Source organism: Larus michahellis, chromosome 24 (genome assembly GCF_964199755.1).
Source record: "Larus michahellis chromosome 24, bLarMic1.1, whole genome shotgun sequence".
In the NCBI taxonomy this organism is placed as follows: Eukaryota; Metazoa; Chordata; class Aves; order Charadriiformes; family Laridae; genus Larus; species Larus michahellis.
This window is the reverse complement of record NC_133919.1, coordinates 3710360-3779293: the sequence shown is the minus strand read 5'-3', so window position 1 is coordinate 3779293 and position 68934 is coordinate 3710360. Positions and strand designations below refer to the sequence as shown.

The window sequence follows — 68934 nt, the reverse complement described above, 5'->3', positions numbered from 1 at the left end:
GCCCCCAGCACCGCTGCGCACCCTCACAGCCCCCCGCCATCCCCTGCCTCCATCCCCTCTCGCTTTTTCAGCCCCGACAGCAGGTCGAGGCCGTTTCTCAGAGGCGGCAGAGCCGAGACGTGCCGCGAGCCTCGGGAATTTGATCCGACTGAACCACCAAAACGCCACCTGACGCTATTTCGGCAGGGCCTATAAAAAGAACAGACCCTACGCTCTGTCTGCGGCACCCAGCGGCCGCCGGCACCGGGCCGGCTTGCGCTGTCGGCTCACGACGGGGATTGTCACCCCACCTCCCTGGAAATCGGGCGCGGGACTCATGGAGTTGGGATGCGCCCGGGAACCGGCGCCGGCTGCGGTGCCCCCTCGGCCGGGGGCGAGCGTTGGCCGCAGGCCGGTGCGTGGTGCGCATTCCTGGGGCGGCGAGCGCGCACCCGCGCCATGAGATCATGGGTAAAAACATACCAGGGAGGGGCCGGCGGCGGAGACGGGGCTCAGCCTGCCCCAGCTGCGGGATCGGGCCCCGGGGCAGGACGGGGCAGCGTCAGCAGCGAGATGCCGAGGAGGCGGCTCGACTCCTCTCCTCCTGCCCACGGGGACCGGGGACAAGCAGGGACCGGCGTCCCCAGACTTGCACGCACTTGGGAAGCTCCTTCCTTGGCCAACAGCAGGTTTTCCTGCGTTTCTTTCTGCTTTCTGAACACCGGAGACGGTGTTCTGAGATAATTGCGTGCCGTACCCCATGAACCCCCTTTGGCGGGGAACCGCGGTTCCGCCTGCCGGAGCCCGTGCCGGAGCCTGTGCCGGAGCCCGGCCGCTCCAGCCCACGCCGGCGGGTCCCCGCTCTTTTCATGCCAGTGACTCATAGGACAAAAATGCCATCTGGGAGTGGATCCGGAGCCCTTTGCGAGCAACGTTTGAGGCTGAGTTTTCCCATCTGGCAGCGGCTCGCCCTTGCAGCCAGCGTGGCCGCCCCGGCGCTGCCGGCGGGGTTTCATCCCGCTGTCCTGGATGGAGTTAACACTGGCGCTGAGCTCGGGGAAGAGCCTGCCCTCGGCATTTTGCTTCCTTAGCTCTTTGCTCACCGTGTCGGCTGCAGGGACTCGGGTACGACTGGGGGTCGCCGGCTTTTTGGGATGGGGCTTGTGGCACGTGCACCAGGCACATCCCGAAGCCTCCGACGACTCTTTAGGGAACACCGGTACCATTGATAAGTGAAATATGGAAGGGAAAACGCTGAGATTAGATAGATGCACTTGTGCCTCCGCAGCGGTGACAGATTCGCCCTCTCCAGGGGACCGGAGGCATCCAGGACTCAGGGCAAAACGCACCGATGCCTAGAAAGCCCCGTGGTAAATCCCAGAATTGAGGACAAATCCTTTTTTCCATACAAGCCTCCCGTGCCCGGCTCCGGGTTGCGCCAAGGAGGAGCAGAGCCGGGCGCCTGCCGGCGGGGCTGATTCTGGGAGCTGTTTTGCGGGAAGGTGAAGGGTGAGACGAACCCCTGCCCTGTCCTTTCGCCTCCTCCGGCGAGGCCGGGGCTCTGCGCGACGCTGCTCTCCGGGACCTGAGCATCTCCCGAATCTTCCTTCGAAACGCAGCCCTGACTCCCGACGCGGCAGCCTCCAGACGACGTTCCAACGCTCCTGTGCGTCCTCTCCGGCACCGGGACCCCCTCCTTCCCCATGCCCACCGCCCCCAGGCGAGCCCTTGTGCTCCCCGTTCCAGCCCAACCAGGGTTTGGATTTTCCCTTCGCCTCCCGTTGGGTCCTGCTTTTATTTCCCCCGCAGCCTCCCCGGCTCCAGCTGGCGCGGGGCTAAAAATAAAAAACTTTGGATGGCAGCTGCGTCGCTCCCACTTCCCTCGGCCCAGGGATGAAGAGGGACCGTCCTCCTCCTCCCCGGAGGGTTTCACCGGTCCCCCCATCCTGCCAAAAAGATCCCAAATCCTCTGCCAGCCAAAAGGGAAGCAGAGATCCACCCTGAAGGACACGGGCTCGGCGTCCCGCGGGATTTGATCCCCCGTGCTGGGAGAGCCGGGCGTAAAAAACAAGCATTTACCGAAGCCAAGAGGAGAAAAAACACAACAGAGGCACCAAATCCTCAAGAAACAAACGTCTCCAGAGAAAAGATGGAGGGGAAAAGGGGCCTCAAGACGTTTTTATTTTTAGCTTTTAAAAGCAGGAAGGAGGGGAAGAAAAAAAAAAAAAAAAGAAGAAAAAAAGAAAATCGCAGCTGAGCTGCCAGAAAATCCAAATGTTAATGGAAAGTTGGAGCTGCTCTGCCGGCACTCAGCACGGACACGGACACGAGCCGGCAAAGCTGGAGCGATGGCTTCAAAAAGGGCCGGGGGCTGAAGACGCTCGGGGCGGAGGGTCCCTGCAGAAGGATCAGGGACGGCGCCCAGGACCTGCCATCTTTCCCCTTCGCTCTGCCCCCAAATTCCAACCCCAAAAACCCCGCAGATCCGGGCTCTCCCTCTGGAAAAGCTGTCGGAGCCGACGGGAGATGAGCAGCTTTGGGCAGGTGCCCGCCGGGCTGGCAGGAGGGTGCCAATGCCCGCTCCGTGCGTTTTAGGGAACACCCTTTGGTTTCTCCCTATCCCTAATCCCCAGGAGCCGTTTCTGAAGCAGGAGTGGGATGGAGCCAGGGGGAGAAACGGGGGTTCCCTCCTTCCCTGCCTCCCATCGCAGCCGCCCCCCCCTGCCCCCAGGATGAGGTGCCAAGCTGGGGGGGCTCGCAGGCTCGTGCCCCGTCTATAAATCCTTTTACGCATCCACCGTTCCCCGGGGACGGCGGGTTTTTTCCTCACCTCGCTGCCAGGCGACCCCCCCAGCCTGCTCCTCCTGCCCCGAGCCCCGGCCCAACGCTCCCCCGGAAAAGGCCCCACGACAGATTTACAGCTGGGGAAACTGAGGCAAGAGAGGCGTCGAGCAGGTTTGCGATGGAGCCGATTGCTGGGAGGACCCAGAAAACCGGCTCTGCCCCACCTTGGGCTCGCTCTGCGCCGCGCCGTGCTGCCTCCAGCACCGGGGATCCGTCCCAGGGATTGTTCCCCCCCCTCCCAGGGATCATTCTCCATATCCCAGGGATCGCTCCCCCGTCGCAGGGATCCCTCCCTCATCCCAGGAATCGTTCCCCCTATCCCAGAGATTGCTCCCCCACCGCAGGGATCGCTCTCCCATCACAGGGATCGTTCCCCCATCCCAGGGATTGTCCGCCCTATCCCAGAGATCAGTCCCCCATCCCAGGAATCGCTCCCCCATCCCAAGGATCGTTCTCCCATCACAAGGATGGCTCCCCCTATCCCAGGGATCGTTCTCCCATCACAGGGATGATTCCCCCATCCCAGGGATCCCTCCCCCATCACAGGAATCGTTCCCCCTATCCCAGGGATTGCTTCCCCATCCCAGGGATTGTTCGCCCTATCCCAGAGATCGTTCCTCCATCCCGGGAATTGCTCTCCCATCCCAAGGATCGCTCCCCCATCCCCAGGATCATCCTCCCATTGCAGGGATCACTCCCCCATCGCAGGAATCGTTCCCCCTATCCCGGAGATCAGTCCCCCATCCCAGGGATCGCTCCCCCATCCCAGGGATCATTCTCCCATTGCAGGAATCATTCCCCCTATCCCAGGGATGATTCCCCCATCCCAGGGATCGCCCTCCCACCCACCGCAAGGATCGCTCCTCCATCGCAGGGATCACTCCCCCATCCCAGGGATTGTCTGCCCTATCCCAGAGATCACTCCCCCATCCCAGGGATCATTCCCCCATCGCAGGGATCATCCCCCCATTGCGGGGATCGTTCCCCCGTTGCAGGAATCCCTGGGACCCTCAGGGCCAGCGGGAGGAAAGGCGGTCTTGGGAAAACCTCTGCGGTGGGGCAATGGGAATGTGGCAAAGCAGCTTCTCCCAGCTCCTGACTCATCCGTGCCGCTGCGCCTTTGCCAAATCACCAGGATAAACATCGGCCGGTCTCCAGGCAGGGGAGCCGTAAATAGCCAGCGCGATGTATAGCGAGAAGAACATCTGCAGGGCGCCAGCATCCTGCTCGGCACCAAAACCCCGGCCAAACGGCAGCCCGGGGATGCCAGGGCCGGCGGGGTTCAAGGATACACGGGAAGAGCCCCCACCCTCCAGCCTCAGCTCTGCCAAAGCCCTTCCCGGTGCCAGGGTTGGTGCCGGCCATGCCGCACGCTCCTGGCACGTTCCTCCCTGGGTTTGTTCAGCGGAGCGAGAGCAGCTTGTTGGCATCACCAAAGAGCTGGACTTTCCCCGCGCCCCCCCCCCGCCCTTTTGGAATTGGGATCCGGCCTTTCCTTGCGTCCTAAAAATGAACCAAAACCGCTGCTTCGCTGGGAAGCAGAAAAGAGCGTTTTGCTGGGAGGCGGACGGAGCCTTCAACCCGGGGTTCCCAAAATCTCAGTCGCTCCCGTCCCTCCACAAAACCCCGTCCCCGGGAGCCTCGCTGGGAGCTGCGGGCGCATACAAAGTCCTGAACGTGATCCCAGCGGATACCTCCAGGAATCGGCTACCAACGCTCCCCAGGGAGCCTTTGGGAGTTTTTCTCCTCCGGCCGGGTACGGCAAGAGCAGCCGCCCCCCGCGGCCCCCCGCAGCCGCGCCACTCCTCACGGGGCTTCACCAGCGCCGCGACACAGCCATGCACGTGACCACGGCGCGGACCGATGGCCTTCCACCCCCCCGCTATTTAAAAACACCATTTCGGAGAAGAAATAGCACCCCCGCGGCTGGCGGGGGAGCCCCGCTGTCACTCGCTCCCCGTCCCGGGGCTGTCACGCCAGCGCTGGTGACTCATCCTGGCCTTCGCCAGCGGCTCGAAATGGAAATCCCAAGTCATCGAGCGACGTTGCTGTTTGGGCTGAGTCCCCCCTAGAAACGGGTGGCTTTTGTGGTTTTGGAGGGCGGATGGTTTTTAGAGCTGGAAAAGGGGGTTTTGCCGGCTCCCGTGTGGGAGTCGACGGGGGGACGGGACGGGACTTGGCTTTCCGCTGCCCACGCCGCGTTTTTGGGGGCCCCCGGTGAGGTTTGCATCGGGCAGCAATCGATGCGTTCGCGGAGACAAGGGGCAGGATTTATTCTCCGCGGACAGCGTGCCCCAGCGCGGAGCAGGGAGAACAGCTTTCCGCCAGGTCCGACGGCACCTTGATGCCTCTGCACCCCCCTCAATACCTCTGCACCCCCCTCGTTGCCTCTGCACCCCCTTTCCCAGCTGCCTTGAACTTTTCCGGGCTTTGCTCCCACGCGCAAAGAGGACACAAAGAGCCGGGAAGGCGCAAGCGAGCGGCGGCTGTTGGAAGCCACCAGCGCAGCCCCCGTCCCTGCTCGCGGCCGAGCCTCGGGGACGAGGGAGCAAACCGAGGGCAGAATTCCCCTGTTTTCCCTATTTTCCCTTTCGCCACCAAACACCTGGGCTACCTGGAACAGGCAGAGACCCAGGCCTCCGGGCTGGGATAACATGCAAAGTGCCACCGGTTGAAACTTGATTTCGGCAAACCGGTCCAGTTTGTCACCAGAGCCCGGCAATTTTGGCTGCAACGGCGCACAGGAAAAAACCCGGCCAGCGGTTTCGTCTCCGCGGGTCTCGAGGGAATTGGCTGATCCTGGGCTTTCCGGTGGGAGGGAAAGGCCTCGCTTGTAAAAACTGTATTTTCCATTGGGAAAAAAAAAAAATAAAAAAAAAATCCCCAAAGACTTTAAAAACCTGAACACCTCAACCGCTCGGAAACCGCCATCAAACACGGATCGGTCCCCACCCGCCGGCCCAAGCTCGGCACGACCCAAACCCGTCTGTTACGGTTATGAACCCATCCAGGATTGTGAACACACCAGCTCGGCTCTGGCTTTTTTGAATGACACTTGGTGGCCTGGACTTGAACCATCTTAAATCTAGAGGAAAGCAATAACGGCCTTTATCAGGAAAAAAGGAGCTCGCTCTCTGTCTCAAAAAAAAAAAAAACAAAACAAAAAACCAAACTGGAATTGTGCTGGAAAGACAATTTTTTTTAGACATAGCTCAAATACATGAATACGAGACCGTCCGCGTTGCTCATCTGCCACCTTCTGAGGACAAGGTTTTGGTAGAACGGGCACAAGAAGAAAGCTTGTTCTTCCAACCCAGAATTTGCTAATAATTGATAGTGTTGTATATAACATAAAAGCCTGTTAAAAGCGCAACCCTGCGTTGCGCGTCCTTCTGCCGTTGGGAAGAGGAGAGAACAAGGAAATCCCAAGTGTTCACTGCAACACTGGGAACACCCACGATGGCGACAAGCGCCGGTTTCTATCTTTAGTAGAATGGCCAAATATTCACCCAACAACTACTTTCTGGACTGAATTAAATTTAAGGGATTTCGCTCAGTCTTGACTATCTTGCTCCGACACGGCAAATCCCCGTTTTTGCGATAATGGGTTTAAGACTTAACGGGAAAGTTTTATATGTAATTTTTGGTTCCCCCCCCTCCCCCCAGCTTAAAACGACTCCTCGCGTTGCACCTCCGGAGAAATCCCATCAGATTTACTTTAATATACCCTTCTCCTGATGAAGGAGAAAGGCAAAGCCTATAAACCACCGCCTTAAAGGATGGAGACCACGTGCAGGTTCCCAGCGTTTCCCTGGGGGGATTTGACGTGGTGGGGGGAGGTTTTACAAAAGGAGTCAAAAACAGGGTGCTGAGTCGTGTTAAATAATGTCTTCGGGATGGGGAACGTTGGGGTGGGGGGGGAAAAAACCAGCCGTGAGCTCGCATTTCGCTGGGAGATGGCAGCTGAGGACGCGGCCGGGACCCGGGGCAGCGGAAGAGGAGCAGGGATGCAAATCCCAGCCCCCGGAGCAAGGAAACGCGTGGCCACCATGCAAACGCATGGCCACCATGCAAATGCGTGGCCGCCATGCAAACGTGGTGGCCGTCTCCCTTCCCTCTGCGCGCATTGGGTGGGGGGAGCCGAGGGCGATGCCAAATGCAGAGTTTGCAGCTCCCAGGCGGGGCGATGGCGAGCAAGGAGGAGGTTGCTCTGCTCACGGGGACATGGCTGCACCCCAGGGGCGAAGAGCTGGGAACAGGGACCCTGGGCAAGAGGGGACGAGGCAGAGAGGACCCAAGAGAGGGAAACCAGGCAACAAGCTCAAATTCTCCTTTTTCCTCCCCAGCAGCAGCAGCTCACCCCATGGAGGAGCTCCATACGAGCCGGCAATGTGCGCTGGTGTTGTGGTTTGGGACGGGATGCCACCCAGAGGGATGGGGACAGGCTGGAGAGGTGGGACCGTGCCAACGTCATGGGGTTCAACCAGGCACAGGGCAGGGTCCTGCCCCGGGGTGGGGGCAGCCCCCGGTGCCAGCCCAGGCTGGGGATGGCGGGATGGGGAGCGGCCCTGAGAGAAGGGCTTGGGGGCGCTGGGGGGTGAGAAGCTCAACACGCCCCGGCAACGTGCGCTGGCAGCCCATGAACACCCCCCAGCCTGGGCTGCATCCCCAGCAGCGTGGGCAGGGGGGCGAGGGGGGGGATTCTGCCCCTCTGCTCCCCTCGGGGGAGACCCCCCTGCAGTGCTGCCTCCAGCTCCGGGGCCTCGGCACAGGAGAGACACGGAGCTGTGGGAGCGGGGCCGGAGGAGGCCCCGGAGCTGCTGGGAGGGCTGGAGCCCCTCTGCTGGGAGGACAGGCTGAGAGAGCTGGGGGGGGTCAGCCTGGAGAAGAGAAGGCTCCGCGGAGACCTTGGAGCCCCTTCCAGTCCCTCAAGGGGCTCCGGGAAAGCTGGGGAGGGACTCTGGAGCAGGGAGGGGAGCCACGGGACGTTGGGAATGGGTTGAAACCAAAAGAGGGGAGATTGAGATGAGATGTGGGGAAGAAATTCCTTCTTCCGAGGGCGGTGAGCCCCTGGCCCAGGTTGCCCAGAGAAGCTGTGGCTGCCCCATCCCTGGAGGGGTTCAAGGCCAGGTTGGACGGGGCTTGGAGCCACCTGGGCTGGTGGGAGGTGTCTCTGCCCAGGGCAGGGGGTGGGACGGGATGGTCTTCAAGGTCCCTTCCCACCCAAACCATTCTATGGTTCTATGGTTTTCCATAAGTCCGGGTACACAAAGCTTCTGGCCAGTAAAATTTGCTTAAGAAACAAAGCTGGGGATTGTTGGATCCAGCTGCCACCCATCTTCCTGGGAACACAAAGGGTTTTGCCATCCCGGCTGTGGGAGCGCAGATAAGGGCGGGCGAGGTGTTTACACTGCCACAAGGTCTGTTTGCATGCCACAGTGGCGCGGGCTGCGCCGGGGCCGCCTTGTTTGCCCACTTTGGCCGCCGGCGTGAGTCACCGCCTCCATCGGGGTGGCTGCCGGCATGGCTCCGAACGTGGATGCTGTTGGGAAAAGGGCAGCTCGGTGCGGGGAGAAGCGGGAGCAACCGCGAGCGCCGGCGCCTCACTGCGCTCTGCCGTACGCAGCGGGTCCCAGCACCCCCCTGCCCGCCCTGCGCTGTGCCGGGGCGAAACCCAGAACACCTCGGCGTCCGTGCGGGGAAGAACCGCTTCTTCCAGGGCTGCAGACGCGGCATCCCTAGAAAGTGCAATTTAGCCCCAATTGCAAACGGGGCCACTGCAAGAGGCTCCAGCCTCCCCATTTTCCCCCTCCTGCTCAGCCCCCCGGACCCACAAGCCGGTGGCTTTTTGCACCGGAGTGACAGAATTGAGGCGAAAAAGCAGCGCCGGTGGCTAGTTGGGACACGCGTGCCGCAGTTTCGCCTCCCTGCCCTGCGAACGGGGGCTCTGGGTGCATCTCGGCCTGCCAAAGCACCGTGCCAAGGAGCCAAATCTGCTCCCCCCGCCCAGCACTCCGCTTCCCCCCCACCGGCCCAGGGCACGAAGGCTCCACATTGGACCCCCCCTAATTTCTCCTGGAGAGGTGACGGGGGGAGTGAGCGCAGCGCGGTGCCCCGCGGCGGGGGGGGGAATCCTCGCACCCCACAGATGCTGCCAGGGAGCGGGTTATCCGCCAGCACCCGGCACGGCAGGAAGGAAGGGGCAGGCGAGCGTGACTCCGGAACGGGGGGACCTCGGAGTGCCGGCGGCGGCCGCACCCTGCTCCAGCCCGAAGACGTGCCGCCGAGCGTGACTCATCTCCCCGCTCCTGCCCCGCTGCCGGGCTCCATCCTCCCCCTGCCCCGCTGCAACCTCCCCACGGAGCGGGGCAGGCGTTCAAAACCCATGGAGAGTGGCACGGAGGTTTTATTGCCACCATTCACCTCCTGCTTCGCCACCGGGCTGGATCCAGTGCCCTCCCCAAAGCTACCGGCGAGCCCAGAGCTCGGCCAACAGATTGCAAAGGAGAGGGGGACAAGCGGCTCTTCCCAGCGGGGACTGGGAGCTGCAATGGGGCAACTGGCTGCCCCCAGTGCTGGAAAACAGCCGGGCGCCCATGAGCACGAGAGCCAAGTCTCCTTCAGGCTCCCACCCCTTTGAAGCCCTCACATTACGCATCCGTGTCAAGAGCTTGGCCTTTTTTTTTTTTTCTGGATTTACGTGACTCAGAGCTGGGGCTTTAAGGGAGAAAGTGGGTCCCTGAACTGTTATTAATGAAAACCCCAACAAATTTGCGCTACGGAGGCAGGGAGACGCCAAGCTTTGCTCGGCCGGGGTGGGGGACACGGAGCTGGACGGCCGGAGGAGGCGGCGGCTGTTGAAAGCCGGAGCCGCCGCGAGTGGCTGGAGCTGGCTTTTGTCCAAGAGGGTTGGGAGACCTGGGCTATCGCAAACCCTCTCTCCTCCAGAGGTGCTTCTGCGCCGCTCGCAGCCCCCGTGCAAAAATTCAAAAAGCTTCACGAGAGCTCGTTGTTTGCGCCCAAGCCTGGCTCCGACACCTCTCTGCAGGGACACGGCGCCAGCCCCTGCAGCGGTGCCAGCCCCGTAATTAAGCAGGGTAAAGTACAGGCTGTGGGGCACCCGCCGCGCACCCTCCCCGGGAACTTTGTCCCTGTTGCTATCGCACCTCCTGGCTCTAAATACGTGAAAGGGGCAATAAAGCATCACAGCTGGCTACGGCTGGGACGATAAGCCCAGCCACAGGCGCCTTCGCCTTCACCTTGGAGAGGAAATCGGTTTACGGTCGGCAGCGGGCGATGCTGACTCAGCGCCGCTCGGGAAGGCGAGGTGTCCTAACCCCAGCCTGGTTTTGCGGCATCCCTGCGGGCTGGGTTCGATGCACTTCTTCAACCGACTTCCACTCCCTTTGGCTCAACCTTAACACCCACGGCGCACCACGGGGCTCGCAGACGTGCTGCGACACCCTTCACACACCGAAACAGGGTGGGTTTTTTGGTTTTTTTTCCCCAGGACGGCAGAGAGCCGGGCTGCGGCGCAGGGGGCCGCAGCTGCCGCCGCAGCCATGGGAGCGGGGGGGACCGCGCCAGCCCCCGGCAGTTGTTCAGCATCACACTGGGGCTATTCAGCCCCGGGGGGTGGGGGGGTGGCAGGAGCGGAGGCAGGTGGGTGCCCAGCCCTGACACCCCGGTGAGGGGCTGCGGGCGACTGGCGGCAGCTGCGGGCAAGACAGGGGTTTCACATGGCACCGGCCTCGGCTGTTTGGGAACGCGCCGAGCCCGGCGCAGGGGAAGAAGCTCAAAGGGCCTCGCGACAAGAGCAGGACGGGGAAACGGGTAACGTGGCCGGCGGCAGGACAGCAGGAGGCGATTCCCAGCTCTGCCATGCGGAAGCCCATCCCAAACCCACCGATGCTTCCCGGGGATCTCCTCCATGCCAGCCCTAATTTTGGCCAGGAGCAGGGGAAGAGCTCCGGTGGCTTCCTCCTACCGCGGCTGCCAGCAGCAGGGAAGGAAACGGCAGCTCCCAAAGGGCACGGATTTAGCAAAATAAGGAGCTGGCAGCAGCTGGGGGTGCCGCACCCCGTCCGCCTCGCACGCCACGGCCGAGCACTGCGCCGGGGAAGGCTCTCCCTTCTGCCAGGCTCCGAATTTAAGCGTTATTGGGATTCAGACAACCCAAGTGACGCACACGAGGCTGGAAAAAAAAAAAACACACTTGTGGCAGCAAACGCAGCCAAGGGCAGGCTGGGACGCGCCGCAGTAGGCGCTGTACGGGGGACGGACGCCTTCCCGCAGCAAAACCAGCCCCTTTTCCCTCTGCAGTCGCTCCTCTAATCCCCCACCTCTGAGGCCGAGGGCCTTAATTTGCCGGGGTGGATCCTATGGTAATAAAAAAAAAAAAAAAAAAAAAAAGGGGTTTCCTCCCGTTCCCCTCCTCCCCCGGGACAGCGAGGGGGTAACAGAAGTGTGTGGAAGAGGCCGGTGAACGCAGCCAGCGACGGGAGCAGAGCCGGGGAGCCTTTTCCTGCTCGGGGAGCTGGGAAAAAGCGGGGCTGGATATTGGCACAGATAAGAAATAATATGTGTGTGTCGTCCCCCCCCCAAAAGTAACGAACAAAAGCCTCAGCCTTGAAGCAACAGGGCTTTTGCCACGGCGCCTTTCAGCCCCGCAGGGAGGGCAGGGGCTCCTGCCCATCCCGAGCTGCCGGCTGAGGATGTCAGGGGAAAATAAATCTGTCCAGAGGGCTGGAGACTCAGGGAGGACGTGTTTAAGAGGGTCCTCGAGGGACACGGAGGGTCCCGGACCAGCCCAGGCTCCGCGTCTCCCGCTCTCCCAGAGCATCACCCGCCTGCACAAACTGTTCTTTGTTTTCTCGGAAAGGGCAAAGCCTCCTCCGAGCCAACCCGTCCCTCCCCTGGCGGGGTTTCTATGAGGCAGAGCGGGGGGGAAAGAGCCCAGGAGCCTGAGGTTTCTCCCCCACGCGAAACGTTCCAGCGCGAGCACATGGCTGCTAAAGGCGGCAGAGAGGCAGCGCCCAGCCCTGCGGCAAGGAGGCTTATTTAGTGATTTATTTCTAATCTTTTTTTTTTTTTTTTTTTTTCTTTTCCCTTTTTCTTTTCCTCACCAGTAAACGGGTCCCAGTTTACCTGCTCCTTCCCGGCAGGTCATCACTGAACCCAGCACGGGGCAAAATCCACCTGGGATGGGGAAGGGCTGTGGGGCTGACCCTCCTGGCACCGTCGCTGCCACCACCTTTGCTCTGCCCTTGGATGAGCTCCACCGCCCGCCACCTCCCCCCACCCTCAACCCTCTTCAACAACCTTTGGAAAACAGGCGATTTTTCCTCATTAGGGCCAGAGATGAGATCTAGGCCCGGGGAGGAAGAGGCGCTGCCAAGGCACCGGCTTAATCGGGTTAGGGGCTGCAATTCAGGAAGCCATCGCTCATCAGCCGCGCTGCTAACGAGGGCTCGGTTCCTGTTTCGGAGGAGGGAGCCGGCCACAGCACAGCCCCCCCTTGCCCACGGGAGCGGGGCACTGGGACCCCCCCCCCGGGGCTCCTCGCCTGGGGATGGAGGAGCCCAAGGGCCGTATCCATACACCCCCTGCGCCCCCGAATTGGGGCTTGCGCTGACAAAACGCCTCCGCCTCGAGGATCTGGGCTGGGGTGAATCCCTGGCGAAGCCGGGCGAGGGCTGCGGCTCCTGCTCTCACCCCGTGAGTCAGGAGCCAGCTCACGGCGAGGGGGCGATGGGCAGGACCGGGGTGCAGAGCATCCCTCCGCAGCAGCCCGGTGCCGTGCTGCAGCCTGAGCCCTCTAAAACCACTCACCCGTCCCTCCTTGGGGACCGCGGGTCGGGGACACCTGGGATGGGGACATTTGGGGCTGGTCCTGGCTCTCCCCACGCGCTGGGAGGGGACGATGCCAGGCGTTGCCAGCACCCCTGAGTCACCAGCCACCCTCAGCGCACCCTCTGCTTCGCCTCAAACGCGGCTCTGGCACAGTCAGCAGCCGCACGGGGCCGGGGAGCCGGCAGTGGCCTGGGGACACGGGTGGGTGGCACGGGGCCAGGCAGCGGTCCCTTGGCCGGGGGCACAGGCAGCGCCAGGCTGCGCAGGGATGAGGATGATGGTGGGATGATGCGGGTGATTTGGGAAACCCCTCTTGGACCTGCACCGAGAGCAGCCAAACAGGCAGCGGGAAGGGAAAGCTGGATGGGAAGGGTCCAGCCGGACGGGACAAGGGGGTGGTGGGAGGCAGAGGACGGGCAGATGCCCGCACCTCTCGACCCAGCTCTGCCCCAGGCTGGCCAGACCCTCCTCCACCCTGGCAGCTCTCGCACCAGTGCGTCAGCGGCTGGTGAGACCGGTCTCGGGTTTGCACGCCCTGTCCCCTCTTCCCCCACCCCAGATGGGGCACCCAGCTCCTCTCCCTCCCGGGGAGGCTCCAGCACCGGCACTGGGCACCGTGCCCGCAGCCAGACGCGCCGTGCCCCGACACCCCCCAGCCCTCCCTTCTGCGCAGGCGAGACAACCCCGGTGGCGGGCAGCGGCGATGCTGCGGGTGCCGATAACACGGCCCCAGAGCCGCCTGCCCCGCGGGAGATACCCAGCGCTTCCCCCGGGGCTGACGGGCAGAGTGGGGCGAGCGGGGGGCTGGCAAGTTAGTTATTAGCCAAGAAAAGCGTCGCTGCACCCAGGTCAGCAGAAATGCCCGGGCTAACCCGGGGCGGGCAGGCAGAGCCGGCAGGATCGTGGAATCATGGAATGGTTTGGGTGGGAAGGGACCTCAAAGACCGTTCCCCCCCCGCTGCCCTGGGCAGGGACACCTCCCACCAGCCCAGGTCACTCCAAGCCCCGTCCAACCGGGCCTTGAACCCCTCCAGGGATGGGGCAGCCATCGGTACCGATGGCACCGGCACACGGGTCCTTCCCGACCCTGTGAACGCTCCAACCCATCCGCAGGGTCGGGCTCGCGGCTGCCCCATTGCCAAAAATTTCGGGGCGCCCCAGCCAAACCGAGCCCTAAGAGCAACATCGCAGCGCGGCAGCTGATCTGTGCCCCTCTCTGAGGGTCCCCAGCGAGACGAGAGGAGCCGCAGCCCCTCTGCAAGGATTTTGGGGGTTGGAAAGCGGCTCTGGCACCACCGCCCAAGGAAGCGGGGACACGCCAGAGGCAGGAATGAATAGCACCGGCTTCCCCCGGCAGAGCCGCTCTTCCACCTCGCGCACTGTGACTCAGAGGCGACTCACCCCATCGAAAAACCTCTCTCCAGAAACCCTGCTTGCCGCCCGTCCTCCAAAACCAGCCATCTGAAACCCCACCGAAACCTGCCCTCAAACCGGCTGCTGCTCTTCGGGAATCCCCTCGAGTCGAAGCACTTTTTTTTTTTTTAGGGGGATCTGTCAGCATTGGGGAACGAGCACGGGGAGCTCCGGGAGCTCAGGAAAAAAGCTTAACGCATATTTTTCGCGGGGCCGGCTCCGCGGCGCGGCCGGCTCCGGGCTGAGCGCGCAGCTCTCGGCCAGGAACGCAAGTCGGGCATTTTTTCCAGCCCTCGAAAGATCGCGGCCAAGATAGTTCTGGGTTTGCATAAGGCAGCAAAGGCCTTTAGGCAGCTCAGCCCCTCGTCGCGCCAGCTCCCGGGGATCCGGCGAGCGGGACGGGCGAAGCCGCCTTATCTAAGGACAGAACCGCAGCAGCGCACGGGAAATAGAAAGCTAAATATAAAACACCGCCCGGCTTTCAAAGACAGCTGGAGAAGGCTGCACGTTCGCTCCCCTCCCAGCAGATAGAGTATTTATGGCATCTTCCAAGGACGTTAATTTTAGCCTCATTTGGTACCGACTCAAAACCGGGCGTCCAGAATAAGAGGGAAAAGCTCAAATGGAGGAAGAGGGGGTTGTCCCGCCCGGATCCTGCCCTGAGGCAAAGCTGAGGACGGAAAGGGACTTTCCATGGAGCGGGATGCCGGGAGCTGAGCGTGACGGGGCTGTGGTCCCAGTGCCGCACGGGCTGGCAGAGCCCCAGGGAAGCCCCGCGGCCGGTCCTTGCCTGGCCAGGGGTGTGACAGTGGCCAGGGAGCCCCGTGCAGGGACCCGCGTCCTCAGGGGACCCGCGCTGGGCATCTGCCACCGTCCCCAGGAGGCACCCGACGGCGGCAGGGAGGTGGCAACGCGGTGAGCATGTCTGACGTCAGGAAGGGAAAGAGATAAACCTGACGGGAAGGGGCTGGGGGGATTCGAGCCTCAAAGCAGAGCCGGAGCACGTCACCCAGAGCCAGCCCATGGGACGGGAATGTGGGCGCTGCCCGGGCACTGCCGGCCCCAGAGCGGGGGACGCCGCAGAGCGGGGACAGCTCGGCACGGGGAGGGTTAAGGCGAACAAAACCCGAGCAGGTTCTATAACGGGTGCCAAAGACAGCAGAGGAAAATAGGACGAGCAGGCGAGATCTGTGGGCAGGACAGAGCCAGCTGGCTGGCACCGCTTCCCGCTCTGCGCTGGAGCCTTTGGGAACTGCTCCAGGATGACGAAGGCGGAGGGGCCGCCATCCCCGCGGCGCACAGTCCCTCCCCAGGAGCCCGGGGCACGTCCCCTCAGCCCCAGCCCCGCGCTTTGGCGGCTCTGCTCCCCGATCCCCCCTCCAAGGGCATCCCGGCCAAAGATGGCGCTTGGAGGGGGAGCAGGAATGCCGGGAGAGCTTCCCTCCTCTCTCGGTCCCCACCACGGACGCTCCTGCCCCAGCCGGGTCACGGGTTTCCCCTCTCCCTGCCTCCTCCAGGTCGCTCCTTCCTCCCTCCCGTCTCCCTGCCAAGCATGACGACAGTGACCGTCCCGCCACCGTCCCCCCCTCCCTGTCCCCAGGGCACTCACCGGGCTTTCAGCTCCTTGTGCTCCTCCCGGACTTTGCTGAGCTCCAGCTGCAGCCGGGCTCTCTCCTTGGCCACCGAATCCAAGGTCTTGCGGGCATCCGCCAGCTCCGACTCGTAGGCGGCCTTGATGCCCGAGACCTCGCGGCTCACCACCTCCTCGGATTCGGTGATGCGGAGCCGCAAGCCGGCGTTCTCCAGCTCCAGCGAGCGCACCTTGTCGATGTAGACGGCCAAGCGGTCATTGAGCTCCTGCAGGTCCTCCTTCTCCTGCAAGCGGGTGATGCGGGTGGGGGACAAGGGGGTCCCCGAAGCCCCGCTGCGGGTGCTCCTCTTCTGGGAAGGCGTCGCCATGGGGCCCGGTGTCGAGGCGAAGGACAACGGCACAGGTCACGGCTCGGCGTCCCACGCCACCCACCCAGCTGTCTCGGCTGCTCCTGGTTGTGTGAGTGACTTGCTTATATCCCAGCTGGGCTGTGCAGCGGGAGGAGGAGCGGCGGGAGGCGGCGGGTGGAGTCACCCGGGCCCTGGGTGGAGACAACCCCCTTGCATCAGTCAAGGCCATCGCCTCCCAAAGGCTGGAAAAGCATCCCTGGGAAAAGGGGCCTTGGGAGGGCGGCTCTGGGGGTTTGCCCCTTGCAAACACCCTGCGCCCCCCCCCCCTTTTCTGCTGCAGTTCCCCCGGCCGAGGCTGGATTTCAGCTTGGGGGGGGGGGGGGGGCTTGGCAAAGGCAAAGCGCACCCTTGAGAGGGGCTGCGCGGCACCCCCAGGACCCCCCGGCTGGGCACCCCCAGGACATTGCCCCCCCCCCCCCGCCCCAGGACAGGGCAGGAGGCATCTCAGCAGCGTCGGGGGGGTTCTGGCGTACCCCGACTGCGGGAGCCCCCGGCTGCGCGGGGCCCTGGAGCACCCCGAACTCTGGGCTCCGGGGACGCAAATACAGAGCCCCAGGCCACCCAGGCGTCACAGCCGTAGAGCCCTGGGGGGCCAGAGGACACCCCCCCACCTCACCACCACCCCCCCAGTTTCCCCAGCACTAGCTTCTCCCAGCACTGGCTATCCCCATTTCCTTGCCCTCCCCAGTACCAGCTCTGCCCAGTTTTATCCTTCCTCCCAGTTTCCCATGCTGGTTGGGCTCAGTTTGTAACTGCCCCCCCCCAATTTCGAGCATCAGCTGAGCCCAGTTTCCCTGCCCCAGCTGTTTCCCATTCTCCCACTTCCCAACCCCAGCCATTCCCAGTCTCCCCCCGCCCCCCCCCCCCCACCATTCTTCCCGTACCTCCAGCTCCCACCACGGGCGATTCCCAGTCCTCCCAGCTGTTGGCCAGCTCGGAGCGGGGTGCGGGGTGCCCTGACTCCCTCGAGGCGCCGCCGAGATTCGGCAACTTGTGACTTTGAGATCTGCCACGCGCTTCCTGGCACACCCCCGCCAGGAGCTACCGCGGAGGGGGGGGCTGTCCCCTCCTCGGACTTCGTCCCCCACACGCACACACACGCTTTGCACTCCAGAGCCAATCCCTCCTGCAGGGGAAGAGGGAGAACTGGGAATGGCGAGGGGAATGGAGGAACAACCCCTTTGCACCCCACTAAGGAGGGGCTGAGGCAGGACCTCGGTGGGTGGTGGTCGTGGGGGCTCCAGCTTCCTCCCTTCGGCTGCTCCCGCTTGCAAAACTGGGTTCTGCAGCCAGGAAAGCTGCAATGGGAGCAGTGCCCAGTGGCTGGGGACACTGGGAATAGCCCGGGTGGGGGTGCCCACCCCAAAGCACCATCTGCCCCGGCGGATGGAGGGGTCGGGGGCTGCTGAGATTCTTGGCCAAAGCGCCGCTTCCCGAAGCCCGGCCGGCCCGGCTCGTCCTGCCCCGCGCTGTAACGAGCTCCATTCCCTTTCCAGCTAATTGCAGTGTGGCAGAGCCCCAGGCAGGCAGGGGATGACTCACACGGCAACCGGAGCAACACACGCAAACACACACACGCGCGCACACACACACGCGTGTGCTTTATGAATGATTAATCCCAGCGCCGATGAGTCACTGCTGCCAGCCAACAGTAGCGGGGTGGGGAGAGGGACCACGGCGAAAATCCAGGGTCCAACTTTCAAAAAGCAACAGCCCGATGCCGCGAAACCGCCCCAGGGCTGGGGGTTTGAGGGGGGGAGGTGTTGGTGGGGGTTGGTACAGCCTGGGCACAGCCCTCCTGGCACTGCCACGGGGAGGGAGCCGGGGGCGGATTTGGGGTGCTCCGCTCCCCTGGCCTCATTGCACCCCCTTCTCCATCCCACCGGGGGTCCCTCCCTGCACCCAGGGGCACCCTTGGGTGCTGCGGGCAGGGGGTGACCGTGCCCCCACCCACCCACCGTTGATTCTACTCTCTTTTACCCCCACCCCTCAGTCCTCCCCCTTTCCATTTGCAGCTGAATGTCCCCTTTTCCTCCCTCCTCGTCTGTCCCAGGCTGCCTTTCCTCCCCCATGTTCCCCCAGGCACTTATCCCCTTGCCTGGGGGGGACGACACACACTGCACCCCTGGGGACCCCCGTCCATGTCACGTCCCCAAGGGAGGTGAGAGCACGTGGGACCCCGGGGCCTGGCAACGCAGGCAGGGGCCATGGGCAGGGATGGTGACGCTGGCCCTGGCACCACGGCGGGCCAGGCTGGGGGCCCGTGGCCCCCCAGGACGCCCGTGCGGGCGCAGCGTGGCTGCCGAAGGCGGGGTCTGGCCGAGGGCTCTGGCGGGGCGGCTGCCAAACCGCGGGGCACTGTGGGACGCAAACAGCCGCCTTCCACTCCCCGGCTCTGTTTTGTTTTAAAAAGTAACCCCCGGGCGGGAGGGAAAGCGCTTTCTGCCCTTTGCCTCGGGGTGCTCCCCGAAGGGGCGTTTTTCGCCGGGGTCCGGAGCATCCCCTGGGACAAGGACAGTGGGATTCGAGCTTCCAAGCCTTAACGTGGGAAACCGTGGCCAGGGCAAAGGGACCTCCCCACGGAGGGACCAGCTTGGGCAACGGCAAAAAATGACAGCTAAGGGTCACGGGCACAGCCTGTCCATGCTCCGGCGCGTCCCGGCACATCCCGGCCCCTTGCGCTGCCCACAGAGCTCCCGCCGCGCACTGCACCCTGGCACTTGGTCCCGTGGGGGGACTGAGCCTGGGGGCTTCCCCTGGGCGGGGGGCGGCAGGACGACACGGGGGCCTGGGGTTGGGGGGGCGGAATCTTGCAATCCTCCTCGGTGGCATCAGCAGCCCGGAGTAAAGAGGCCCCAGGGAGGGTCAGACTCCGGCTCCTTTGCAGGAGTTGCTCCGTGCAGAGCCCCGAGGGGACGGGACGGGGCCGTCCCCCACACCGCACCCATGCGAACCCCCCTTCTCCTGGCTGCAGCCAGCCCCGTCTTCCCCGCCAGCCCCAAGCAAGGGGGCAACCAGGGCAGGAGGATCCCGACCCGGCACGCCCACGGGGAGACAGAGGAGCCCGTCGCCAGCGCAGCCATGAGCCAGCCACTGGGTCCGGCTGGTCCAGGGCTGGCAAAGAGGCGTTTGCCAGAGGGGTTTGATTTAAACCGGATGAGCCGGGCTGGCTCTCAGGCCAGGCGGGAGGACAGGCTCCGCTCCGCATCGCCTTTCCCCGCCGGGGCGCGGGGCACGGGGCGATGCTTCAGCCCACAAAGGAGAATTCCTGCGGTTTCCAGGAGCGCGTGGGGCGCTGGAGCGGCGTGCAGCCGCTGCGGCAGAGCGAGGGGGACCGGAGAGGGGCCATGGATGGACTGGACTGGAGGCTGCGTGGCTCCAGGAGAGGCTGTCGGCACGGGCCGCATCTTCCTCGGCGTTACTCAGAAGGCAGAGAGCAGTCACATCCCTGGAATTTCAAACCCATCCAAAGCTCTTTGGCCTGCAAAAAAAGCCCGGAAACATTGGGTGCCTGCAAATGCCGCAATGCAAACTTACATGCGCAAACGTGGGCAGTGCTGAAGCGCAGCTGCTCCCGGGGTCGGGGGCGGCGGGAGGAGCTGCGGCTCCAGGGACCCCCGCACCGGGCGGCTGCTCCAGCACAGAGGAACGTGGGAAGGGGACGTGCCGTCATTCCCAGGTGGGAGCCCTGGGGACTGCTCTTCAGAGGACTTTTCAGCTCTTTTTGGCTCTTCCCAAGGACCCTGGGGTTCGCCTCCCAGGCTGTGCACAGCTTTTGTCACTTGCTTTTGCAGGCACGGAGCAACCCTGCACTGAGCCGCCACGAGCCCCCAGACACCTTCCAAGTGCTCCCCTCGCTCCCGGCCCCAGCGCGGGGCCGTTTTTCCAGCTATTTCCTTTCCAAAGCAGACACGCCCCATCTCCAAGTGGGGATTTTCCCTTTCCAACCCTCTCTTCTGGCCAACAAGACTTAGCACCGTTAACCCTGCATCCCCAACCACCCCGTTACCAGGAGGAGAAGATCCCGGCCTCCCAAGTTTTTTCCCCATCTGATCCCAGACAGCCGAAAATCACTGCGTTGGGTGTACGCAGCCGTCCCCCCTCCCTTATAGCCCTGGCAGCAAGTGACATCCCCGAGGATGAAGAGACGCGGTGGTAGAGGCAGGGACGGGACCCGCGTCTCTCCGTCCAGCATCCCCAGCCCATGGCATCGTGCCACGCACCGCGCTGACCCGCAAGGCCCTGACCGCGACGGGCTTCCAGTTCCGCCCCCCCAACAATCTGTGCACATAAGGGGGTTGGTGTGTGTGCATAGAGGAGTTTTAATTAGCTAATAATCTTTAATAGGGTTTAATTGCCTTGTTATAAAAGGTAATTACAGCAATACGTCAATTAGAGCTGTAAAATTAATAGATTTACCAGTTGTATTTATTGAGAGAGCTGAAACTTGCAGCGAGCGGCAGCCAGGGCAGCGCTGACGATGCTCTCAGATGCCAACAGCAGAAAGGAGAGCAGCCGTGGAGCCGCTCCGGCACGAATCCTGTTCCAGCCCCTCTGCCCGGGCCAGCCTGGGAGCCGCCAGCCCCCCCCGGACCGCACTGTGACCAGAGCGGATGGACAGACGGACACGCCAAACGTGAGGATGAGGCTCCACCGGCGCAGGCTCCGGCTCACGGGATGCCCGCCGTGTCCCTTGGGGACACTGGAACAAGTCACCCCTGCTCTGGCTGAGCTCCTGAGGTGGGAACAGCGCTGTTTGCTTGGGCTGGGGCAGGTGTCTGCCCCACAGTGACAACCGAGGGGACGCCTGCGTCCCCCCCCGCAAGTCCCGTGCTTCACTCTCGGAAGCAAAAGCATCCCTAACATCCAGCCTCTGGATCCCCCTTTAGCAGGACAGCAGGGACCCAAGGGTGCAGGAACCCATGGGTGCTGGGGCAGAGAGAGGAGCACACCCAAAGTGGTGGGGCCGGGGGGAGCGCGGAGGGTTTGCAGCTCCCCCGACCCCAGGAACCGCTGGGCTGCCGAGCAGGAGATGCGGCCGCTCCAGGCAGCCCAATGGAAAATGCATCTCGTGGCTTCCCCGCGAGGGGAGGGGTTTAAAGGAAAAGCTGTTTTGGCGTCTCATTGCTTTTTGGCCCCGTTATCCAACCCGTACCAGGCGTGGACGGGATGCTGAGCCCTCCTGCCCCTTTCCCAGCTTCGCTGAGGGTCGCTCCTATAGAGCGGGATCAGCCGATTTTCCATGAAGTCAGTTGGCCACGTGCACAACCACCCCAAATATCCCATTTTGCCGAAAGAAGCAAATTTCTGAGTGTAAAATCCTGAGCAAGCCAGTTTTCTGCTCCCCACAACCCCCCGGCGCGGCTGGGTTTGGGGTCACGCTCACATTTTTAATCACCTTTCCCCCCCCGCCCCCCACCAAGCTTGGCGCGCGCAGGAAAAGCGAACACAATGGGCTGGCGCCAGCCCAGGCCGGCGTGGGGTAGAGGACGGAGGCACGGAGACACGCGCCAGCCGGGGATGTGCCCCGTTAAACACCGCCTCGGGAACGACACCCATACCCGGGAGCCTGGCTCACCCCCACGGATCTGGAGCGGGGGGGCTCGAAGGGGTTAAAAATGCCTTTGCGCTTTGCCCAGACACCTGGGGCAAATTAGGGGAACCTTGGTGCTGCTGGAAATTAATCTCTGCTTCCCACACAGGCGGCAGCAGAGTCATCTCGGCCGCGGCGCGGAGCTGGGGGATCTCCCGCGGTGGATGCGCTTTGCGAATCAAAAAAGCAGAGCTGCAGGCGGCTCTTCCCGGCCACTCTCGCTATTTATCATAGAATCACGGAATGGTTTGGGTGGGAAGGGACCTTGAAGACCGTCTTATCCCACCCCCTGCCCTGGGCAGGGACACCTCCCACCAGCCCAGGTGGCTCCAAGCCCCGTCCAACCCGGCCTTGAACCCCTCCAGGGATGGGGCAGCCACAGCTTCTCTGGGCACCCTGGGCCAGGGGCTCACTGCCCTCACAGCCAAGAATTTCTTCCTATTTCTGCTATAAAAAGGTCTAAAGCAGCCACAGCCCTCATGACACCCCCGGGCAGGGATGGGCTGGTTGCGACCAGGCTGTGGTGTCAATGCACAGGGCTCGGGGGGTCCCTCCTGAGCCCCCCGGCCACGACTCGAGCTGGGCTGAGGACGGTCCCGTGGTGTTGCCTCTCGCCCAGCCTGCGGGATGCGCGGGCAGGGATGTGGATTGCAGGGCCGGGGAGGTTTTCCTCCTGTGCGGGCTGCATCAGCTCACCTTGGCGTGCGAAACGCCGGAGCCTCCGAGCCCTGGCAAGTCCGGCAGGATGCGGATCTGCCTCCCTCATCCCAGGCCAGAGAAATTGGGCGGCATCTCACCAGCTTCCTCGCGGGGCAGTGGAGGTGCCGATGGGGATGTTTGTGCAGGATGGAGCTGGAGAAGATCCAGGACATTGGCGGTGCTCAGCCCTCCCCGTCTGCCTCGCTTGAATGCCCGCAGGAAAGGTGGCTAAAAGCCATCCTGCCTCCAGGGCTCACTGCGTGAGCTTCCCCGGCATCCTCCGCCACGCCAGCCCAGCCCCAAACCTGGCCTCGGGGACAATGTCCCCAGGTTGGCAGCGCTCCCGGCGCCTTTCCTTCGTCCCCGGGGAAGCCCCAAGGTGGACGGCTGCGGGCACAAGGAATTGCAGCCGAGGGCTGGCGCTGCTCCGACGGCAAAACAGCCACGTGCTCGCAGGTCTCTGCTGCCTGGGGCTTTTAGGATCCCACGGGACAAATATCCCCAGGGGTGGTTTCAGGATGAATTAATCCTGCCTTTAAGGTGACCTCTCCTGCTTTTACATTTTCCCATACACACAACGCCCAGCCCAGCACCTTTGTTCCTGCTCTTTGGGCAGCTTCAGGGATTAAAACCCCCCCTTTTTCCTGGGGGCTGTGCAGAGCCAGACTGCCCTGTGCCGGAGAGCAGCCTCCGGGCATCGCTCACTCACCCCTGCAGCCCCGGGGAAGGGACGGGGACAGGGACGGGGACAGGGACAAGGCACATGAGCTGGGACAGTGCCAGGACAAACCCCCCGGAGCCCCACGCCCGCTGTGCAGATATTCACATCCCTTTTTGCTGCATTTAAAAGGGAGAACCGGGGGAGAGACCAGGGATGGCCTGTGCGTGTCGGCGCACACTGGCCTCAGCACGTCCCTCCTGGCATCCTCGGCACAGATGGGCGAGAGCCCGTGTTTCCCAGCAGCATCCCCACCTCCCCGGTGGTCCCCACGCGGCTCCGTTTCCTTGGGCGGGTGCCACCATCTCACAGCAGGGGACGGCTCCTCCTGTCACCTCTCGGCAGCTCCCCGCAGAAGGGGTGACATCTCCAGCTGCCGGTCCCCGTGCCCAGCCGGGAGCAGAGGGAATGACCCATCTCACCCGCTGGCAGAAGGAAACCCAGCCCCAGCACATCCAGCTCCTGGCAGCTCGAGGACTTCTTACGCCAGAGGTGCTTCATTAAGGCCACTAGTCCTCCAAAAACCACCTTCTCATCCCGTTCCTGAGCCTCTTCGTCCTTTTGGCCACCCTGGATCCCAAGGCAATGAACCCCTCAGTGTCATCACACGCTGCGAGAAACATCCCAGACATTTTCTCATACAAAATCCAGTGTTTGCTTCGTTCAGCTCGGAATCACAGGGATACGGAAATCTCAGTTCTTCCCTTCTTTCCTCCTCAATCTGCAACCCTTGCCCGCTGCGGAGGCAACTTAAAAGTGTGGCCGAGCAATGCTGAAAAGCTCGGAGAGCAGGATCCGGAGGGAAAAAACCAGCATTTAGGGTGATTTATCTCCTGGTCCCAAGGCCTGACTCACGCTCTCCCGGCACTTGGTGTGTGGAGCATCCGCTGGGTTCCCCCCGCCCAGCAGCGGAGAGCTGCTCGGAGCTGCAAATTCCCAGTGCGGGGATGGGAGCAGGAGGGGACAGAAGCCGTCCCAAGGGTCTGGATGGTGGGAGTTACTCCGCTGGCAGCCGAGCACCTTCCCTCCTCTGCGCCCTCTGTATTTCCTGGAGATGAACCATCGCTCCCCGTAACCCATCGACGGGGGAAGCCGCGCCGGCCAAGCGAGCCCAGACGGCTGCGTCAGCCTTTCATTCATTTCCCTTCACACACCTTTCTGCAACAGGGGTGTTTTCCTGCTATTTTACTACCAACCTCTCCCTCCCAGAACCCCGCTCGGCTTTTCTGCCGGGGCGGGAGAGGAGAGGGATGTGGGCCGGCCGCTTTGCCACGCTTCAGTGCTGCAAAAAGTGAAATTAAAAAAAAAAAAAAAAAAAAAAAACCAAACTACACAAAAAAACCCAACAAAACCCCAAAAAACCCCAAACCCAACTCGCACCCAAAATAGCGCAAAACGGAAGCGGTGGGGTAGTCCCGCAGATTAAAGGAGAAAAAGAAACGGGCTCGCTTGCAGAAATGAGAGCAGGACGTTGCACGAAGGGGACGGCGCAGACCCGCCGAGGGAGGGGGTGCGGGATTTACCGCCTGCTTGCTCCAGCCCAGCCCCTGCAGGGGGAGAGCGACCCCGGGGCTGCTCTCGGCTACGTTGCGGGTGGAAAAAAAGTCTTTCCCCAAAGCGGGGTGAACAAATCTGCCCCATGGGGGGCAGCTCCGCGTATCGGCTCTGCTGGGAAGACAGGCTGAGAGAGCTGGGGGGGGTCAGCCTGGAGAAGAGAAGGCTCCGCGGAGACCTTGGAGCCCCTTCCAGTCCCTCAAGGGGCTCCGGGAAAGCTGGGGAGGGACTCTGGAGCAGGGAGGGGAGCCACGGGACGTTGGGAATGGGTTGAAACCAAAAGAGGGGAGATTGAGATGAGATGTGGGGAAGAAATTCCTTCTTCCGAGGGCGGTGAGCCCCTGGCCCAGGTTGCCCAGAGAAGCTGTGGCTGCCCCATCCCTGGAGGGGTTCAAGGCCAGGTTGGACGGGGCTTGGAGCCACCTGGGCTGGTGGGAGGTGGCCCTGCCCAGGGCAGGGTGGGGGATGAGACGATCTTCCAGGTCCCTTCCCACCCAAACCATTCTGTGGTTCTACGAAGGCACCGGAGCCCCAGGATGGCCCCAGGAGTGCCCGGGCGGTGGTTTGCCGGGGCAGCCGCAGGACGGCGAGGCGGGGTGACGCCAGAGCACCCAGGCAGCAGAGGTTTGCGGAGCACCCAGGAGGCAGAGTTTCGTGGGCGCTGCTGATCTGAGCTGATCCTGCAGCATCTCTGGGTACGTGGGCGGAGGAGCGACAGGAGTTCTCTTAATGGGGCTTGGACGTAAATGGCAGCGGAGGCTGGAATTGAATAGATTAACATCAAAGGGGAAATGTGATGTAAAAGTGCCTCGTCGTGGTTTTGTCCCAGGCAGGAGGGGCCAAGCAGTCGAACGGGCCTTTTTGTCCTCACTATTAATTACGGGCTGCGGTGTGACGAAGCCCAGCGGCTGAGCTCAGCGCCGGGCTGTTTGTTTGCCCGTTGCCAAGTGCCCCGTGGCTGCGGGTTGGGATTTGCAAGCCCCGCGGTTCGGGCACTGCTTCGAACTCGCCGAGGGGGTTTGGGACGGGGGAAGCCAGGGAGATCCCTGCCTTGGACCGGACAGCAGAGCTGAAACCAGAGGGCTGGATGGACTGGGCAGGATGGAGCCTGTGGTAGCAGGAGAGGGGGCCGTGCTGGCCATGCTGGCACCGGTGGAGACCTCAATGGCTGCAGAGAGCCACGAGGATGGAGGCTGTGGACGTACCGAGCGTCAGCCGCCCCAGCGGGCCCAGGAGGAGCGCAGGGCGCTGGTCACACACACGAGCCCCCGAGAACCACTGCTCAAGAGGGGCTGGAGGACAGACCCCAGCGGGAACGACTCACGGAGTCAGGAAACGCCCTCGGCTCGGGCAGCAAAGACGGAGAGTCCAAACCGCCCTCCCGCCCCCGCGCCGGAGCTGAGGGTCCCCTTCCAGTTGTCTCCGCTTCCACCTTTGCCCTTCTCTGTGCCAAGCCTGGCCCCCGGCGCCGGCCTGTCAGATCTGCAGTGCTCAGCCCACCCCGAAAATGATCCCTCTACCCCCCAGCAAGCCATGGGATCCTGGAAACTCATCTGGCCAAGGTGATGGTCCAGGCCTCAGTTTGTCCATTTGCCAGACTGGGGTAAGTGCCTTCTTCCAGCCTTTTCCCGTCTTAGCTCTTCACCTGGGAGTTTCTCTGGATAGAGATGGTCTCTTTAAGCCTACAGAATCACAGAATCACAGAATAGTTTGTATTGGAAGAGACCTTACAGACCACTCAGTGCCCCCTCCTGCCCTGGGCAGGGACACCTCCCACCAGCCCAGGTGGCTCCAAGCCCTGTCCAACCTGGCCTTGAACCCCTCCAGGGATGGGGCAGCCACAGCTTCTCTGGGCAGCCTGGGCCAGGGGCTCACTGCCCTCAGCATAAAACTTTTCTTCCTTATACCTAGTCTAAATCTCCCCTCTTTCAGGTTAAAACCGTTACCCCTTGCCCTATTGGAACAGGTCCTACTAAAAGTAGGCCCCATCTTTCTTATAAGCCCCCTGTAGGGACTGGAAGGGGCTCCAAGGTCTCCGCGGAGCCTTCTCTTCTCCAGGCTGAACCCCCCCAGCTCTCTCAGCCTGTTCTTACAGCAGAGGGGCTCCAGCCGGTCCCATATGGACCCCTGAGGGACACCGCTAGTCACTGATCTGAACCCGGACACTGAGCCGTGGACCACTACCCTCTGGATGTGACCATCCAACCAATTCCTCATCCACTGAACAGTCCACCCATCAAATTCATATCCTTCCAATTTAGAGAGAAGGATGCTGTGGGGGACTGAAGGCCCTACAGAGGTCCAGACAGGTGACATCCGTAGCTCTTCCCTTGTCCCCTGCTGTAGTCACTCCACCACAGAAGGCCACTGGATTGCTCGGGCAGGACTTGCCCTTGGTGAAGCCACGCTGGCTGTCTCGAATGGCCTCCCTGGCCTCCACATGCCCTAGCAGAGCTTCTAGGAGGATCTGTTCCATGATCTTCCCAGGCACAGAGGTGAGGCTGACGGGTCGGTAGTTCCCAGTGTCCTCCTTTCTCCCCTTTCTAAACATGGCTGCAACGTTTCCCTGTTTTCAGTCACCAGGGACTTCACCGGAGCAGCCATGACTTTTCAGTCACCGGAGACTATGGGATCAGGTCCCATAGACTTCTGGATGTTCAGGTTCCTCAAGTGGTCTCGAACCTGATCGTCTCTTACAGTGGGTGGGACTTTGCTACCCCTGTCCCTGCCTTGAGGTCTGTCCACTCGAGAGGTGTGGGGAGAGGGGTTGCTAGTGAAGACTGAAGCAAAGAAGTTGTTCTTTTCGCCCATTGTTACCAGTTTGCTGGTCTGGTTCATCATGGGGGGCACACTTTCTTTGACCTTCGTTTTCTGGCTGACGTACCTGCAGAAGACCTTCTTTGCGCCCCTTGCCGAGTTCAGCTCCAGCCGTGCCTTGGCCTTCCTGACCCCATCCCTACCCAACCGGGCAGCGTCCCTGTACTCCTCCCAGGATCTCTGTCCCTGCTTCAACGGCCTGTGCACTTCCTTCTTGCCCTTTAGTTTGACCAGCAGGTCTCCACTCGGCCATGCCGGTCTCTTGCCTTCCTTCCCTGATTTCTTACACCTGGGGATCGAGAGCTCTTGCATGGAAAGCGTCCTTAAATCTCTGCCAGCTCCGTTCTGCTCCCCTGTCCCTGAGGGCAGTTTCCCAGCGGCTCCTACTGACTAACTCCTGGAAGAACTCTAAGTTTGCTTTTCTAAAATTTAGGGTCCTGACGTTACTCTTTGCCCATCCCACACCCCTCCGGACTGTGAACTCGCCCAGTGTGTGATCCCTGCAGCCCAGCCCGCCTTCGGTCCTGATGTCACCGATCAGCTCACTCGTGTTGGTGACCATCAGGTCCAGTAAGGCACCCCCTCTGGCAGGACATATGTACACGGCAGACAGCAAGGCCAAGCCCCGCTCTCATCTGAGGATGCTGGAAACTACCATAATACAAATAAAGCCACAGATTAATATTGATTATACAGCATCATCCAGGCCGCAGTCTCTGCGCCGTTCTCAGTTCTGCCAAGCAAGTGCCATCACCCAGGGTCTGACCAGCCCCATGGTTTTGCAGACACATGGCCGGGTCCATCCCGGTTCCCTTCCCTTGGCTGCGAGAGGCGGCACGGCCAGCCGTCCCCGTGGGGCTCCGCATTGGCAAAGACACGGCACAAACCCCTCTCTTACTGCATGGACACCATAACCCCCAGCTTTGCACCCACAGAATCACAGGACGGTGGGGGTTGGAAGGGCCCTCTGGAGATCGTCTCCTCCAACCCCCGGCCAGAGCAGGGTCACCCAGAGCAGGGGGCACAGGAACGCGTCCAGGCGGGTTTGGAATGTCTCCAGAGACGGAGACTCCCCCACCTCTCTGGGCAGCCTGTGCCAGGGCTCTGCCACCCTCACAGCAAAGAAGTTCCTCCTTGTGTTGAGATGGAACTTTCCATGGTCAAGTTTGTGCCCGTTACCCCTTGTCCTGTTGCCGGGCACCACTGAGAAGAGCCTGGCCCCATCCTCCTGACACCCCCCCTTTAAGTATTTATAAGCGTTGATAAGGTCCCCCCTCAGCTGTCTTTTTTCCAGACTGAAGAGACCCAAATCCCTCAGCCTCTCCTCATCAGAGAGATGTTCCAGTCCCCTCAGCATCTTCATAGCCCTTTGCTGTCCCCTCTCCAGCAGTTCCCCGTCCTTCTGGAACCGGGGAGCGGACGGCCGAGGGGAGCTGCCAGCTCTCCGGGAAGCGCTGGCAGGGTGTCACACCCCGCGGGTGACAGCGGCTCTGTCCCCCCCGGAGGGATTAGCAGCCGGGGGGGCCGCGCTCCCGGCAGGAGAAGGTCGGAGGCCGGGCACAGCCCGGTTCCCCAGGCAGGGAACGGAGCGAACGGCAGCTCCACCTGGTGTCTGAGGGGTGCGGTGCAGAACCCCAGAGCCCTGGGTGCGAGGGGCTGGGAGGGACCTCTGGAGACCGTAGAATCACGGAATCACAGAATGGTTTGGGTGGGAAGGGACCTTAAAGACCATCCCGTTCCACCCCCCTGCCCTGGGCAGGGACACCTCCCACCAGCCCAGGTGGCTCCAAGCCCCGTCCAACCTGGCCTTGAACCCCTCCAGGGATGGGGCAGCCACAGCTTCTCTGGGCAACCTGGGCCAGGGGCTCACCGCCCTCGGAAGAAGGAATTTCTTCCCCACATCTCATCTCAATCTCCCCTCTTTTGGTTTCAACCCATTCCCAACGTCCCGTGGCTCCCCTCCCTGCTCCAGAGTCCCTCCCCAGCTTTCCCGGAGCCCTTGAGGGACTGGAAGGGGCTCCAAGGTCTCTGCGGAGCCTTCTCTTCTCCAGGCTGACCCCCCCCAGCTCTCTCAGCCTGTCCTCCCAGCAGAGGGGCTCCAGCCCTCCCAGCAGCTCCGGGGCCTCCTCCGGCCCCGCTCCCACAGCTCCGTGTCTTTCCTGTGCCGAGGCCCCGGAGCTGGAGGCAGCACTGCAGGGGGGTCTCCCCCAAGCAGAGCAGAGGGGCAAAGTAGATATCTCGTCCCACCCCCTGCCAGAGCAGGGTCACCCAGAGCAGGTCGCACAGGGTCACCTCCAGGCGGGTTCGGAATATCCCCAGAGCAGGAGACCCCACAGCCTCTCCGGGCAGCCTGTGCCAGGGCTCTGCCACCCTCAGAGTAATTTGCCCTGTCCCAGTTTGTGCCCGCTGCCCCTCGTCCTGTCCCCGGGCACCACTGGAAGGAGCCCGGCCCCATCCTCTCGCCCCCAGCCCTTTAGCTCTCGCTGAGCGTCGAGGAGATCCCCTCTCAGCCTGCTCTTCTCCAGCTGAACAGCCCCAGGGCTCCGGCCTTTCCCCAGCACGGAGATGCTCCAGTCCCTCATCATCCTCGCGGCCTCCGAGGGGGCCTCGGAGCCTCGCGGCCTCGCGACTCTCTCCAGCAGTTCCCCGTCCTTCTGCAACTGGGGAGCCCAGCACCGGACCCAGCGCTGCAGCTGTGGCCTCCCCAGGGCAGAGCCGAGGGGGCCGATGGCCTCCCTCCACCTGCTGGCCACGCTCTTTTTAACGCACCCCAGGCCACCATTGGCCTTCTTGGCCACGAGGGCACATCGCTGGCTCATGGGCAACTTGTTGCCCACCAGGACTCCCAGGTCTCTTTCTGCAGAGCTGCTCTCCAGCAGGTCAGCCCCAAGCTGTCCTGGTGCAGGGGGTTATTCCTCCCCAGGTGCAGGACCCTGCACTTGCCCTTGTTGAACTTCCTTGGGTCCCTCTCCGCCCATCTCTCCAGGCTGTTAGTCCAGAAGAGGTGAGTCCAGTTCTGGGACAACACTGTCCATGGCAGGTCCTCTCTTCATCTCCCAGGGACCCCGAGTTGGGTGGGCTCTGGGAGCTGCCAGCGTCACAGCCACCCTCACCCGGCGCCTTCTGGAGAAGGCTGGGACCTACAACAGAGATGTCGCTTGTCTCTGAGAAGTCCCCGGCCTGGAGACCCAGGGTGGCGTGGGGATCACCCGCCTGCCGTCCAGAGCTTTCAGGCTCCCAGCACTCTGGGGGTGTTCACCCCCGGAGATGCCACCCCCTCGCTGCCCTATGCCACCCGGCTCCGCAGATCCCTGCTCTCGCGGCACAGCGCGTGGCAGCGGCAGCACAGGCACGGATTCATTTGTACAGGCACGGCGCCAGGGCCGAGAAACTGCTTCTCATCAGACGAGCAGAGCCTGGTAATAAATGGTGCTGAGCTCCCATAACGGGCTGGCGTCCTACCAAGGGATGCAGAGGGGACGGGGAGGGGAGACATCCCTCACGGGGGTCTGCGCTGCCTGCGGCGCTTGGCCCATTGCACCCAACGCAGCCCCGGGTTGTGGGGAGCACCCCCTTGTCTCCACCTGCTGCTGGTGTGGGGACACACAACCATGTCCTGACCCCCGTGGTGTCATGGCAGCTCACCCCCCTCTCCCCGAGCACCAACCGCCCCACGCTGCTCGTTTCTGCCTCCAGGCCCTTTGCCAACGGCACGCTGCGGAGGGAGGAGAGAGGGGGAACAAGGCTCCCGGATAGCAGATAGTCCCGGTGAGCCAGCCAGGAGATGGGACACGCTGCCAACAAGGCTGCTGGGTGACAGCAGGAATGGGAAACCAGCTGGGGCCCCCGTACGGAGCAAGCTCCGGTGGTGCCACCACAGCCCGGGTGGGACGGGGATGAAGATGAACACAGTGCCCTGCGCAGGTCGAAACTCATAGCGTTGGACCAAAAAGACAGCAGGGCCCTTTGGAGACTCGGGATGCGAGCGATGGCTCCTGCATCCCCGCCTCTCTGCACGGAGCACGCCGGACACGGAGCTGGGCTCACTGCTTCTGGGATGGACCCAGGGTCCTTCCTGCCTCCCAGCGCCCTTCCAGCCCAGCTGCGCAGCCCCGGCGTCCTCCCCCCGAGCGCAAACCCCTCCTCTGCTCTTGCTGGCACATCGCTGGCGCCAGGATCTCGTTGCTCCGGAGGCAGAGCGCCAAGCGATCTGGCCGGGAATAGTTAGCAGGCTGACAGCCGGGCTGAGCTGCAGGTGTTGGGCCGACAGCAGCACGGGGAGGTGGCGGGGGCAGCGCCAAGGCTTCTCTGGTTTCCAGAAACAAGATCTCCGGGGGAGGCTGCCTGGCCCGGGCACCAACTGGCAGAACGTGGCGAACGCCGCAGTGGGGACGGCCGGGCAGCGAGGTGTCGCTCTGCTGCCCCGGGACCCTGCCTGCCGCGGGAGCGTTGCCTGGTAAAGAACGTTTTGGTGCTGCCCACAGCCAGCTCGGTCCCCAGCCCGGCACCTCAACGCTGCCCCGGGCGTCCGTCCCGCTGACACCGACCTTCCAGCTCCTCTGAGCAAGGTGATGGGTCAGGCGTGGCGCGAGGAGCCCACGGCGTCTCCTGACACCGGCATCTAGGATGGGGCCCTACGTGTCCTAGAGGGGCTCAGCCACCTGGGTGGCTCTTTGCCAAAGCGCTGAATTGTGCCATGTGCAAGAAACATCTCCCTGTGGCCCCCCACCAGGCAGGGAGGCCAACCCTGGCCACCCACCCTTGCCAAGGCAAAGGCAGGGCGGGATTTGAGGCAGGAGCGGGGTAAAACCCAGCATCAGCACCGCTGCGCCGGCTGCTTCTCCCTCACCTGACCCGCTGCCTCCTCCTTTGGCATGTCATGGGGACGGGATGGCAGAGCCCTGAGCCACCTCCTTGCCTCCGAGATGCCGAAACCAAGGCGTGGGCGGCTTTGGCCACCATGGGATGTGGTGTGGGGGGGTCTCTCGGGCTTTGCAAAAGCAGGGCCAAGGGCTGCCCTTGCTCCTCTCGCTGCCACCCCATAGAGGGGTCTGAGCCCAAGGCAGCGCTGGGCCCTGCCCGAGGTGAGACGTCCCAGGCGGGGGCTGCGCGAACCTTGGCCATTGCCTCCCGCTCGCCTTCGCCTTCTCCCTCCTGGCCTCGTCCGTGTGAGAAACCCGCAGCCCTTGTGCCTTCGGCAGGGCCCTGTGCCCCGCGGGTGGCCGGGACCCCGGGGTCTCCCAAGGGGCGGGAGGATGTTCCCACAGCCGCGGCAATCCCAGCGTTTCGGGGAGCGTCCAAGCCGTCTGCTCGGATTTACACCGGGTGGCCCTTTTGCTGCTTGCAGAGGATCCGGCCCCTTGGCAGGCTCCGAAACGATCCCAAGCCCCCCTGCTTTGTTATTAAATCAAATCCATCTGGCCTCGACCACGGACGTTTGTTATTCGAGATCCCTCTCGGAGCGGAGCTGGGATTAGCTGCCGGGCATGGGGGGATTCTCCCTCCCTCCCTCCCTCCCTGGCTCCCACCCGCTCCCAGCCCCTCCTGCCTCTCTCTTTTGTGTTTCTCCACTTCTCGGAGGAGCAGGGGGAGGCGCGGGCTCTTAAGGCTGCTTTGTGCAGCGCGGAGCTGCACGGGTGTCCCCGTGGGACCATTAGGCCACCGTGCTCCCGGCGGGTCCCGTCTAGACATAATTGCCTGCACCTGATTTACCCGCACACAGGGCAGCCCCCCAAACCCTGGGGACGCCGCGGGCCGCCAAGCGGGTGACACGGTGCTTCGTCCCCAAGCCACCTGCCATTCCCATTTCTGACCCGGAGCTGCCGGAACCACAACGCTGGCGGGAGCCGGGATGCCCAGGGGACACGCAGGGCTGAGCAGCATCCCCAGCCCCGGGGAAGCCACTGTCCCTGCAGAGCGGAGGCAGGCGCCGGGGTAAATCAGCGCAACGCAGGACATGCTGCCACCGAACAACTGCTTTTAAGCGTTACAGCAAGTGCTTTTAAGCGTGGTGGCTCGCCTGGGCCGTCACCGCTGGTTTCCCTTCAGGCTGCAGCTTTCAGACCCCTGTTTAGGAGTCGCTGGATTGAGCAACCGCCTCTGGCCGTACCCTCCATGAAGACGAACCGATTCCCACTGCTCTGACAACACAGAAAATGTGGGGAAATGCAATTGCGGATGAGCTGCCAGCACGACGCGGATGCCGGGGACCCAGTCGGTGGCACGTGTGCTCCCGGTGCCACCCTCGGGGCCAGCAGCCACCGTCACCCAGCCGGGACGAGGCGACAGCGTGTCTCGCTCCAGCCCCGCGGGTAAACCCTCGAGGTCGGGCAGATGGGAGCTGTGGTCCCCACGGGCTCCCCAGCCCTGGGCCCGGGGTTCAGGCTGCCAGCAAAGGTGCCAATTAGTGCACCAGCTCATTTCGGAGCTATCGCTGGTCACGCCGGGGGCTCGGGACGTGCCCCAGCCCTACCGCTCCCAGCTGAGCCTCACCGTGCCCGCTTGTGTCTCCCCTGCTGCAAACTCCTCTCCAGAGGACACAGCTTACAGCCCCGACACGCCGTTATCTCCGTCACTGCTGGTGGATGTTGTCCCCAGGGAACTACAGGGTGACCCCACTCCGAGCCTGCTCACACCTCCAGCCCCTCGGCCCCCCAGAAGCTACGGTGGGAGGCACAACCTTCCTGTGATAGTCTTGCTTATAGAATCGTAGAATGGTTTGGGTGGGAAGGGACCTTGAAGACCATCCCGTCCCACCCAAACCATGCTCCAAGCCCCGTCCAACCCGGCCTTGAACCCCTCCAGGGATGGGGCAGCCACAGCTTCTCTGGGCAACCTGCGCCAGGGGCTCACCGCCCTCGGAAGAAGGAATTTCTTCCCCACATCTCATCTCAATCTCCCCTCTTTTGGTTTCAACCCATTCCCAACGTCCCATGGCTCCCCTCCCTGCTCCAGAGTCCCTCCCCAGCTTTCCCGGAGCCCCTTGAGGGACAGGAAGGGGCTCCAAGGTCTCCCCGGAGACCTTCATCTTGCTTTACAGGAGACGGATGATCTCAAAGCGCTGACTGAAGGCCAGCTGGGTATGGTGTGAGCCGGACCGGAGAAGACAGAGACTAACTTTAAACACGAGTCGGTGTTTATACCTCACCTGCAAGGCCAGGAGGAAGCAGCATGCCTGGGTTCCCTCTCCAGCCTCGGCAAATGTGTGGTGCCTTAAAAACACCCTCGAAGAGCCGGCCCCCCACGCTGCCCTTTCACCACAGGCTTACCTGTACCAGAGCCCGGCCACCGCCTGGCAGCAGGGAGGTGGCCTCTGAGCAGCAGGTGCATGGACGGCCCTTCATCCCCAGGAGCAGGCAGAGGCTCGGAGCCGCCTCCGTGTCCCGGCAGCAGATTCCCGTCTCACCGCAGACCTCTTCAGGACCAGCCTGGGGATTCGGCATCCCGCAGCCGGGTAATGCCAGATCGGCTGGATTTCCGCCTGACTTCCAAGTCCTGGTCCTTCCGCATCTGACTGGAAAATACAAAAGGAGACAAGGCACTTTCTCAGGGAGCCTTGGAGTCCGGGGCACTCAGCGATGCAATAATTAACAGCGGGTGCCCTCATTCCTGGGTCACACACACACACACACACACGTGAAGGTTATCACACCACCTCTGCTCTCTTAGAGGAACCTCAACATTTCAGCGCAATATCTACAGCCAGCAGGAACTTCTGAACGGCACAAGGGACCTTTCAGTGACAGAGACGTTGCTGTCACCTTCTCCGGATGGTCCTGCGGGTCCCGGTCCCCACGGGGACCTCATGGGAGTCCCGGCTCCCAACTGGGCCACCCTGCCCCACGGTGGGCTGGCAGCCCGTTTGGGAGGAGGCCGGGAATGTGTCCACTTGACGCGCCTGAAAAGCAGCGCACATCTCCCCGTTGCCATGGAAACGCTTCTTTTAAAGCAAATGAACAATAATAATTAACACGATCTATTAAATAATAGTAATGAAGGCATTCGTAATGACTTGTAATTGGTAAAGCGCTCCTAATAATACAGGGCCTGCTCCCGGCACAGGGCCAGGGGCCGGGGCAGGATCTCCCACCCGAGGGGAGTCCCGGGTGAGGCCGAGTGCCCTCTGCCTTCTGCGCCGTAAAGGCGGGAGCTTAGCGGGATTCAGCGGGGGATCAGACATTTATCTGGATAATGAGGATGTCTAGACTGATAAGAAGAAGGGTTAAATTGGCTCAGGGCCTGATTCTGCTTCGCAAGGGCGGTGGGCGCAGCCTGGCACGGCCAGCGCCCCCGGGAGCGTCTCTGTGGGCAGAAGCAAGACGGGTCGAGGCCCTGCGTCCCCAGCCTTTCTTCTTCCCGCTTTTTTCAGAGGTATTGTCAGGATCCTTAACCCCTTGGAGGCAGAGGCGAGGAGAACTCTCAGAAACCTTCAACGTGCTCAAATTAGCTTTTCTGAGGGCTTAGTTTTCTGCCTTGGCCATGCCCTCGCTGTCCCCCCGCTCTCCGTGGAGCAAACCCCACAGACTGGGGCACCGCCACCTGCGACACCATCCCGCAGCCTGCCCCCACAAGAAAGGCAAAGACCATTTTAGGATCATGGAGCCACAGAATGGTGGAGGTTGGAAGGGACCTTTCAGATCATCGCGTCCAACCATCAACCTGACGCTGCCCAAACCCCCACTGACCCACGTCCCTCAGCACCGCGTCTGCCCGGCTTTTAAACCCCTCCAGGGATGGCGACTCCACCACTGCCCTGGGCAGCCTGGTCCAATGCTTGACAGCCCTTTTGCTGAAGAAATTTTTCCTAATATCCATCCTAAACCTCCCCTGGCACAACTTGAGGCTGTTCCCTCTTGTCCCATCGCCTGTTCCTTGGGGGAAGAGCCCGACCCCCCCCGGCTACCCCCTCCTTTCAGGGAGCTGTAGAGAGCGAGGTCTCCCCTCAGCCCCCTTTTCTCCAGGCTGAACACCCCCAGCTCCCTCAGCCGCTCCTCGCAGGACTCCTGCTCCAGACCCCTCACCGGCTCCGTTGCCCTTCTCTGGACTCGCTCCAGCCCCTCAGTGTCTTTCCTGGAGTGAGGGGCCCAAAACTGGACACAGCACCTGAGGGGGGGCCTCACCAGTGCCGAGTTCAGGGGGACGGTCACTGCCCCGGTCCTGCTGGCCACACTCCTGCTGGTACGGGCCAGGGTGCTGTTGGCCTTCTTGGCCCCCTGGGCACACTGCTGGCTCACGTTCAGATGGCCGTCGACCAACACCCCCAGGCCCTTTTCCGCCGGGCAGCTCTCCAGCCACTCTGCCCCCAGCCTGGAGCGTCCATGGGGTTGGTGTGACCCAAGGGCAGGACCCGGCACTTGGCCTTGGTGAACCTCACACCATTGGCCTCTCTGCTCCCCACGGGGGAGACCCCCCTGCAGTGCTGCCTCCAGCTCCAGGGCCTCGGCACAGGAGAGACACGAAGCTGTGGGAGCGGGGCCGGAGGAGGCCCCGGAGCTGCTGGGAGGGCTGGAGCCCCTCTGCTGGGAGGACAGGCTGAGAGAGCTGGGGGGGGTCAGCCTGGAGAAGAGAAGGCTCCGCGGAGACCTTGGAGCCCCTTCCAGTCCCTCAAGGGGCTCCGGGAAAGCTGGGGAGGGACTCTGGAGCAGGGAGGGGAGCCACGGGACGTTGGGAATGGGTTGAAACCAAAAGAGGGGAGATTGAGATGAGATGTGGGGAAGAAATTCCTTCTTCCGAGGGCGGTGAGCCCCTGGCCCAGGTTGCCCAGAGAAGCTGTGGCTGCCCCATCCCTGGAGGGGTTCAAGGCCAGGTTGGACGGGGCTTAGAGCCACCTGGGCTGGTGGGAGGTGTCCCTGCCCAGGGCAGGGGAGGGGACGGGATGGTCTTCAAGGTCCCTTCCCACCCAAACCGTTCCATGTTTCTATGAATTTAATACCTCTGAGGCATCCCTCTGCCAAACTCGGTTGAGGCTGGTCAACAGGTTCAAGCCCTGGGATCAGGTGTGACTTTGCCTCTCTCAGGAAGCCCTGCCTGTCCAAGCTGTGAGATGCTTCCAAAAGGATCTGGAATTGCAGAGAGCAAATAAATGCAAAGTCCTGACAGTGTTACCTGCTTGTTTGTGCCAAAAGTCCCTTTGCTGAGTGCAGCCAGCTGAGAAGGTCTTCTTTGCACAGCAGTAGCGAGGACCAGCTCACTCAAAATTGCTCAGGGCTCCCGCAGGAGTCCGCGTAGTCAGGCAGAGCCGAGAGGCGAATGCTCCGGGAAACCCTGGCCCTGATTTAGGTGCCTGCATGAGAACCGAGCTGTTTGGAAAAGCGGGTCCCCGCTGTCAGGGCTGAGCCTCTGGAGGGGCATCATCCACGCCTGGCCTTGCACAAGCACCTTCAAAGCACCTACAAAAAGCTGCAGGACGTGCTCTTGGGGCTTTTCCCCAAAGAGGTCTGATAGCCGGGACACCGGAGCAGCACGAAGAGGCGTGTCGCAGTGATGGCGACACACCTGCGTGGCATAGCCCCCATGCCGGCCCCAAACACCGCGCTGCGACTTCCCCCGCGAGACTAAAATTAGTAGCGACAGGAAGAGCTCCGGAGTACGCCGGGGTGATTAAAGCATCCCTGGAAAGGAGGCATCACGTGCAACGTAATGACTTTCCTCGTCTCTGGCACAACGTGCAACAACCGTTGTGGAATGCGATGGGGAAAGGTAAGGAAGGGAGAAAGAGAAAGATGCTCCTATGCAAAATCGGAGCCATAGCGCTTGTCCAGAGGAGAAAAACAGGACCTTGGCTCTGCTGGGCTGTGCCATGGGCACACTGTATGATTTTGGTTAAATTGCTAACAAAGACACAAAAAACTTAAGGATCACACACGCTACCGCTGCCTGAGATTTATAAACTGCTCTGGTTACAAGTAAACACCCAGATTGAAGGGAAAAGAAAATCTCTTTTACATCTATCGAACGTCGTGCGTTGAGAGCGCTTTGTGAATGATCAGCGCCACCGTTTTCCAGCACAGCCAGTGGGGATGGTCTTTACTCCATGCACGGATATCCACATCCGCGCTGCTGAGCTCTTGGTTGGCCTTGTTTGGCAGAAAACCCCATGACTGCAGCCAGCCCCATCGCCCACATCCACGTTCCTGAAAGCCACTGGGATGTCACCGGACCTCACCCCCGGCTATGAACCTTCCCTGTTTCCACAGAATGGTTCGGGTTGGAAAAGGAACCTTGAAGACCATCGAGCTCCAACCCCGCGCCATGGGCAGGGACACCTCCCCACTAGACCAGGTTACTCGGGTTTTCAGTTAAAATCACCTATTATTGGAGAGAGCATCCAAGCCGTGGGTACACCGAGCCTCCAAGCAGGAAGACGTTATTGTGCCGAGAGCGCTCAGGAAAATAGATGAGCCGCTCTGGTTGAACCCTGATGCAAGTTGGTTTGACTCCACCACTCAGATCCTCATCCCGAAACTGGAAATACAGCACATCCCCCTCTCCCGGGGGCCGGTAAAGACCGCGCTCGTTTGTTAGGGTAACAGGAGACAGGTAAGTCCCTTGGATGGGGCTGCCGTGTTTCCGTATGAGATTTCCTGGATGGAAATAACACGCGCATGTGCTGCACAGCTTGACCAGGAACGTGCCGTGAATCCAACACATCCTGGAGGTGTTGGATTTGCCGGGCACAAGCGGACCATCTGGCCAGCACATGAGCTTCGGGGGCTTGACATGGCCAGGAAGCGTCTTGACTTATTGCAGATGCGCCAGGGTGGGAGCGCGCGCGGGGAATGTGCCCCGTGGCATCCCAGCAGAGGATGGTGCGATGCCCGAGGAGCCCAGCCGCGCGTGTGGATCTGCTACGGCAGGATTCCTAGGCTGGTGTAGATTCAGAAATGCCAGAGAAGAGGCCAAAACCCTAACTCTGCCCCCCCCCGCCCCCAGCCAAGATTTAGAAGAGGGCATGTCCAAGGAAACGTATGGTAATCCTGACGTTCTATAAATTGAAATCAGGAATTACCTGCTTGCAGAAGATGGGATTCCAATGGGAAGAAAAAGTATTCCTTGGAAAACGAACCACATGTATAAGCAGCACGAACAAGGGGAGAGCGTGACCCCGAAACTGAAACCCCCTTTCGAGCCCAGACCTAAAATCATCCAAATTTCAAGCTGAAGGAATTTCTTCAACAACCTTAGGGCAGTTTTTCCAAAAAAAAAACCTCATGACCAAAAGTCCGAAACCTCCACTCTTACAATGGCGATCAAATCTGCAAGTGGCTCAGCACCGCTGGTCCCAGCGCCAGATTGTCCCCGTAGCTTAGCGCTCCATCTGCAGCCAATATGCTGAGCTCTTAACAAAATTGAGGGGTTTTTAAATCTGGTCTCCTGGGCCTGATCCCATGGACCCGGACTCACCAAAACCAATGGACTTCCAGAAGCTTTGGATCAAAGCTTTGCGGTAATTTACTTATCTCATAGAAGAGCTTAATTAACAAATGTTTGCAAAGCACTTCAGGATCCCCGCACGGAAAAGCAAGATACCTCTTGCTGTCGGTCCCGTCTACAAAGCAAAGAGGTTTAAAATCAAGGGGCAGCAAATGAATAGTAAGGACAGCGGCAGCTGGGGCGTTCCCTGGGGTGGATCGGCCGCCGCGGACGGGAGATTCATTTCTGAACCTCGATCGGCGGCGAAGGGCCAGCGCATGGGGATGCTGCTGATCCAGCAGCTGCCGGATGAGATCGGGGGCTCCTCAAAGCTCCACGTCTACTCTGCTCTCATGAGACACCCCCCTGCAGTGCTGCCTCCAGCTCCGGGGCCTCGGCACAGGAGAGACACAGAGCTGTGGGAGCGGGACCGGAGGAGGCCCCGGAGATGCTGGGAGGGCTGGAGCCCCTCTGCTGGGAGGACAGGCTGAGAGAGCTGGGGGGGGTCAGCCTGGAGAAGAGAAGGCTCCGCGGAGACCTTGGAGCCCCTTCCAGTCCCTCAAGGGGCTCCGGGAAAGCTGGGGAGGGACTCTGGAGCAGGGAGGGGAGCCACGGGACGTTGGGAATGGGTTGAAACCAAAAGAGGGGAGATTGAGATGAGATGTGGGGAAGAAATTCCTTCTTCCGAGGGCGGTGAGCCCCTGGCCCAGGTTGCCCAGAGAAGCTGTGGCTGCCCCATCCCTGGAGGGGTTCAAGGCCAGGTTGGACGGGGCTTGGAGCCACCTGGGCTGGTGGGAGGTGGCCCTGCCCAGGGCAGGGGGTGGGACGGGACGGTCTTCCAGGTCCCTTCCCACCCAAACCGTTCCATGGTTCTACGTTCCCTTCCACCTTTCCAGGGTTTGGGATAGTCCTGTTTCACTTGCGGCTGAGCAGGGATTGAAACGAGCTGCCCCGGGATGGGGAGGTGATGCCTCGGAGCTCTCGCGGGGGCTGTTACCCCAGCTCCACCTTCACGTGAAATGAAAATGAAGAAAAGCCTAAAGAAGGCGTCCTGATCACAAGCAGCATTTTTGCCTCCCCTCTGCCCAAACCGCCCTGGCTTTTCACAGCACTTTGCAGGAACGGGGATCCTCACCCAGAATTCGAGCTTTTCTAGCAGCTGCCGTCTTTCAAATACCTCTTCCCCCCGGGCTCAGGTACTTTCGGGCAGCGGAGGGACGCGGCGCTGGGAAGTGCCAAACTTCGCTTCGCGTTGATGACACAAATTAACCTAGAAAGTTTCTTTCCTCTGTTCGCTCTTGATGATGAATGCAAGTTACTGTTTTGCCTCAGGACAGTCTGCTGGCACCACCTCAGTCAATGTCAGCTTTATTCTGGCCTTCGAAAGGGCTTTCTATTACAAGCCGCGGTGCCCGCGCTCCCCTCCCCGATGGCTCTGGCATCGGCGGCAGTTGCAGTTTGCAGTTTCTCCCTTTTCTTTGATCATTCTGCCACCGATTGCCGAGGAAGGGGGCGAGGAGCACGTGACGCTGCTACACGATCCCAACCTCTCCGCCTGGCGCGGTCTTCCGTCGCCCCTGGTTTTAATTAATACTTTTTTTTTTTTTTGGACAGTAATTCAGGGACGTGGATTTTAAACCATTCGGAAACCCCAACTTTTTAACTAGAGACACCACGTTTCTGCCGAACCCTCGGTCGGGCCGTTCGGAGAGCGGATGGAGCTGTGCAAGAGTCTGCACCCGCAGCAAAGGGCTCTCGGCTCCCAATCCCGCCCCACGACCTGGAACCGAAAAATAACCTTTTACTCCCACGTCCGGGGAGCTGCGAACATTCAAACCTCCGAGAATCCCGTGATGGGAGCCCCGGCGATCTATTCCAGCTCATCAAGTCAATTCAAGCCGCCTGGCAGCGCTAACTTTAACCTGAATTGCTATTGAAATACAGCTTCCCCAGGGGGCACCGGTGCCAGACGGTGGGTAAGATCATTCCTCCGCAGTTGCTATCGCCCTGAGGAGGATCAAAGCCTTGGTTGGAGCCCAGCTACGCCCCCAAAAATATTGTACAAACGGAGAAACGGCGCTATCAGGGACCCATCAGGATTAGTCATTGCCCCTGTTGCCAATTCTTGCAGTTTTTTCTCGGAGCGTTCACGTTTGCCCGAAATTCCCAGCTCCGTGAGTCATGTGAATATATGCGCGAGGAGGAATTTTCAGGTTTTTTTTTTAAAGTTAGGTTTCTAGCCCTCGTGGCCATGCGGAAAAGTGAGGTGATGTAACTCCGGTGAAATCCGAAAGCCCCGGGAGAAGGGAAATGAAAAAGAAGCCCCGCGTTGGTTATTTTTGTGGAGTCACGCAAACTTTTTTAGTTAGTTTTATGATTTCTGGGCCCGAGCTGTGCTCTTTGCAAGCTCGGAGCTGTCTTTTTCGCTTTTCTTTTCACTTTACGATTCCGAGGGGCACTTCTCTGCTCCTGAAAGCTCCAGGCCAGGATTTAAAATGGAGGTTGGAAGCAAAACGGTGGCCCTAAAATGACATGCTACCCGTGACGGGGCATCTTGCTTGGCTTCACGAGCCAGATGAAACTTTTGACAGGTGAAAACGTCGCTCTGTAATTTACAGGACCAAACACGACGGTTCCCGGCGATCCCGCGCCATGCTGGGTGCACACACGTGTGCACGCGCACGGAGAGACCGCCCGCGTCATGGGCACGCCTGCACAGGGACGCGCGTGCATGCAAAAACACTCTGTGTAAAAATATATTTGCCGCTTATGTATGCGTTTCAAGGCCACGCTCGCCGCGTGTGCTCGTGTTTTGCACACCCGTGCCCGCGACACACGCTTGCACGGACACGCGCGGTATTTTTACACGGTGTGAAGCGCGGGAGCGAGCCGTTAGTCACAGGCAGCGCGTGCGTGAACGTCCCCGTGCGGGAAACACGCACGTTTTTGCCCGGATAATCTCCGTGTGGCACACACGCGAGCGTGCCCGTATTAAGCAAACCCTCCACGCGATGCCTGTGTTCGCCCAGAGCCACCATCCATCACATCGCGGCGCAACCAGACGCCACCTCTTCGACGAAAGAAAAACCCCCCCCAAACTGCCAGACTTTCACGAGTGCCATCACCGCGCCAAGGTTAAAAAAAAACAAAACAAAACAAAACAAACAAAAACCAAAAAAAAGCGAGTAATTCAAGATGCTGTTCTACAAACACGACCAAGACGACCCACGTGAAATGCAACAGCGTGAGGCGGGTCCTGCTGTTCTTAGCTAGACTTTTTCTTCGTTTTTTTTTCACCAGACAAACGCCCAAACCTCCAACCCCACAGCGTCCCCGCGCCGGGTGCCGCAGCAGGACCTTGCCACCCCCGGCCCCTGTCCCAGCGTCTCCCTGACTTTGCCCTGGGGATGGGGAAACCTGGGCGCCCCAACCAAACGGAAGCAGAATTCCCGTTCCCCGAGCGCCTGGGCAAACTTGCGGGGAAAGCTGCACCAGCAACACCTTACCGTCTGAGTCAGTGGATGAGACATTTCCTTGTGCTGGGTGCCCCATCTGCTTAGTTCATCTGCAAGCTGAGATCTTCTGCTTGGAGACCCAGAAAGGGGAGGGAGGGCTGGGGGGGGAGAAACCTTGCTGCAAGGATCTGAGAGCCAGAGAGAGGAAATCAAAGAAAATACGGTGTGTTGTGGAGGGGGTTAGAAAAATTCCTGCCTCAGTGACGAGGCATCAGGGCCACCATCCCCCTGGCTCCGTCCCCAGCCAGCGCCGCAGCCGTCGCCTCTGCCAGAGCTGCGGCGCGATGGGGCTCGCCGGGGAGCCTCTCGCATCTTCCTGCATTGTCTCTCTCCAGTGGAAGCGCCGGCAAATCTCATTTCATGGGAGAGACATCTGGTTTGATTCAGAGGGAAGAAAGGGGAAGAGGGGAGAAAGGCGCGCTCGCACGCTCACACAACACACACACACGCACACACACGCAGGGCCCCGGCCTCGCTGGCGGGGAGCGGGGAAGCTATTCGAGGAGCAGGGAAGGTATTTTCCATGGTTCCCTCTGCGTTAAAGCGCTCCTCATTTCAATGAGAAAAGCCAGGCGAGGGACAGTGTCCCATGGCTCGCCCCCAGCATCCCCAGTTTGCAGACGAGGGGGGGGGTTTTGCTGGGGCAGGGAGCCAAGGTTGGTTGGAGGGGGGCGAGCCCCTGTAGCCCCATGGAGCCCGGCTGCTCCTGGAGCCACCAGGAGGCCTTGGGGGACCGGGGGGTTCCCCCTTCTCCCCTCGTTCCCTGATTCCCAGAGCTGCTGGACACGCGGTTTCAGCCCCTCAAACGCTTGTGATTTTGGTTGGGGGGGGGATGTGGGGGTGTGTGTGTGCTTCTTCCCATCACGAGATTGGAGAGCCCACGTTTGGGGAGCGCCCAGCACCTCTTTGAAGGCCCTGTGCCCCTTCACACGAGGATGGAGGCACCCGTCCACGGGAGGTGGGCTCGTCCCTTCGGGACCTGCCCCATCGCACCCAGCGCCCCCCTTCTCCCCCCCGTTCACCCCACGACTCTGGAGCCGGTGGCAGCCCGTGGCCCGAGCAGTTCCACCTTGAGGTGTCCCTGCCGAGCCACCCCTTCTCCCAAGGGTCCCCGCTATCCCCACCCTTGACCTCTCCACAGCACCCCCCGGGTGGGCAGTGGTCCCCACACAGACCCTCCTTGGTGGGGTGCACGTTTAGAGGTCCCCGGGCAGCTCCCCCTTCCACCCGTGATCCCCCCCGTGGTGGGTCCCCCTGCAGACCCCTTCCACCCCCTGCTCCCCTGCACAGGGTGGGTCCTGCTGGGTCCCCACACGCTCCTCCTCCACTTGAGGCCCCTCCATGCCCAGGGCATGCGCAGCGAGTGTCCACGCAGCCCCCTCCACCCATGGCGTGGAAGGTCCCCATGCAGCACCCCCCCATGCGCGTCACAGCAGGTCCCCCCGCACCCCCTCCATGCATGTCACGGTGTGTCCCCCCACAGCCCCCTCCACCCATGTCACACTGGGTCCCATTGCAGCCCCCTCCACCCCTGTCGCAGTGGGTCCCATTGCAGTCCCCTGTCACACTGGGTTCCCCTGCAGCCCCCACTCCGTGCCACAGCGAGTCCTCCCACACCCCTCCACCCCTGTCACAGCGGGTCCCATTGCAGCCCCCACCCGTGTCACAGCAGGTCCCATTGCAACCCCTCCATCCCTGTCACAGCGGGTCCCCCCGCAGCCCCCACCCGTGTCACGGCAGGTCCCATTGCAGCCCCTCCACCCCTGTCACAGGGGGTCCCCCTGCAGCCCCCCACCCGTGTCACGGCAGGTCCCATTGCAGCCCCTCCACCCCTGTCACAGCGGGTCCCCCTGCAGCCCCCCACCCGTGTCACAGCAGGTCCCATTGCAGCCCCTCCACCCCTGTCACAGCAGGTCCCCCTGCAGCCCCCACCCGTGTCACAGCAGGTCCCATTGCAGCCCCTCCACCCCTGTCACAGCAGGTCCCCCTGCAGCCCCCACCCGTGTCACAGCAGGTCCCATTGCAGCCCCTCCACCCCTGTCACAGCGGGTCCCCCCGCAGCTCCCTCCGCCCATGTCACAGCGGGTCCCATCGCAGCCCCCTGTCACACTTGGGTTCCCCCACACACCCCCCCCATGTCACACTGGGTCCCATTGCAGCCCCCTCCACCCGTGTCACAGCGGGTCCCCCTGCAGCCCCCACCCGTGTCACAGCGGGTCCCCCCACATCCCTCCACCCATGTCACAGTGGGTCCCATTGCAGCCCCCTCCACCCCTGTCACAGTGGGTCCCCCTGCACCCCCCCACCCGTGTCACAGCAGGTCCCATTGCAGCCCCTCCACCCCTGTCACAGCAGGTCCCCCCGCAGCCCCCACCCGTGTCACAGCAGGTCCCATTGCAGCCCCTCCACCCCTGTCACAGCGGGTCCCCCCGCAGCTCCCTCCGCCCATGTCACAGCGGGTCCCATCGCAGCCCCCTGTCACACTTGGGTTCCCCCACACACCCCCCCCATGTCACACTGGGTCCCATTGCAGCCCCCTCCACCCGTGTCACAGCGGGTCCCCCTGCAGCCCCCACCCGTGTCACAGCGGGTCCCATTGCAGCCCCTCCACCCCTGTCACAGCGGGTCCCCCCGCAGCTCCCTCCGCCCATGTCACAGCGGGTCCCATCGCAGCCCCCTGTCACACTTGGGTTCCCCCACACCCCCCCCCCCATGTCACACTGGGTCCCATTGCAGCCCCCTCCACCCGTGTCACAGCGGGTCCCCCTGCAGCCCCCACCCCTGTCACAGCGGGTCCCCCCACACCCCTCCGCCCATGTCACAGCGGGTCCCATTGCAGCCCCCTGTCACGCTGGGTTCCCCCGCACCCCCCCACCCGTGTCACACTGGGTCCCATTGCAGCCCCCTCCACCCCTGTCACAGTGGGTCCCATTGCAGCCCCCTCCACCCGTGTCACAGCGGGTCCCCCCGCACCCCTCCACCCGCGTCCCGCCGCTCCCCCGGCGCCCCGCGGTCGCTGCCGGCGGGGGTGTGACGGCGGCCGGGGACTACATCCCCCAGCAGCCCGCGGGCCGGGGCAGCCTCCCGCTGCGCCCAGCCGCCTTCAAACAAAAGAGTTTTCCCCCCGCGGGGCTCCGCGCCGCCCCGCGCCCCGCCGGCCCCCCGCACACCCCGCCGGCGGCCGGGAGCCGGGGGCGGAGGCGGCGGCGGGGGGACCCCGGCGGGCTGGAAGTGCCTGGGCGAGGGAGCTCGGGTTACAGAGAGAAAGGGGCTTGGCCAGGCGGAGGGGAGGTGGGCGGAGGGTCCTTTTCTCTCTCTGTTTCTCTCCCTCTGCCTTTTTTTTTTTTTTTTTTTTTCTCCCTTCTCCCTCCCGAGCTCTTTGTGTCCCCCCCCCCCCACTCCCCTCCTCTCGCTCTCACACCCCCCCCCCCCCTCCCCAACCAACCACCACCACCCAACCCCCTCTCAAGTCTTTGTTAGCCATGCCTAGCCTGGTAGTACCAGGGATAATGGAAAGGAACGGGGGTTTCGGCGATTTAGGCTGTTTCGGTGGGAGCGGCAAAGACAGAGCGCTGCTGGAGGATGACCGGGCGCTGCAGCTCGCCCTGGACCAGCTCTGCCTGCTGGGGCTAGGCGAGCCTTCCTCCTCCTCCTCCTCCTCCGCCGTGGTGCTGGTGGAGGACAGCAACAACAACAACAATAACCCGCCGCCGCCGCCGCCGCAGCAGCCCCCGCCGCCGCCGCCGCCGCCGCAGCAGCAGCCGCCGCCGCCGCCGCCGCCGCCGCCCCCGGCCCCGAAGGGTTCGTCGGCTCCCAGCGCCGGGGCGGCGGAACCCAAGTTGTGCGCTTTGTACAAGGAGGCCGAGCTGAGGCTGAAGAGCAGCTCCAACACCACCGAGTGCGTCCCGGTGCCCAGCTCCGAGCACGTGGCCGAGATCGTGGGCCGGCAAGGTGAGCGCCGGGGCAACCGTGACCCCCTCCCCGGCCGCCGGTGTGTCCCCCGCCCCCCCCCCCCGCCATCCATCCTTCCTTCCTCGGGAAACTTCCCCCGCGGCATCCCGGCGAGGTCGGGGACCGCCCCGCCAACTTCCCCCCGTCGCTTCGCCCCCCGCCGTTCCCTCCCTCCCATTGTTCGGGGCCGGGGCCCGGCGGGCACCCGCGCCCCGCTCGGCTCAGCCCTACCGGGGACAAAGCGGAGGGGACACCCCGCCTCCCCCCCCACCTCCCCGCCACTCCCCGCCTTCCCCGGGCCGAGCGGGGCTCCCCGGGGCTGCGGACGGGTCGCGGGGTGTGTGTGGGGGTGTAGCTTTTTTGGGGAGGATGGGGGGCAATCTATAGGAATGCTCGCGTGGGCTGCTCCGGCGGGCTGCACCGGGGCACCGAGCCCGTCGCTCCGCCGGTTCCGCGAAAGAGAACCGCGCTCCCCGCCCTCCTCCTTTAAGGAAAGGAAAGGGGAAAAAAAAAAAAAAAAAAAAAAAAAGGAAAAAGAGGAGGGAAAAAAAAAAAAAAAGAAAAGAAAGCGGGGTCGCGGGGAGAAGGGAAGGAGGAGAGCGGGGCTGGCCGCCGGCGGAGCCCGGCTCCCGGCGTGGGGAGAAAAATCCCCTTTGTTGGGTTCGGCGGAGCGAGGGGGTGTGGTTGTGCCGGGGCTACCGGGCGAGCTGCCGGGCCTAGCGCGGGTCCAAGCGGGCGATTAATGGGAGTTGAACTCCTCCTGCCGCCATGTGACCGGCGGGGACCCCCGCAGCAGCCACCCGGGTGTCCCGCGTGGGTCCCCCACGCCCCCCGGCCCCGCCGCTGCCCGCGCTCCGCCACAGGGATGCTTTTGTTCTCCTTACGGCTCCGTTCGGAGCGAGGTGGAATGGAGGAGGGCTTTAGGGAAAAAAAAAAAAAAATTATATCTCTCTCTCTCTTTCTCTACACCACACCCACTCTTAAGTCACCCCTCGCCCACCCCCACCGCTCCGGGCTCCCGGGTGTGCGGGGGGCGGCGGGGGGGGGGAGATGGGGGTGGGGGGGGCGCGGTGCGGGCAGCTCCGCGGGCATTGCGGGAGCCGTGGCGGGGGCTCGGGCGTGGGGCTGGCGAGAGAAGTTTCGTGTCGCTTACAGCGGAGAAGGGGGGGGGAAAAAAAAAAAAGAAAAAGAAAAAAAAAATAATAGTGTGGCTAAGTGGGATTTTTTTTTTCTTTTTTTTCTTTTTTTTTTTTTTTTCTTTCTCTAAGCAAGTAACTTGACGCTCTGGAAGTGTGACGGGCAGAGACTGCGGCTCCAAAGCCAGATGCTTCCTCTTGGCTCGGGAATTGAAATCGCCCGAGCAGGGGGTTTGCAGTTTGACATGGTGGGGGGGGGGGGGGGTCGGGGGGAGGCTCCTGGGGACCAGTGCTCCCAGTAGGGAGGCCGAGGTGGGCAAGGGGAGGCCCCGGGGAAGGGGACACGAGTGGCTCATGGCTCTGCATCCTTCCGCTGGAGCGTGGGATGGGAACAATGGAGCTGGTGGCTCGGCTCTCTCCCACCGGTCCCCACGCTGGGATGGAGAGTGCGTGGGGGGGGCCTGTCCTCCCCCAAAACTCGCGGTGTCTGCAGTGGAGGGAACGGCTCTTGCTCTGGCTTCCCCCCCCCCCCCCCGCCCCGGCTGCCACGCTGGGATGGTGGCCACCGCGCCAGGGATGTTGGGGACACAGTGGGGTGAAGGGCCTGATCCTCCCCGTGATGCTTTTACACCGCTGCGGGCTGAGCGCGGCCAGAAACGGCGGGGGCTGCACCAACCCGGCACTGGCGGGTGCGAGGCCGTGGAGAATCAGGCCCCCTTTGTTTAATAAAGTTAGAAAAGAGAGAGGATTCGGCAGGCGGAATCGAGGGGAAACGTTAGACGATGCGGGAGGCGCTCGGGCGATTTTCTCCCTGGCTCTGGCTGCTGCCCCAAACTCCCGAGAAGGGGGTGTGTTTCGATGTGCTCGGTACGCAGCGGCGTGGCCGGAGTGATGGAGAGGAACGCGGAGACCTGGATTATTCTATTTTATTTTATTTTTTTTTTCCACCATTTTTAGCGTTGTGTGAGGGTTTTTCCCACATGGGGGCAAACTGGGAAATGTCAGCGGGCCCGAGCCCCGGCTCCATCAGTTGGTGGGGTGGGCGGTGTGAGCCGTGCCCCTTGGAAGAGGCGGGTGGGCCGGATCCTGCGCCGGTGGAAACCAAGGGGGCTTGAGCAGAGCAGCCCCAGCTCTTTACTCCAGCGGAGGTTATGGCCCACACTTCTTATTTTTAAAGGCCTATAGGAATGTCTGCTGGGTCCTGGTTTTGGGCGGAAGGCCGGATTACGAGGGTGGAGCTGGGTGCAGGGCACCCTAAGGGGCCGAATCCTGCGCGCTCATGGGTGCCTGAGCGGGAATCCCAGGGGGGGACCCAGGAGCTGCAGATTTTGTCCCCCCCCCCCTCAGTAATACTGCTCACGGGGCCGGTGGCTTTCTAAGGAAAGGAGTGTTTTATGGGTACTTGAGAAGGGGGTGATGAATATCATGGAAAAGAGAGCGAAAAAAAAGATGTAACAGTGAAATAAAAATTATTTCAGGGCTTTAATGGGTAACAGGGTTGAGCTTTTTCTTCAACTTCGTATTTTCTGATCTGACGCGCCACACTGTTCCTTCATATGGTTTTAAAAGACTATCTACCATCTTTGAAAGTGTACCTTACTGTCATGGATGTGTGTAAAAGGCCTGGATTTGGGCACGGGGGCCCCTTTATGTGCATCCGGCGATGGGATTTCCACCTGCCCTTTACTTTTCCGGAAGAGCGGAAAGGCACTTGAGTATAAATAAGGCTCAAGCCCCATATATTTTTATTGGACCGTTTGTAAGTGTGATTTGTGAAGAGGTTTGATTGTGGCGGAGGGGGTGGCTCCGCTTGGAAGGAGAGATGCTGCGGGAGCGAAACCCATGCGCGGCGGCTCCCCGCTTTCCCCGGGAGCTGGGACCGTGCCCTCGCGGATGGAGCCAATCGCGTGCTGGAAACCCCGCTCGAGTTTGCGCTGGTGCCGGTTTGTGCGCTGGATTCGAGCGGCGCTTCTTCAGCAGCGCGACCACCGCTAGCCGGACTAGCGGATGGGGGGACTCGCTGGGACGAGATCGGGGACTTTGTGGGAATTGGCCGGACAGGCGCTGGGAGCTGCGTCTCCACTGGGATGCCCTCCGCGGTGAGAGCGGGGTGGCTGGTGGGATGCGCCAAGGACTGCTTTGCAAATTGAAGGAGAGGAGACTGGAAAAGGAAGGATGAGGGGATGAAGTCCTAACAGTCCCTTTGACTGACGTTTGTGACCTCTTCCACTCTGCCCCTGGCCATGGTTGGCGATGACTTCCCTTCCCCGGCTGGAAGTGGAGCCATGACCTCCATGCACGCCCTCCTGTTGCTGCGAGGGTGAGGAGCGCGGATGTCTCTGCCTCCGTCGCGATTCCTGCAGATCGTTCCCCTTTCCCTCGGTGTGTGAACTCCAGCCGTGCTGAGTTTGGGTGGCTGAACCTCCTGGCAGGTGGCGTGGTGAGCATGGTGCTCCCTGGTTCTTCTGGAGCCGCTCCGGACCTGCGTGGTGCGTTGGGATGCTTGGTGGCTCTTGTATTTCTCCTGCCAGCTCTTGTGGGCGTCTTCCCTGCAACACCCTTTCCGTGACCGCGTGTGTTCTCAGGGCCGCGCGGATAAATTTGCCGGGGTGTAAAGACAAAGCACGGAAGAAGTGGTTTGCAGGTGATTTTTGAGGAGATGGTGGGGCACCAAGGGAGTCGCAAAGGAGAAGGTTCTTGCAAGCCAAGGGTGTGGGTTGAGATGGGGGAGATGCTGGGAGAGCGTCTCAAGGTGTTGTGCTTCGGCCGTTCAGACTGTGAATTCAGAAAAAGGGGCAGAAATCCTCAGCCACCGAGATGTCCAGGTTCTTGCCTGGAAGTCACCTGCGGTGGGTGTAGACCAGCCTGGTGAAGATGCGTATCAGACTTTTCCACCAGTGTTCGATCTGCTCCCCGTGCCAAACTGGGCTGCTGTCAGTGGAGCCAGGGAAGAGGCTGCTGGGCTCGAAGCGGGGCACGTTTAAGGCTGGAGACACGGTTAGGGAGACACGGTCGCGGTTCTTTGTGTGCCTGCTGTGTTGCGGCCATGGGGAGAAGGTAGCGGGTCAGTTTGGCTTCCTGCTGCGCGGACCACAACAGGGCGAGCCGCCCGCTCCCAGCAGGCACCAGTAAGAGTATTTTTGCTCTCATCATCAATAGTAGCAGCCATTGTCACCTGTACCCGGAGACACCCTTTGATGAAGCATCTCCCAGCCTGCTCCAACTAGCCCGTTGTCACCAGGAATGAGATTATGTGAGAGAGGAGCTTAATATAAATTGCTCTTTCTTGGCAAGGTGAAGTCAAATAACAAGAGGCCCCACTAACCCCAGGTGATTGGGCTCTTTGTGTAGCTCCAAACATGCTCTAACGCTTTCAGCATTTAAAAATAGTCCAAGGAAGCCTTTTTTCATTGAGGAAGTCTGATGATTGCAGCTCCCCCACCCACCATGTGGAGGTGGATGCACAGCATCCGAGAAGCAGCGAGGGGGTCAGATCCTGTTGTCTGCTGGCTTCGCGTAAATCTTGGAGCTAAAGGCACCCGGTCCGGTGGGGCCTGAAAACCAACCTCCGTCCGCCGCTCAAGCAGCTGGAGACGGGCCTTGAAGGGAGAGAGAGAAATTGCAGTGGGTGTCAGATTGTTATAAAGTGTTAATGAGAATCCATCTGAATTTACACCAGGGAAAAGTGCGGAACGGGATCGACTTTGTGCGGTTTGAACTAGAGGTGGGAGGAGAAAATGGGTCTGGGAGAGAGACAAAGGGAATTTTCTAGGGAGACACGCACGCCCCGCGCATCGGATCCGGCTGCTGGATGCCGCGCTGACCGAGTGAACCGCGCCGCAGAGCAGCCGGCCGGAATCTAGGGCAGTGGGAAAGCGCGCTGGCGTTGGGTGGGGGCCCCCGCCCCCCACCCCGTTCTTGTCTTTGTCTGGCAGCCCCCTCCTCCTGCATCCCCCCCTCTCCCCGCCAGCTCGCCGGGCCCCGCGTTCCCCCCCGCGCCGTCCGGCTCCCAGCGTGTGCCGCGCAGGATTGTGCCATGCAGGGGTCCGCGGTCACACCCACCCCGGTGTGATGCATCGCTGCCGGAGAGCGGCTGCTCAGCACCGGGGGCTTCCAGCCCCACTTCCCAACTTTCCCCCCCCCACCTCAAGCCGCACAACAAGGCGACGATTGTCTGTGGCACCTGGGTTGTTGCTTTTGGGTCGGTTGCTTTTTTCTTTTTTTCCTTTTTTTTTTTTTTTTTTAATTAATAAACAACTTTCGTCGCCGCATGAAAACGCTTAAAATCGCTGCGCTGAAATGAGGTGATTGCTTATTTTCGTGGCGTGACGGTGCGTTGGGTTTGGGGTTTTTCTCCCCCCCACCCCCCCCTTCTTGTAAACACAACTTGCATCATCAGTACAATAAAACCTCAATGCAAAGGGATTTAGTTGTTTGTTTGTGGTCCTTTTGTGTGCATTTGTGTTTGGGGTTGTTTTTTTTTTTGACACCACTTTCATCAGATTTTTCAATGCAGCAAAAATCTCACTCCACAGATATTCAGGAGGGTTTATTTGTGATGTTCTTTGTGTGCTCGTCTTTTAACATGGCTTTCATCTTAAATGGAAAAAGAATGCCCCACCTTACCAGAGATATTTGAGGGTTGTTTATTTTATGGTCCTCTTTAATTTTATGACTATAACAGAAAAAAGACTGGGTCCTAATTTGCCCACAGGCTCTCTTACACCACACCAGCAATGTCAAAATGTCTTCAGTGGGGTATTTGCAGGTGTAATTTATACCCGGGCAGTGTAAAGGTGCGTTAGTGTAAATGAGAAGAGGCCTAAAAATCTTTTGTCTGTAAAGATAATTTTGTATCTGATGAAAACAAGAAATACAAGGACCTGGAGTGATTTGTGTGGTGTGTTTTTTTTTTTAAAAAAAAAAACCCAACAAAAACAAAACCCCAGCCAAACAAAAAAAACCCCCCACCTCAGGGCTGGGTCTTTAGCTCTTTGCTGGGAGCTGGTACGGCACCTCCGATGCTTTCCGGGGAAGCCCGCGCTGCTGGGCGTAAACTGGCACGTGGCGGAGGTGTGCTGGTGTGCGCCAGGTAGGACCCTCTAGACTGCACCAGCGTGTCGCTGGGCAGGATCCGGCCTTCCAGCGGCAGTAAGGAGAAGGTCGTCAGCGAGTTTAACTCTGAATTTACACTAAAGTAAAATATCTGATGGAAATACTCTGTAGGCATGGCTGCGTCTTCCATCGCGCTGTCCTTCTGCTGGCATTTACACCGTGCGGGGTGAGGTGGGCACGTCCAGTGCACGTCCATCCCGTGCGCTGCTCCGGCCTTTTCCTGCTGCTGGAGCAGCGCTCCGGAGCCGGGCTGCAAACCGCAGGGATGTCCCGTGGAAGCACGGTGGTTTTACACCGCTCTGAAGTGAGACAAGGTTTGGGATGGGTTCGTGCGCAGTAAAAAGCAGCCAGATCAGATGCGTCTTACGCCCTTGGTGCCCTCGTGAGCCTTCGCTGGACCGTGCTCTCGAAGCCTTCTCTGTTGGTTGTGATGGATTTGTTTCCCCCTGATGCGGGGGTAAGCGGAGAGGAGAATGGGGCGCTGCATCCAAATCTTCCCCTACCCCTCCCCAGTTTGCCAATGTCTAGACTCCATTTATTTATTTGTTTTTTAGCCAGAGCTAGCTGCTCTGCGGATTAATTCCAGTTAGATAACTGGTCTGGGTGCCGGAGGCGCGGCAGTCCTCAAGGGTTTGTTCCTGTATGTTAAGGTTTGTGGCTTACTAGGGTAATTTGCAAACACATTTACTTTGAGTCAATTGGCAATCAGTTAACTGAAGTTAAAAAGAAAAAGGGGTGGGGGGAGGAAATAATCATACAAGCCTCCTTTGCAGAATGCTTTGGGATCTGTGTTATTGGCAAAGACCAGAATAATAGAAGCTAGGTAGTGGAAACACGACAAGAAAGGGCTTAATTCTCTCTCTAATATCAAAATCTAACTGGCAGGAGTCTGCCAGGGATCAATTAGCTGATGTCTGCACACTGCCTTTTAAAGAGTAGAACGCAACAGCAAAGTTAGATATTATTATAGTTTCTACGGGTCCTTTTCTCCTCTTAGTTTTACATTTTTCACACCACCTACTAAGCAGTTCTCTCCCCTTTTAATAATCCACCGAGTAAAGCTGTTTGTTGCGTGTTGTTTTCAAATTTCAGTTACGCATGAAGCAGGCCTTTCATTTAAAAAATCCCAAAACTGTACAGGACAGAATTCGTTTGGAAAAAGCGCGTAGGACTGTGCTGCTCATCCGGCCGGGGTGTAAGGGGCCGCATCCTGATCTGGCTGTGCTCTGTCAGAAGCGGAGCGGTGTCGAAGAAGGCTCAGCCCCTATTCCGTTGTGCGCAGCAAGGTCAGGGATGGGGCTGAGATGGGCTGGGAGCCTCGGCACGAGGTGGGTAAATCAGATTTAAGCCCAGCCTGATTTTAGCTGATGGAAATCAGCGCAGCTCTCTCGGAAGTTGGTGGAGTTACCTGGATTTATGCTGCTGATGGCTTGGCCTGTTGTCTGCACCAGTTTAGAGCTGCTAGAGATCTGGGCCACTGGACCTGCTGGGCTGCTGGTCTTGATGGAGTTGGTCTAATTTCCTGTGGGGTTATTTTCTCCAGTTTTTAAGCACAGGATCCCCCATCTGTCTGTCTCTGCAAAGCTGGCTTTCCTGTCTGCAGGCCTGCACGGAGACCCTCCCTCCTCCTCCTCCTCCCCCTGCTTCTCACACCATCGACTGCACCATGCGTCCTTTTGTCCGTTTCTCGATCCTCCCTCCCCCTCTCGCCACGCTCTCTCCTTGCCCGTCTCCCTTTCGCCGTTTTGGGGTGTCTCTCCTTTGCCTCCACACACCTAATTCTCCTCCTGCCTCCGAGGGATCCCAGCATGCCTCTCCCTGAATTTCCATCACCTTTCCTCCATCCCTAACTCCCTCCCACCCTCTCGTGTAACTCGCTTACGTTTGCCCTCATTCATGTGTATTCCTTGCCACCGTTTCCTTCCATCTGTCCCCAGCATGGAGCCCCCGTCCTTTGTCACTGCTCTGCTTGCCTGACCCTCCGTGTCGCCTCCTTGATTGTTCCCTCTCGTGCTGGGCTCAGATCCCTCTCCCCTGACACGCAGTCATTGTCCCGTGGCTTAGAAAAATGCCGAACCCCAGCCCCAGCCCTGACGAACGCCTACCTGAGGTCCTTTTGCAAAGGAGAGCAAGCCTCGCGCTGCTGGGAGGCAGAACATGGGTCACCGAGGAATTTGGCGATTGCTGCTTGGGGCTGGGGTGATGCACAGGAGTCGTTTTCAGCGCAGATGCTTGCCGCTAACACCCCTTTTCTTTCCACGCGACACTCCGGTGATATCCCTGGGGAAATGGTGGCATCTCGGTTAATCTTCCTAAGATGGAATCTCCATCTTTGGAGCGAGCGGCATAGGAGCGGAGCAGGGAAATGTCTGCCAGGGACGGGTCAGGGAGAGCCAGCCCTGCCTTGGGGCTGCGGGAGGGCAGAGGTGACCCCTTCACGCTTTTATCCCGCCCTCCACGGCCTCCTTGGGATGAACCTTTATTCTGGGATTGTGTCTGCGTGGTTTTATTCTACAGTTGTGTCGTGCCCAGCCCCGCAAAGTCTTATTCTTTGAGTTTCCCAAGTCCTAATAATAGAACACGGTAGGTGACCACCCGTCCACATCAGCTGTTTAGAAACTTTACTGAACAAAGCGTTGCAAATATACTCCAGGGTGCAAACTTGGTGGGGAGTACCATGTGAGCTACGTTGGACTTGGCAGGGGGTGGATTTGGTTTGGATTTTGGGGGTTTGCCCAGCTCCTTCTCTGGGTCAGGTCTAGCATTTCCATTCCGCAGGAACATGAAATTAGTGGCTTAGAGATGGGTCTAATGCAGCAGCATCGCAATGCTAAGTATTAGAGGAAGTTTTGCAGTAGCACAGAGCAAGAGAGAGCAATTCTTCCCGTTGCACGAACTGGGGACTGAGGCTCAGAGAGCCGAGGAGTTAAAAGTCGCACTGGGAGTCGAGAGCGAAGTCAGGATTTACCAGCACGTGTCTTACACCAACGCCAAGACCCTCCGACGGGCGGTGGGGTTTCGAAGCACTGCCGGCAGGTTTCGCCTTGGCGCCGTCTCCCGCAGTTTGAGGAGGCTGCACCCCGGTGCCCACGCGCCGTCGCGAGATGCGAGTTGCGACCCGTCAGGCTGAGCGTGCTTTGTGCCGTCTCTGACTATTGGTCGTACCGTGTGCGGCGCCTGCCACCGCTGCGAGCGCGGGGAATTATTCTTGTCAGCTGTCGTGGCACCAGGCTCTGTTTTTACCACTGAAGGTGCGGGGTTCGATTCTTGCTAATGATACGTGGTGGTGGGATTGTTACGTTCCTGTAAATACCCTGGTGTCACAAGTCGGTGTCTCATGAGATGAGCTGAAGATAAGGGGCAGCATAAAGCGAGTGGCAGCCCTGAACTCCCAGCTGGGAGAGGTGTTGTTATTTATTAGGATCTGTGTAAATAATAATGTTCCAGCCCACCAGCTGCGGAATCTTAATTTCTGGGTTGCAGAAGCATCGTTTGCAGGTCACCTTGTGTTAAAGTATGATGGCAGTGTAGTAGTAAGTTGAGGGAAACAGATGGTCAGAGGAGAGGACAAGAGATGGGCTCCTTTTGGGATGGGGAGGAGGTGGGGGATCTCACAGAGGGTTCCGTGCCATATCCTGATCCTTTTCTTCCATGAGCCCCGAGTCAGACACCTGAATCCTTGGGAAACCAAGGCAAAACGCTTGCCGTACTCCATCCGCACAAGTAGAAACACGATGTCATGGAAAATCACGGTTTTTGATTTTTCTTAGGGACCTGAACTTGGAGCAAACCTCCCCGCAGAGGAAGCTGCAGTCTGCACGGGAACTTGGTGCCAGGCTTTGAAAATGCCTTCAGGCACCGAGGAAGGCTTTTGGAGAGAGGGGTCAGAGGGACAGCAGCAGGGAGGGCTGCCAGAAGTAGTTTAGAAAACCGTGCCACATCTGTAAAAACATTTAGTTGCTTGGTGGCATCCTAGTGTCTTCTAGAAACCTGGAGTTACACAGCTGGCTCTAAACCCCTCTAAAAAGTGATTTGGAAGCCAAAACACACTGAAAACTCTCTTGCCTTTTTTGGAAAAGCAGAAAGATGTTTTCTGAGCCGTACGGAGCAGGGGGAATAGGCTTGGTGGGCTCCAGGGAGGTGGATACCGATACGCAAAAGCACTGGTATGGCAAGTGACCTCGGGAAAGGGTCCGAGCGCCTGCTCGGGTGCCCGGGGTGGTGGGGTGGCCTGTGGCCATCGCTGTTTGACACACTGGAGGGAGAGTCGAGGGCAAAACGCAGCCCTCGCCTGCATGGCCTCCCCGCCCCGGGCAGCCATGGCCGTGCCATCGCTGCAGCTCCCGGTGAGCGCCAGGAGCCAGGCCCCCTCACAGCCTGCAGCGGGGCTCACGTGGACACGGGAGGGCAGCCCTGCCCCATTTCCTGCTGGTTTGACCCCAAAGCAAATACTGGCATCCTGCGACGCCCCCCCGGCCTCCTGGCAGTACAGACCTTTGGGGTCCCGCCGTATCTGAGGTGGGGAGCCCAAATTGCTGCATCTCCGCTAACCCTGCCCAAACTTCACTCCCCAGAAGTGGCCAAGGTCACACCCGATTCACCCCAAAAGCTCCACAGCGGGGCAGAAGTCCCCATGGAAGGCTCCACTCTCTGGAGTTATGGCAGTCTCCCCTCGTGCTCCCCGTGAGCTGGCACGGGGTGGCGAAGGGGCTCTGCATCAGCCATGCCTGGCTGTGGACTCGGCATCCCCCTGCTTTTTCCTGTCATCTCCAGCCTCTCTCGTGGCCCCGTGTGTCAGCTGAATCCATCCTGTGCCCTCTGAGGAGAGGGGAGCCAGGGCAGCCATCTTCTCTGAGGGGCAACGTGGCGGGACCTGGCCATCAGTGGGGACGGGCTTCCTCACAGGGACCAGAGGGCTTGAATCCCCTCCACCGCGGCTCCTTGGTGCCTGGGGGTGTGAGACAGGGAGATCTCTGAGGGGTGATTGCTGAGGGGTGGCTGGTTTCTGAGGGGAGGCGGCTGAGGGGGATTGTGTGGTGGGGGGCAGCACACAAAATGGCGACACCCTCATGAGGGTGAGGGACTGGGAGCTCCTGAGGGAAGAGCTCTCTTGGGATGGTGAGGGGAGGAAACCTTCCTCTGGCATGTCTCCTGTCAGGGTTAGCGGGGAAGAAAGGGCCTTTCCCTCATTTTAGGTTGCCGGGCAGTGGCTGCCGCGTGGTGCAGGCCCTGCTGCAAGCATGGCGCTGCAGCCTGGTTTCCTGAGGAGAGGGGAGGGCGGCGGGACAGCCTCTCTAACCTCCCTGCCTTGTTTTCTCTCTCTTCCCCAAGGCTGCAAGATCAAAGCCCTGCGGGCGAAGACCAACACCTACATCAAGACTCCAGTGCGGGGTGAGGAGCCGGTCTTCATGGTGACGGGACGGCGGGAGGACGTGGCCATGGCCCGGCGGGAGATCATCTCCGCGGCCGAGCACTTCTCCATGATCAGGGCCTCCCGCAACAAGGCTGGCACCACTTTCGGCAGCGCTCCCACCTTGCCGGGGCAAGTCACCATCCGTGTGCGCGTGCCCTACCGCGTGGTGGGCTTGGTGGTGGGTCCCAAAGGAGCCACCATCAAGCGGATCCAGCAGCAGACCAACACCTACATCATCACGCCCAGCCGGGACCGGGACCCCGTCTTCGAAATCACCGGCGCGCCGGGCAACGTTGAGCGCGCCCGGGAGGAGATTGAGACCCACATCGCGGTGAGGACGGGAAAGATCCTGGAGTACAACAACGAGAACGACTTCCTCTCCAGCAGCCCTGACTCCGGCATGGAGAACCGCTACTCGGAGGCCTGGCGGGTCCATACGCCGGCACCGGGCTGCAAGCCCCTCTCCACCTTCCGGCAGAACAGCCTGGGGTGCATCGGCGACTGCTCCGTCGACCCCGTCTACGAGACCCCCCGGCTGAACGACCAAAACGACTTCAATTACGGTTACCTCTTCCCCAACTATGGCGTGAACAAGCAAGATCTGTATTACGGGGTGCCGGAGTCGGGTGCCCCGATGTGGGCTGGGCAGGAGAACACCAACCCCGTCTCGGTGCTCTTCTCGAAGCAGCAGCGGTCCAGCAGTACCGGCGCCATCCACCCAAATTCACATCGCTCCCCGTCCTCCTCCATCCAAGAGCCCAATCTCTCCGGTCTCCCCAGGCGATCGCAGGGGGAACCGCTCCAAGGGTTTTCCAAGCTGGGGACAACCACCGCTGCCCGGACGTCTGTCTCCAGCAGCCGCGAGTGCATGGTGTGTTTCGAAAGCGAAGTTACGGCAGCTCTGGTGCCGTGCGGCCACAACCTCTTCTGCATGGAGTGTGCCGTGAGGATCTGCGAGAGGACTGATCCGGAGTGCCCGGTTTGCCACGCTGCAGCCACTCAGGCCATTAGAATATTTTCCTAAAGAGACAGAGCAGGGCATTGGGGTGGGGGGGTGGGGGTAGGAAGGGAGCGTGGGGGGGGGCCAGGAAAGAAAAATGATGATGATAATAATAATAATAATAATAATGATAATGATAATAATAATAATAATAATGACATCTGAAGAACAAACAAATGAATGAAAGAATAAATTAATTTAAAGAAGAAGAAGAAGAAAAAAAAAAAGAAATTATTTTACAAGCAATGTATGTTATTTTTTAAAAAAAAAAAGTGAATAATAAAATGAATAGCAAAGCCAGAAATTTTGAAGGGCGAACGATGCTCCAGCCTGCAATGTCTTTTTTAAAACAAGTACTCTGAACGCACACTCGGATCTCGCAAGCAAAGCGGTTTAGTTCAGTTTTTTTTGGTGGTGAGATTGGGACTTCTCTGCATTGACCAAGCCAGGCCATCGCGATCGGACGGGGAAGGGAGCAGGGACGCGGGGAGGGCCCTGCCAGCCTTTCTTCTCCAGCCACGTTCAACCTTCGTCTTGGTCTGAAGCCCCTACTCTCCTCCCCCCCAGGGATGGCAGCCCAACTGGGAGCTCAGAAAGAAACAAATAGGAAGAAAGGAAAACGGATGTCGGGGATTTAGAAAAAAAAACAAGAAAGAAACCATCAACCTCTGGGAACCTGTTAGAACGAGGGCACAACTGTATTACCTCAAAGATTTAAACAAAAAAAAAAAAAACCACAGCAGCTAAAGAACTTTTATTGTTTTCCTTTTTTTCTAAAAAAAAACCAAACAAAAAAAAAACACAAAAAAAAAAAGAAAATCAAAAGAAGAAGATGAAGAAATAAAAATGGCGCCGGTGAAACTGAAGAAGGTTTGGAAGAACCTATTGGAATCACACTGGGCGATTAGCATTTATTTTATTATTCTGAGCCACCGTGGAGTCTGGAACTTTGTTCTTTTTTCCTTATCCGAGCAGGGATTTGTTCATCAGACGAATCAGGAGTCACTAACAGGGTATTTCAAAAGCGGTCCTGAGTTCCCATCCATGGGGGGAGTGTACCGACTTCCGCGTTTCCGTAGTTCACTCTTCATCCTTTTTTCCACGTGATGCCAGCTGCAGCTACACACAACACGCACGCGCGCACACACGCACACACGTAACATTGTGCTTTTCTTTTCTTAGAAAAAAATATATATATATCGCACCAAAACCTAAGAAAGACGATCATGCAATACAGGCAATGAGCCCATACGAAACCAACATGCATCCCAACAGAAAGCAAAAAAAAAAAAAAAACCCCGAGTTTATATATATAATTTTGTTGTCGTCGTTTTTAAACTGGACCAAAACTTTTGTTACCCAAAACCGAGTGGGGGAAAAAAAAAAAAAAGAAGAAAAAAGTATTTCTTTATGGACCAAAACCTCTTCAGCTGTCCTTTACCTGGATCTTCCTGAGGTTGGCCACTTTTATATATTATATTTTTTTCAGAACGGAACAAAACAAAAAAAAAATAATTGCCTTGTCGAACATCCTTTAGTCGTTTCAAGACTCCTGGTTTTGTTAAATCAGATACTTTTTAAACCATTGGGAAGTGGGAGAGGATGGGCTTCGAGTCTGGCTTCTGTGCCAACGCACGCAAGATGCCAGCCAGCATCTTAACGCCGTCAGGTTTGTCCAACCAGCCTCTGGATGCCAAAATGCTGTGATGGTAAAGATGTGTCTTGGGTTAACCTGTCGAGTACCAGTATACCTATCTATAAATATATGTGTATATATATATGGGCACTTAACTCATCAAGCACCTATATATATATATGTGTATATAAAATTATATATATACATAATTTTTCTCCCACCGCCACTGCTTCCCTGTTTTCCTGCCCCTCGACTTCTCGCAGATCCTGGACCCTGATTTAGAACTGAACCAACAAGTTTCACAACTTGGCAGAGACAGTTCTACAGCAAAAACACACACACACACACACACACGCACACAAAAATCGCCTGAGATTTTTTTTTTTTTTTTCCCTTCAGTTACAGGAGACTTTATTTTCATCGTAATAATATTCCTGGGAACATCCCCTCTTCTGCTCGTTTTGCTGCCGCTTGCTCCCGGTTGCCGCCTCCGCCCTGGCATGGTCTGCTCGAGCCATCCTCGGCCGCCGGAGGAGAGGCTGAGCTTGCCACGCTCGGGGCAGGCTGCTCCGGTGCTCTGCGTCGATAAAGATCCGCTTTTCCATCTTCAGATAGCGGGTGGAGGGGCGTGAAACGATGGTGCCTCCACCGTTTTGCATCAACGGTAAAATATTACGTAGGGGCAAGAGGTAGACGGAGGGGTGGACGACGTTCCTAGGCTCTGTAGTGGATGCTGATGTTTTGGAAAAAGTTAAAAAAGAAATAATGCTGTGCTAAAGGGACGCTGTCAGGTGGAATTTGTGCTCACCTCCTCCCCAAAGCTTTAAGAAACCTCCGGCCGCTCGGTTCCCCCGGCCCTGGGGCGGTCGCAGCCATTGGCCCCGGGAGCGGGTCGGGATGCGGGCGCTTCCCGGGGGAAGGCGCCGCGTTGTGGACCCGCCGGTGTGGGTGCCGCGGGGCGAGGGCGGGCTGGGGGTGCTGCAGCCGGACTCCCAAAGTCCCCCCAGCCCAGGGTGTCTCCGAGCGCGGTGACAGCCATCCCCTCGTGGAAGCGTGGCCTCGGCAAAGGCTTCAGAGCCCCGGCCAGCCCTGGCCACGTCCTTTCTCAAACTGGCCCAGTTCTCGTTCAAAATCTGGCTTCTGTTTGGTCCCAGTAAAAGAAGGGGAAGGGAGAGGGGGAACATTTCTGTTCAGCGGGCAGTAACCTCTCCCCTCCGCCACCTCCTCCTCCGTCCTGTCCCGTCCCCGCCACCCCAGGGTTGGATTTTTAAACCGTTCCTTGTGCAAAATTCTCCCGCTGATGTCGAGAGAGTGGTTGGGGCAAGAGCTGGGGTGGGGGGGGGGGGGATGGGAGCGGGTGCGGGGAGGGTCCAACCACCCTTCGGAGGGGCGTTCGGAAATGTCCGTGTTGGTAACGGAGGGGATTTAGCTGGAAAATGAAATGGCAAAATGCTTCCCCCGGCCGAGTCCCCCGGGGCTGATATGTTAGTTGAGTGACTAGTCGTTCTTGGCTGAGTGAAGTCTGTTCGTGGTAATGTGAGCAAGTTTTTGATCAGTGTCTATTTGCTGCCAGGTTGTGAAGAGGTGGGTGGGAGCGGGGAGGGGGGAAGGAGACACCCGTGTCGGGGGCCTGGGGTGGGGGGGACCTATTCTAGCACTGACCCTAGGGAGTGGGGAGGGGGGACGGTACGGGGCGGGGGGCTCTTCTCTGCTCCTTTTATCTCCTCCCTTCACCTTAACAAGCGAAAACGATGTAAAAGCCTCCTGCATGCTGAAAAAAATGTTTAGAGAAGAAAAAAAAAAAAAAAAAAAAAAAAGAAAAAAAATCCTTTCTTTTTTAAAAAAAAAAAACCAAAAAAAACGGGAAAAAAATTTGAAAAACAAAACAACAACAACAACAAAAAGGAATAATGACCCAAACAAACGTCCATGCTTGCTGATGGGAACCGGAGGGGGCTGCCCCTCTCCGCAGATGAGGTTCCCACTCGAGTCTCCAAGTTGGCCTTTAATAAAATCTTCAGTTCCAATAACCTTTATATATATATATATATATACATATATATATACATATACATATATATTAAAAGAAAGCTTGATGTAGCAGTTCTAGTTTAAAATGAATAGAAGTATTTCGGCCCCTGTTTTATTTTGGTTTCTCCTTTTTCCCCTGCTTTCCCCCATACCGCTCCCCCAGCCCCCCCACCCCCCCCACCTCCCCAACTCCATATTTTGATGTAGCAACTTTGGAAGAAAGAAAAACAGGCGCTGTAAACCCACCGAGAGCTACCTCTGGCCCTCGAGGGGGCTGCACGGGGGGTGGATGGCGGGGGGGGGGGCTCGGGCAGTGCGGGAGAGCCGCAGTGTCCGTCCGTCCTTCCCCCCCCCCGGCCGCTCCCCACCCGGAGCGGGGCAGTCCCCGGTAGCATCCATGGGGAGCCCGGTTGCGGGGGCTTCAACAACAAATTTTGCGTAACTTTTTTTTTTTTTTTTTCTCTCTCTTTTTAAATATATGTATATATATAAAAACCTTAAAAAAAAAAAATAAAATAAAAACAAAAAACAAGAAAAATGCCCATGACCTTAACTATTTGCTCTGACTTGTATCTTCCTTGATAGGTGACTAAAAATGGCTTGTTGGTCTAATTCACCAGCAATAACGTTAACTAAAGACAGACCCCTCCTCCCCGCACCCTGCCCGGCTCCGCCGCGGGGTCCCGGCGGGGCTCCCTCTGCTTTCCCCCGTCCCCGCGGGGCTGCCTTTGGGGACCCACCTTGCGATAGGAGCCCCTAAACCTCAGCTGCCCTCAGCATCCCTCCCAGGACGCAGCGGGATAACCCTTCGGGGTGCTGGATTGAGACGGGGGCACCCTACGTGTGCCAGCAGGGAAGGAGGGTGGCACACGGTGCTGGGACCCGGCACCCGGAGCCGCGTCTCGCCGAGCCACCCGGCTCTCCCTCCCTCTGGTTTAGGTGGTTTAGGAGCAGCAAAACCCTCGCAAGGAGCTTGTTCCTCAAGACGCCCATCCTGCAAATCCCACGGGGGCTTCACTTTCCGGCTAGCCAGCGGGCCACCAAAATCGGGCCGGCTCCTGGCAGCGGCAAAGCAAAGCACCGGCAGGATGGGACCGCGGGTGGTGGCCCAAGGCAAATGGGCGCTGCTGGTTTCCGGGAGCGGGTTGTCCCTGAGTGTTTCCATCTGGATGGTGGAGCCGGGGTGGGGACGCGGCCGAGGACCCGACTGTGACTTGCCGTGGCCGGGGGTGAATGGTGGTGGCCGTCTCCCCTGGGCACTCATCCTGCAGCGTCGGGGTGCTTCTGCAAGGCAGTGGGATGGAGGGCAGGTCCCCAAAAACCTGGGGGGCTCAGAGCATCGCCGCGTTCAGAAGGTGCTGAGCTGTTCTCGGGAGGCTCCCAGGTGCAGGCAGGATCAGAGCCGCGGGGGGACGGAGTAGAGCGACTTGGTGCCAGACGCCCCAGTTCAGCGCCGCTGGGATTTCCGCGCGGGCTTTGCCAGACTGCAGCCGATTTCGGCGCTTGTTGGAACCAAGGAGCGAGGGCTCCGGTGCTTTGCTGGATTTGGGACTCATCCTGCAACCTTTCCGCGTGGACCTGGCCTCCCGGGCAGAGGCGAGACGGCGTCGGGGCTGAGGGAGCCGGGGCTCCCCGGTCCTGGCACTGGGATGTGACAGGGCTGGCAGCGGGGTGCCGGGCAGGGGGGGTTTCGGGGTGATGCCGGCGCTGCTCTGCTCCGTCCCCCGAAACCCGCTGCGTCTTCGGTGTTCGCCGTCTGCCGCGGCGGGGACAGGGACTCCTGGAGAAGGGACGATGCGGGGGAGAGGGTGACGAAACATAACAAAGGGAAACGGAGGGAGAAAGTAATACCGTGCTGTGATGTCATCCTCATCGACATAAATTATATAGAGAATAGTGTGTATTATAATACATAACTAAAGAAAAAAGAAAAAAAAAGAACCAAAATTGGATTTATATTTAATGAGGAGATACTATAAAAATATCTTGTCCTAGCTCCCATTTGCAAAAGTATTTTTCAGCTGGAGGGATATCTATTATTTTTTTCTCTTTTCTTTCTTTCTTAAAAAAAAAAAAAAATAATCTCCATACATACAAAGGCTCAGACTGTTAATATTGTGAACCTCTTAAATCAAAACACTCCAACCTGTTTATTTGGTATTTGAAGGGTTTATTTTGATGCATTTACTGGTGTTTTTTAAAGAGAGAGAGAGGAGGGAAAAAAAGACTAAGATTTTAAAATTAGAACATTTCTTTATAATTTAATATTCTATTTTAATAAAGGCATTTATTACATGTAAATGTAGCAAGGAACTGGGCTAATAAAAATACTTTTTATTAGGTAATTTATTATAAGAAAAAAGGATATTTTATTTTATGATAAAGTGATCCTTAAAAGTTTAGAAGGTTTAGAATATATGTAGGTTAAAAAATACATTTGTATCCAGAGTATTGCTTAAAAAGTGTTTTTAATATATGTTTCCTTTTTTGTGTGTGCGTGTGTGTATGTAAAAGGTGATAGTTATGGTGCAGATAGCCCTTTCCAGAAATAAGAAATTAACGCAGTTGGATGTATTTAAAAAAAAAAAAATTTAAAAAAAAAAAAAAGGTTAATTAAAAACCAGAGACGTAGAAGAGAAAAACCACTATGAATCCAAGCCCGTGCGGTCGTTTCGAAGCCCCCGTCCTGTGGTTGCCCTTGGCTAGTGAATCCCTGCGCGAGGGGTCGGGCTCTGAGCGTGCCGAAATGTCTTGGCAGGATGCGGCCCCGGCTGCAGCGACCCCCGCCCGGGCCGGGGCTGGGGGGGTCTTTGGGCAGCGTCGCCCAACGCCGGCCCCGCTGCCGCCGGGTGCTTCGGCACATCCCGACGCTCCGGGGGCTCTTGGAGCAGGATGGAGTTCGCTCTGGCTGTGGTTTCGGTGGGGAGCACGGGGGCTTGGGAGGCGTCCGGGCGCTCTCGGAAAGCCAAGCTTTGCCTTCCTCCCGTCTTCAGCCTCCTCGTTTTCCTCCCGGCCCTACCCTGTCCCAGCGAGCCGGCCGAGTCCTGCCATCGATTCGGTTGGTGGCAGGGTTTCGGAGAGCCCAGTGTAAAACCGCTTCGTGTGGGAGGCGAGAGGGTTTGTGGTCCTTCCCGCAGCCTTGACGGGAGGGACCGCCAGCCACCGCCAGCCTGGGTGTCCCCGGGATGGGAGCACGGTCGCAGGGTGGCTCTGGGGCCAAGGGACGGGAGCGTGGTCGCAGGGCGGCTCTGCAGCCGAGGGTTGTGAGAGCGGTCTCAGGGCGGCTCTGTGGCCGAGGGATGCGAGAGTGGTCGCAGGGCGGCTCTGCGGATGAGGGATGCGGGAGCGGTCGCAGGGCGTCTCTGCGGATGAGGGACGGGAGCACGGTCGCAGGGCGGCTCTGCAGCTGAGGGATGTGAGAGTGGTCGCAGGGTGGCTCTGCGGCCAAGTGATGGGAGCGCAGTCGCAGGGTGGCTCTGGGGCCAAGGGACGGGAGCGTGGTCACAGGGTGGCTCTGTGGATGAGGGATGCGAGAGCGGTCACAGGGCGTCTCTGCGGCCGAGGGTGGTGGTTGCCGTCCGTTGCTTCCCTTTGGGCTCCGTCTCTTTCCGTGGTTGAGCGATCTGCAGGGACGGGATTATTTTGTCCCAGCGTTCAGGCCAGGCCTGCTCTTGCAAACATCCACCATCGTCCTTTCGGACCGAAGGGCTTGTGCAGGACCCGTGTCCTCCTCCAGCTGCTTTGGGCTGGTTCCTGGTGCTCGGAGCAGCCAAGGGGTGAGACCTGGCCAGCTTCCACCCCTCCGAGATCGGTACATGTTCCCCTTTCCGCTCCCCCCAAGCCAGCACGGGCACGGCTCGTGCAAGACAACTGATGGAAGGAGAGCCTGGAGCGAGCGGAGTTGCCCCCCTTTTTAGCGGGTGAGGCTCTGAGCTTGCAAAGCACGTGCTTTAATCCAGGAAAGCACTTAAGCGTGCGCGTAGCTCCAGCTGCATCCCCGAGCCTTTGGCAGGATCTCGGCCCAAGGAGCTGCTTCGCAGCCGGGCTGAGCCACCCCCACGTCCCCCCATGGGCTGGGGGACCCGGACCCCCACCCCGGAGCCAGCCCGTGGCCCGCTCCCCTCCCCAGAGCAGCAGGAAGACGATGGTGGGGGGCGGGGGGGAAGCTTCTGCTCTGTTGCCTTTCAAAGAAGCATTTTAAAAGAAGAGGAAAAAAAAAAAAAAAATTTTTTTTTTGTTTGTTTGTTTGTTTTTAACCAAAAAGGAGAAGTAAAAAAAAAAAAGAAAAAAGAAAAAAAAGTTTGCGTTGATGGGTATTAAAAAAAAAGTTAATAATAATAATAAACATTCAAATTTATTTCATATAATCCTAGAGTAAAGATTAAAATAAAATTAACTAGTTCAAATAGTAGATGCTATCCATATTGTTTAATCTATAGTAGATCCAAGTGATCCCAGACAGAGCAGAATGTAAAATAAAACTTGTAAACAAGATCAGCTATCATTTTTAACTTCCCCAGAAATTCCATCTTTTTTTGGTACTATTTTTCTGAAGCAAACAAATAAACGAACGAAAGCCTAACAAAATAACAGGCCACCGACTGGTACCTTCCGTCAATCAAAGTCCCGAAGTTATTTTTATAGAGGGGGAAAAAAAAAAAGGAAAAAAAAAAAAAAGGGATCTAATAATATGTATTTTTTTAAAAAGATACGTTTGGGTTTTTATGTTGCTTTTTTAATAAAAATATAAAGATTTGGCTAGTCACTGAACAAAATAAGAACGTTTTAGGCCATTGTTTTTGCCTTATTCTGACCTCCGGCCTCGGGCTCGGAGTGGGAAATTTCTGAAAAAGACATGTTAAAAAGTTGCTTTTCTGGTGCCGTTCTCGCTTTTGGAACAGCGCGGGGGCGGGAAGGTCCCCGCGGTGGGACCCTTCCTGGGTGGGAAGGTGAAGGAAAGGAAAGAAAAGGAAAATTGGATGAACTCCCCTCTGTAACGTGACGGACAGAGCTGGAAGGCAGCGAGGTGCTGGTGCGAAGGCGCGGGGCTCCTCCGGCGTGGCCGGGAATTAGGCTTTCTGCCCCCGGAGCTGGGCGGTAGACGTAGGACATTAGGGTTGGTTTGTTCCCTTTTTGTTTTCCTTTTTTTTTTTTTATTTTCTTTCTTTTTTTTTTTTTTCCGTTATATCTCGACCCGCTGAATCATTGCACCAGGGAGACGATGTGCGCCTTGGGATGACCAAGTTGTTTAGCAAC

At 59.6% G+C, this 68934-nt stretch overlaps 2 protein-coding genes across 2 annotated transcripts in view; one reads left to right on the top strand and one right to left on the bottom strand.

Moving 5' to 3' along the window:
- Positions 1-16208, bottom strand: part of LMNA (lamin A/C) — a 24371-nt gene extending 8163 nt beyond the window's left edge. The window contains exon 1 of the mRNA XM_074566245.1: positions 15698-16208. Coding sequence (XP_074422346.1) covers positions 15698-16047 — 350 coding nt within the window. The 5' untranslated portion in view covers positions 16048-16208. The remainder of the gene's footprint in view (positions 1-15697) is intronic.
- A 30133-nt stretch (positions 16209-46341) lies between these two features.
- Positions 46342-62950, top strand: MEX3A (mex-3 RNA binding family member A). The gene is made up of 2 exons (XM_074566254.1): positions 46342-47347; positions 58930-62950. Exons 1-2 carry the CDS (start codon positions 46879-46881, stop codon positions 60033-60035), a joined length of 1575 nt encoding a protein of 524 aa, XP_074422355.1. The 5' UTR covers positions 46342-46878; the 3' UTR covers positions 60036-62950.
- Positions 62951-68934: the final 5984 nt, after the last annotated feature.

Coding starts and splice junctions, on each gene's coding strand:
- MEX3A (XM_074566254.1), top strand. CDS start 46,879: ATGCCTAGCCTGGTAGTACCAGGGATAATGGAAAGGAACGGGGGTTTC. Junction 47,348..58,929: donor CGAGATCGTGGGCCGGCAAG/GTGAGCGCCGGG, acceptor CTCTTCCCCAAG/GCTGCAAGATCAAAGCCCTG.